A 72089-nucleotide genomic window follows, 5' to 3' on the forward strand; every position below is an offset into this window, starting at 1 on the left:
ATACTGAACCTGGCCCTTGTTGCTGCCAACTCAGAGGGGCAGAAGGGTTACAGTGCATTAAAACCAATTTGTTGAAGAGGAGCTAAGGGAGGGTCTCAAAGAGAAGAGGTGACATGGTCAGAACAATAGGTCAGCTAGAGGCTTTTATCATCAGCATTTTGAATGGATCTGAGCATGAAGCAAATGTAGAGGAAGCCAGATAGAAGGAACTGCAGTAGTCAAAAAACGGACAGGATAAGGCCTAGGATAAGAGTTTTATTGAGATGGACAGAGAGAAAAAGCCAGACATTGGAAACAGATGTGGAAGAAGTGGCATGATTTGGATAAGGCATGGATATGTGTGGTCAGAGTGAAGGCAGAGGCAAAGCTTAAACCCCCCAGTGTATGTGCCTGAGACAGAGAGGATGGTGGTGCTGTCAACATGACTGATAAAGGGAGGCGAGGAGGCTAAGAAAGGATGGTAGTGGTTGTGGAGAAATACCTCCTAGAGGGTTCCTGGGAACTGCATCAAAACTAACCAGAAAGATTCTTTCAAAAGCTGTCCAGAACTAGTATTTGTATTGGTGCAATATTAAAAAGAGAACACTGTTTTGCATCTCCACAAATATTTATGAGGAATATACTTTTGCACAGTGAATAAAATAAAAAAGTGTCCTAGTTCACTTCAGAGCAATAACCCTCAGGCACCATGCAGTACAGCATACCTACCACATAACATTAACACACACAGAAGTAGGCGGCACTACAATGATCCATAAGGAAGAAATGGATAGGATTTGTGTTGGAGCCATAGAACAGAAGAGAATTTTTATAAGGGGATTAAATATCAGAGGGGTAGCTGTGTTAGTCTGGATCTGGGATCTGTAAAAGCAGCAAAGAGTCCTGTGGCACCTTATAGACTAACAGACGTATTGGAGCATAAGCTTTTTTGTGCGAATACCCACTTCATCAGATGCATATCTGACGAAGTGGGTATTCACCCACAAAAGTTTATGCTCCAATACGTCTGTTAGTCTATAAGGTGCCACAGGACTCTTCATTGCTTTTTATAAGGGGGTTGTGATGGAATGCTAAACTGCATTATACAGTTCAGCCACTAGGTGGCAGAGTATCTAAAGTACCTTATTTAAATATACTGAAGCCAGACCTGTGAGGGAATTAACGGATTTTAGAAAGAATATCTCTGATGTGTATAAGCAAGCTCTGTGACCAGTTCACATCTGGTACAGAAGAATTTGACATGGTGTCAAGAGTAAACTAAGAATAGAAACAGAAGGAACAGTAACAATGTTTGCAGATAGAAGGAATAAATCAACAAAGGTTGCAGGATCTCATCAACATGCCACTCTTCAAAGCCCCTGAGAACTTCACATTTGATGATCCTTCACAATGGACAGCCTAGAAAAATATTTTTCAAGATTCTGAATTGCAAACAACTCCACAAAGGAATTAGAAATCTACAGGTATCTTCTTTAATCTATGGTAGGGATAAGCAAAGCATATCTTTAAATCCTTTGATTTTACTGAAGACAGTCACAGAGATGACAATGAGAGTTCTGGCTATGTCTGATGCATACTTTATATTCCAGAAAAATGTGTTTTATAAAAGAGCATGATTCCACCAGAGAACCATGAAAAAAGATTGACTATTTTATAAGAGATCTTTGTACATGGGCTGAACACTGTGATTTTGAGAATGCAAAATAAGAAACTATCAGACAGGCTGGTTAACAGATAGAAATCTTTCATAGCCACTACAGCTGAAGAGAGATTTAACCCTAAACACAGCTATACAGATAACACAGCACCCAAAATTAGTCAAACAGAACAAAAGGCAACTTGAAAATCCTGAAACTAGCTCAGAAGCTATGAACAAACACTTGAATATTAAAAGCAGGGCTGGCTTTAGGCCGATTTGCCCGATTCCCTGGAATCGGGCCCCGCACCTAGGAGGGCCCTGCGCCTTAGGCGCCTTTTAATTTTTTCTTTTTTTTTTTTTTTTACTTACCCAGTGGCACTCTGGGGGTCTTCAGTGGCATTTCAGCAACAGGGAGTCCTTCAGCGCCGCAGAAGACCTGGAGCAGACCCCCGCCGCCGAAGTGCCACTGAAGCCCCGGTCCACCACTGGGTATTCAAATTGGGCCCCACCCTTTATAAAGCCGGCCCTGGTTAAAAGTCATTATCATAAAGCCGGTGAGGCAAGCAGAGAGAACTCCCAGTCTAAGAGGAACACATTCCATGCACCACGTGTGTGCCATGGCGTGCATATACCCCCATGCTGGTCTGCAACCAAGGGATTAATGCAGGGACTGCTGGCCAACATTGGGAGAATAAAAGATCTGAGAAGTAGAGGGGTGGGGTGGTTACTAGAGGAGCAAGCAGGCTGGAGAACGTAACTCCTTCCAGCAAGCTGCTGAGAAGCTGCCCTGAGATAGCACCCAGAGAAGGGATAACTGGATCTACAGACTGGAGATACCAAGGGAGATAGGAAGGAGTTCAGAGCACAGCAGCAGGAGTTGTTGAGGCCTGATTCGACCTGCCTGATTTAAGGGCTCTCAGCTGGAATCCAGTGGAGTGGGTGGTCATGGATTCCCCTGCCAACTCCTCAGAGAATTAAGAACCAAAGGGAGTACAGTCACACCAGCACTTCAGCTCACAGTGTGGAAAAATTATATCCCAAGAGATGAGATATGTCTACAAAGAGGCACATGGCATAAAAAATATATGAAATATGGACATTTTAGAGCAGTTTGCTTTGCCAGTGCAAGGCAGGAAGGAAGTTGACTCATATTACAGACAATCAAGAGCCATTGTTTTCTGGCATTTATCATTTGTGACGATATATAGCCTGCCGAGAGTAGGAAATGGAATTTTCAGGGCAAGGCTACTGACTTTTAAATTGACTTAGGAGCTGATGGCACAGTCATCTCAGCAGTGACTTACAGTCATTCTCAACCCCTCCCAGAGCTGAAGTCACTTGAGACAGCACTAGGGTGACCAGATGTCCCAATTTTATAGGGACAGTCCTGATATTTGAGACTTTGTCTTATATAGGTGCCTATTACCCTCCATCCTTTGTCCTGATTTTTCACAGTTGCTATCTGGTCACCCTACACAGCTCAGACTAGCCCAGGAGGTATTCTGAACTTTATGGGCCAATTAACTACAGAAGCAACTTAGAAAGCCAAAAGCTGTGTACTCAAAGTGTATGTGATCAAAGGACCACAGATGAACAGACTGTTTAGCTACAGTGTGGCAGCCATGACGGGCCTAGTGAGAAAGTTGAAAGAACACAATGAAATATTTGTTGGTATTGAACTTTTGAAAGGAGATCCAATCCAATAACCTTTAGAAACAATTCTGGATCATAGAGTGTGCATACATCTTGCAAGTTTCCTATCCTATTACTTAATAAAGTAGAAACTGAGTTAAAGAGAATGGCATAATTGAGAAAAATCTCTGAGCCAACAGCATAGTGTGCCCCAAAGATACCAGATATAAAGAAAAGTGGACAATACTAATCTATGTTTATTTTCCTAATGAAGCAATTGTGAGAGAAAAACATATCCTCTGAACATTAGATGACTTTCTCCAGTATTCTCCAAGCTGGATGCCTCAAGCAGATTCTGGCAAAGTCCTTTGGCAAAATAAAGTGCTAAACTGAGTAAATTTATTGCACCATTTGGGAGATTATTCTTTTAAAGATTACCTTTTGGGATTACCAGTGCATTGGAAATTTTCCAAAGAAAAATGGCAGAACTGTTAATGAACACAAATGGAGTTGTAGTTTTAATGGACTGATATATAGATCTTTGCTGGAAGAACACAACAAACCCTCAATCAAGTCATAAAACTAATCAGTCAGTCTTGATCGAAGCTAAACAAGGAAAATGTATTTCTGCCTATCCTCAATCAAGTTTTTGGGACAGACAATAAACAAAGATGGAATCAGTCCTGGCCTTGAGAAAGTAAAAGCAATTAAAGAATTGAATGCATTAGATAATGTACAAAACTGAAACATCTACTGAGGGAGGTATATTATGTTGGTCAATACCTACAAGATCTTTGTACAGTGACAAAACCACTCAATGAATTGTTAAAATCCAACACATCTTGGTTTGGTGGGGGGTGTCAAATAAAAAAATTGCCTTTGAAAAGGTAAAATAAATTATCTCAGTAGCTCCAGTTCTCAAATACTATGATGTGGATGCAAGCCTAGGTGATGTATTGTTGCAAGAAAATGGCCATTTCCATTGTGTTCTTGCGCACTTTCAGAAGCTGAAAAACAATATGCACAGATTAAAAAGGAGTGCCTATCAGACATATTTCAGAGTAGCAGCCATGTTAGTCTGTATCCACAAAAAGAACAGGAGTACTTGTGGCACCTTAGAGACTAACAAATTTATTTCAGCATGAGCTTTCTTGAGCTACAGCTCACTTCTTCGGATGCATAGAATGGAACACACAGACAGGAGATATTTATACATACAGAGAACATGAAAAGGTGGAAGTATGCCTACCAACAGGAAGGTCTAATCATTGAGATGAGCTATCTCAGCAGGAGAAAAAAACTTTTGAAGTGATAATTAAGCATGACCATAGAAGGTGTGAGGAGAAACTAAATAGGGAAGTAGATCTCAGTTGCAGTTAATCCTACCCAACTATTTTCCAGTCTCTGGTTTTAAGCCTGAGTAATTGTATCTAATTTGCATATTTTAATTCGATTGTTCAGCAGTCTCTCTTGGAGTCTGTTTTTGAAGTTTTTGTTGCAAAACTGCCACCTTCAAGTCCTGTCACTGAGCGGTTAGAGAGGCTGAAGATTCTCCCACTGAATAGTATGTGGACAAAAGCTGGCATTGGGCTTTGTTGCAAGATAGGTTCCTGGGTTAGTGTTTATGTGTAAACACCATCACAGACCTAATCACATCAGCCACGCCCATAGGGGCTCGTTCACCTGCAACATTTCTACCAACGATATAATGCCATCATTGCCAGCAATACCCCTCTGCAACGTACATTGGGCAACGGACAAGTCCCTACGCAAAAGAATAAATGACAACAAATCTGACATCAGGAATCATAACATTCAAAAACCAGTGGGATGAACACTTCAGCTTTCAAACCACTCAGTGACAGACTTGAAGGTGGCATTTTGCAACAAAAAAATTTCAAAAAACAGATCCAAAGAGACGCTGAAACTCGAATTATATGCAAATTAGATACAATTAACTCAGGTTATACATGCGATGGGAATGTTTGGGTCATTACTCTAAACTGATTATTTTCCCTATTTAAACTTTCTCACACTTCTATGGGTCCATCTTAATTATCAACTTTAAAGTTTTTTCTCGCTGCTGATGATAGCTCATCTCAATTGATTAGACTTCTTCCTGTTTGTATGCATACTTTCCCTTTTCATGTTCTCTGTATGTATAAATATCTCCTGACTGTGTGTTCCATTTTATGTATCCAAAGAAGTGAGCTGTAGCTCACGAAAGCTCATGCTGAAATAAATTTGTTAGCCTCTAAGGTGGCACAAATACTCCTGTTCTTCTTGTCAGACATATGTGCATGTAAAAACTTTTAGATACATCAGTGTGGACTGGATTCATTTAGACTGATAACAGACCATTAACCACTTGTAACCCTACCAACGGAAAAGACCTGAGTCAAGTATCACTTAGTTGCCAAAGTTAATGTGGTTTAACCCAAATGCTTATATATTGCTTGGAAAAATCTGGTAGTAGCATACACTCTGTGATGAAGCGCAGAATTGCACTCAGCTACCCATGAGCTGAAATATGATGGAAAGATTTACATGGATGCTGTGGACACATATAGACCAGTGTCAAAAAAGAGACTATTCCCAGCTACAAAATGCAACATTGACAGACACATAACTTCAGGAAGTTCTAAGTTACATTAGGGGTGGCTGGCCTAAGTACTTAAAAGACACTAGGGAAGTGACAAGAATACTTTGCGGTGTGTGGACAATTAAGCAAATCAGATGGACTCATGATTAAAGGCAATTGCATCATAATTCCAAACAAAATGAGAGGAATAATCCAAAACCTCATCCATGAAGGACATCAAGGATTAACTGAATGTCATGAATGGGCCAACCAGTCAGTGTGGTGGTTTGGCATCAGCAAGGAGATAAAGAATAAATTATCTGCCAGTGAACACTGTAGAACTAACAGACCAACACATCACAAATAACTTTTAACAGCACCACCTCTATGTGATAGACCTTGGAAGAGACTAGCTGCAGATTTATGCAAATTTAGATGAGACCATTAACTGGTCATTGTGGTCTATTTTTCAAGTTATATAGAAATAATGTACTTGAAAGACATAACATGTCACAGTGTTATCAAGAAACTGAAGTGCACTTTTGCTCACCTCAGAATTCCAGAACTAGTGATGAACAATGGCCCCCAATTCACCTCAGCAGAATTGAAGTAATTCTGAATGAATATTATTTTGATAATATTATTATCAGCCTTCATTATTCACAAATGAATGGAGAAGCTGAGAGAATTGTACAGACAGCCAAGAAAATCCTACAGCAAGGGAGTTCATTTCTTGCTCTTCTGAGTTAGAAATCAACAACAGCTACTGGATATAGTCCAGCAAAACTCATGATGGGAAGACAACTCAGAACTACTGTTCCAATTTTGAAAAGTAACCTAGTTCCAAACTGGCCAGACATAGAGTAGCTAAATCAAGTAAAAAAGGGTAAAAAAAAACAACTTATGAACACTTTTACACTTCTATAATGTCACTCAGAGAACTGCTGGGTCTAGAACAGGGGTCGGCAACCTCTAGCACGCAGCTCACCAGGGTAAGCACCCTGACGGGCCGGGCCAGTTTGTTTATCTGCTGCGTCCGCAGGTTCGGTGGACTGCGGCTCCCACTGGCCGTGGTTCGCCGTCGCAGGCCAATGGGGGCGGCGGGAAGCACTGCAGCCGAGGGATAAACAAACTGGTCCGGCCCACCAGGGTGCCTACCCTGGTGAGCCACGTGCCAGATGTTGCCGACCCCTGTTCTAGAACCTAGTGACTGAGTTCATGTCAAATTGGATAGACAAAAATGATGGACAACTCCAGCTGTCATAAAGAAAAATAATTCAGTGTCCAGATCATATATGATCAAGACCAACAGTGGAGCATTCAACAGAAAAAGTTGACATCTGCAGTTTGGTCCTCAGAAAGAACAATCAACTTACATTTAATTCTTTGAGTAGTGGGTTCTAAAATGCCTAATCTGTCCTGGCTAGAGTAATTATCATTAGTACTTTTATTATCATATTGTGCTTTGTCATTCGTTATTTAAAATGGTACAATCAAATAATAGTATACTTCTAGAATGCAACTTTATAACCTTAGAAATGCCAATTTAAAAAAAAATTTAGCTAAACAGATAACTTTAGACACTGGGCAGATGCAGGTTACTTATTTTCAAATTTTATTTTTAATTATATCTGTAAAATAACAAAATTTTCATGGAAATAAATGCAGTTGTATGTTGTTATGTATGATACTAACAGCAATGATGGAGTCAAATGTTATTGAGTCACATACATGTTTGTGATTGGTAAACATAAATGCCAAAATAATTAGAAAAATAAATTCCCTTTCTTAATAAAAGGGAGGGAAAAAACACTTAGTCCCATATGCTAAAATTATGTTTTTAGTGAAAAACAGTTGACTAAAGTAGATTATGGCAGTAACACAGATTTTAAACAGATTTTATTTATTTTTATGTTTCTCTAATAAAGATAGTGTACAAAGTATCAAACGTGTGTTTCTGATATCTGTGTTAAAGCTCTAGAACCGATATCTCACAGTTTGAGATTGGGAATATCTTGCTGTATTATCTCATGATTATTCTAAATTTACATATAAACTTTAAATATGACTTTAATTGGAGTTTGTATATATATATATATATTTTATATATAACAATTAGACAGAGTGCTCCTGTCAGCTAATTCCCAAATTACTATCTGCAAAAACCTTAAAGTTTTCATGTGCCTAAGTAGTCACTGGTATCATAGTTAAAGTCCCCCTCCCCCAAATCTAAAATGGCGCCCTGGGTGAGTCAGGGGGGCCATAGGCTCTGGCAAGATGCAATCCCCATGTGATAGTGTGAAGCCTGCCTTGAGCCACATGCCAAGTATGAGGCACCACCAGCAGCGCAGAAAGGTGGCAATACACCATATGCCATGCCAACCTTATTTCTGTGCTGCTGATGGTGGTGGCATTGCTTTCAGAGTTGGGTGTCTGGCCGCCACCACCGGTATCAGGCCGCCCTGCCAGTGCTTAATTTGTGCCAGGGCTGAGCTCTAATCTCCGGCATCTCTTTCAATACAAATTAAACACTGGGGGAGGCAGCAGAGCCCAGAGGTAATGGAAAGCCAAGTAAGAAGACATATGATATTAATGTTGAAATGGGCAATTTTAATGCCAGATAAATGCTGAAAAAAGATAATTGGGACCTTCAGACAGAGAAATGAAAGAGGTGAGCACAAACAAAAATGTGTCTCTTTTACTTGTAACAGGATAGATGACTATGATGAGGCAAAAGGAGCCAGATGGCAGGAAATGTAGATTTTGTTATGACAGGTAAATTATGTTGCATGAGACCCCCAAATAAATTTGTAATGCAATGCAATCACAGATTAGCACAACGGATGCATGAGTAGAAAATGAAGGAAAAACTTAACAACAGAGAATATCCTAAAGTCTAAAATATAGAGCTGGAGAGTTTCAAGTCGCATGAGGACATTTTGTATGAGTATAATACAATGTTGGAAATTTTAAAAGGTTGTTCTATTAAAACTGCAGGTTTTAGAGAAGTCTAAAATGTAAAAGGTGAGAGATGAGATTCTGTAAATGCATTGAAAAATATACAAAGGTCTATGAAACAGGCTGGCAGTGCTCAAGGACAAGACAGCTGTTCACAATTATGCAAAAAATGTACATCAATTCTAAGTTATATTTAAGAAAAAATGATCCAATCAATAGAAATGCTAAAACATTAACATTCACCACCATTATACCCTGCATGAATGGCTTTAATAATATAGACCTGATCCAGCAAAATGATATTAATGGATAGATCCCGGTACCCATGTGGAATCAGACTGATTTTGTTGATTTTAGTCATTTATTTTTTACCCAGAAGGTTTACCTAGTTATTACAGATCGATTTTCTTCTTTTGATGCATCAGCACAGGCTACTATTCTAATTGTAGCTTATATCAAGGGAGTAAGTCAATTTACTTACCAATTCTGTGCTACAGAAATCCTCTGACAAAGTATTTGTACAGACCATTAATTCATACCCTTGCGAGAGACTACAGATTTTTTTTTTCTTTTTCTTTTAGGAAGCCAGTACCAAGCTTTACATGAGAACATAAGAACGGACATACTGGGTCAGACCAAAGGTCCACCTAACCCAGTATCCTGTCTTCTGACAGTGGCTAATGCCAAGTGCCCCAGAGGAAATGAACAAAACAGGTAAACATCAAGTGATCCATCCCGTCACCCATTCCCAGCTTCTGCCATAAGACAGCTATGTACACACAAAATTAGCAGTTTTAAATTTCTTTTCAGTGAAATATTCTTTAAACATAAACCATGACAGTACAATAATCACAATGCTACCTAGTTAGACTAACATCACTAATAAGAGATTGATTATTTTCCTTTAAAATAAAAAAAGTAACAGAGGGTCTACACCCTAATATTTATATATTTAAAACTCACAAAATAAGTACAGGGACTGGAACTTCTGACAATAGGAGATCTTCTGCTTTTACATAGGTGCACCCTGGGTATTTTAACTGCAATTAGAAAAAAACATTTGGTTGTACCACATAACCAATTGTTTCAGCATCCACACTGCTGAGCACATACACAACTTTAAACAAGAAACACTTACAACTATTGTAGCTAAGAGACTCACACAGTGTCTTTGGTTCAATAATATAATTCACCTTACAAAGACATTTGGCCTCCAGTCTGTGATTCCTCATTTATGGTGTTTTCCCATCTCAAACTCACCGAATTCTGTGAAGCTGCAGGAAACTGTACTGAGTTCCAACCCACAGATTCAGGCTGAGTTACTTCAAGCAACTCTGCCTTATCCCTGCAGGGCTGAACTGGATCTGATTGGTGCTCAACATGGCTGCCAATTTTGAACCCCTGACAGCACTCACTGATTGATAAGGAGCTTCCAGCTTCTAACTAAGGGAGTATGTGTGTATCTGTAGGAATGTCTGCCCTTAATGAAGACTTCCAGAACAGCTTCAAAACAACTACTGAGCATGGTTAACAACTTCCTGCACTCCCTCTAGTGTGCTGAAACAGCAAGTTCTAATTTAAAATCACTCTATGCTGCCACTTGCCTGGGAATGTTTCCATATCAAGTCAGAGCAAACAGAAACAGCAGCTGTAATTAGACCAATAGGGGGAGGCGGGCGGGTGGCCAAACACCAGAAAATAAGGGAGAGAAAAAAAGAAAAGGAGATTACATAATGTTACATAATATTATCCACAAAAGGTATTTTGTAACGAATTTTAGGAATACTTTGAAGATGGAGTCACAAGAATCATTTTTACTCTAGTTTCCTGACCTCTCTGCAGAGGCAAGGAGGGATTGGTTAAGTTCATTCCAGTAACCGTAAATTATTCCTTTCTGGCTACTGAAAGTGAGATTCCATATTTAATTATGTCTGCAATAGTGTTATCCCTAGTCACTATCAGTATTCTTGTTAGGATTTTTCTGCTGCCTTCAACAATATATGTTATGAATCTGGTAAGCTTTCTTGTGGGACCATATTCTGCAAACACACTTGTGTTTAGCATTATGCAAAAACAGCATTCCCATTGATTTCAACTATGGGCTTCTCTTTTCCTCTTGCCCCCCCATATCAAATATATTTATTATCAATCCTTTTATCTTTTTACCTGTTGCCTGTATTAACCAGTCAGAGGTACCTCTTGGGCCTTCTTACATTATATCGTCTGTGGTTGTCTCTTTGTTATAGCATTCATGCTACAAGGCCTATCCTTCCAGCACAAGCAGCTTTCTTTGAAATCATTGGTCTCCTGATAATACAATTTTAGCTTCCCACTTTAGGATCACCGTATCAAATTTTATTATCTATCCCCTCTGCCTGAAAACCTTACAGTCTAATTCACGATACTGGGATACAGGCACAGAATGAGTAGAATATTCTGAACTGTGTAAATTATTTAGTAGCTTAAATCCCATTGGAAGTCAATAGGATGAAAACGCCTATGAAAAATTTACTTAATGTGACCAAGCATCCAACACAAGCAAACATCTGCTGAAACAGCTGAGTCAGGCACTTTGAACCATTAGTCTGGGAAATGGTGCAAATGCTATTTGAAGTGATTCTTAGATTTACTGAAAGACGGGGGAAAGAGTAAGAAGTCGAGGGATGAATGGGAGAAAATGATGGCTTTTTGTGACTAGTCAAAAAAGAAGGGAATCACAGAATCTTCCCCAAGGACATTGGGAATACCCTAACCACAGGAATCAAATCTCAGCATGCAGATAAGCAAATAACAGAATGAAACAAAAAAAGAACTGATTTACTTAAATATTATAAAACTATAATCCAAAATGATAAGCGTACATGATTTTAGCAAGAGGTTCAAACATATTAAGAAAATAATGTGAAAATACCTTAATTATGCCTTTTGTGAAAAAATTAAGAAATAAGATGGAATTCTAAACTTGAGGACCAATTAGTAAAATGTCATATACTTACAATTTATACAGCTATCCTATATTTAACTGAATAACACTCATTTTAAATCTTGATGTCACACTCATGTTTTAGAAATAGCTTTCATGGGGTTGACCAAGAATATCAATCAAATAAATAACAAAGAAGGAATGTACACCAATATCCACTGGGTTTAATTGATGGATTATGGAACATATTTGATGAACAGAGAGTTTATTGAGGAAACACGTACATTTATGTCAAGTATGCAGAAGTATAGTAAGTCTATAAGAATCTGCAGTGAAGTGTTAGAGATGAAGTACCTTAGATTTCATTTTAAAAGTCTCAGGGAAGGAACATTTTCAAAGATACTTTAAAGATTAAATATGTTTACAGAACGCATTTAAGAAGGCTGTATGCATTAAGATAAATTCTTATGCTAAACCACCTGAAATTGATAATGATGTTGCAATCAATTCACCCTAAGGGTACTGATTCTCATATGGTGAGCCTGTCATCCATAAGGAAGCTCTAAACTTTCCACTGTAGACCTTAGTAAAACTTGACTAAATAAACAGTGAAGGGAAACCAGTGTTCTTCCGTGCTATAAGATGTATATTAAAATATGCTTTGATCAGATTGTCAACAACCTTAAATTCCCTCTCTGCCCTTTTAATCCCAGGAAGCTCTCACTCTATCCCTCTATCAAGGATACAAAATAAGGTTATAAGTTGCACCTTATTTCCCCCATCTCTGTTTGCCCAGAATAGAAGACCAACCATCCATGTTTTGGAGACCCATTGTCTAAAGAATCTTCCTTAACTCAGGAATAGGAAATGCAATGTTCAAATGAAATCTACAAACTATAGTCAGCCACTAGGCAAGAGACTCTCATAATTACATATGGATGTAGCTTCTCTCTCCTTTTATGTAACTTGAAAAAACCTACAAAAGTTTGTTTTGGAAGTTAAATTTTAAAGGGGAGCTTAGAAAAATGTAGGTTTACACCAGTTGGGAATAGCTTGCTGGTGACCCAAGAACCTGAAAGTTCCAGAGGTCAAACTTCCTGATACCTTAAGAAGCACTATAAATGTGCATACAATACACAGATATCTTTCACTCAAACTTGGAAACTGTAGCTTTGATTGTTTTATGATTCAGATCTGCACCTCTCCTATATGGACAGTCTGTCTTGTTCCTCCAAGGTAATGTCTCATATCCTGTAAGCTTGAGAGATGTGAAGTGAAAAATGCGAGAGAGAATCAAAGAATGTATGGATTGTGTCCACTTATTTAGAGGAATTATAGAGGAGTTTCTGTTTCTGATTGCTACATTAGAAAATTGATAGGAATTGTATAGCACAAGAAAATTAATATTGAAAGATGTGAGCACATGACCAGGATATAAATTTGCAATGTTAAGAGAAATTGCTAAACAAAAGGATTCCAATTAATAGTCAGGGCAAATAATGAAATACAATCCATAAAATGAATTAAACCCTCCTGTGAAAAGAAACAGAGAAGAAATGTGTTGTTAAACACTGTTGCCATCTACTGAATATCAACAGAAGTATCAGAAAAGCTGAAAAGCTGAGAACCATTTGGCAAATGGCCAATAGAAATCAGGGTATATAAAACTGAGGTCTCCAAGAGTTTTCCCAGAGCTCACTGAACCCTTGTATGGGAAAGACTTTCCCTTTTAAGGATCACATGACCAAAAAACTAGCTGAGCCCCTCAGATAACCTCTCCCCTTATTTAGGGTCACAGAACCAAGAGCTGACTAAATCCATGAAGAAGCTACAGAATCCCAAGGATGACCAACACGTGGAAAGGAATCTCCCTTATTCCAGGGTTATCAGGATAAGAACTAGAGGTGAGATTTCATTTCAAATATTGTCCTCCCCTTCTGTTAGTTAACAAAAATTATTGTAGTTATCTCCTTCAGCCTACAATCTTTAGTGAGACCTCAAGTAACCATACTTTAAATTTTAACTAATGCTATATGCATACTGTCCTTTATAGAAGTCTAAGTAAATTGGCCTCAGAGAGATTTGAACTATAACTTTAAGTAATTGCTTATGATATTTTATATTTGTCGCTTCCATGCAAACCAATTCAGATAACAGGAAACATACTCTCAAAGGTGCCTTAAAGACAAGTGCATCCTTACTCCTTGGATAAATGCTGTTCAGTACTAAAGAATTGACATTTGATGATCATAAGTAAATGTCATAAGATATCTTGATAATATACATTGTTCCTTGATATAACAGCTGAGCCTTAGCCCTAGCCTATAACAATTGTATTGGTGTACTCTATCTAGAACACAGATTATGTATTCTCTTAGTTGATGAACAGTTGATAGTATACTGATGTCGTTCTGGATGAATTAATAAATTGTTTGGTTACAAGTAACCAAGTATACTGATTTGAGAAATACTGTCCAAGATAACAGTTGATCTGAAAATAACTGTTACATTAGTAAACTAATTCCCCCTGGATCATTAAAAAGGGGTTATCCTATTAGATTCCATTATAGGATTGTCTGTAACACTTATCAAACTGGCAAATCTAGTTTGTTAAATTTGAACTATTAAATCAATTTGGGATCTCGGCAAATTCACTTAATTGTTTTTTGCTAGGATTCAGCAAAGCTGAACCGTCTATTGCGGGGATCAACATGCGGATGCTTCAGGTAGACAAACCATCCCGGCCCATCAGCGTCGTTCCCTGATGGGCCACATGCCAAAGGCTGCCAATTCCTGTTCTATTGTATATAGATTACACACAAAAACAAACTACAGCAAAAGAATATTAGGCTGCAAAATAAAGCATGCAGAAAAATATCAGAATGAAGGTTGCCTGTGCAACCTCAATTCATCCCCGCATGATAACAGTCTTCAGTTACATGATCACATACTATTTTTTTTTCAACAGGATCCCTGCCTCATTCAGTGCACAGAATGGATTGTGATCATTCAGTGAGCAAATATTCAATATTTTGTTTTATTTTAATTGAACAGTATGTGGCCCTATGCCTTATTTTCTGCACCCTATTCAAACTATTCATTTCTTCATTGGCTTTTTCTTCATTGCTCATCAATATAGTGTCTGAGTACTTCATACACACATAAATTTATATTCATTACACTCCTGTAAGGTGTGTGTGTAGCATATTACCCCATTTTACAAATTGGGAACTGATACACAGAGAGACTGAAGTCAAAAATTATCATTCATTTTGGGTGCCCAAGTTAAGACACCTAAGACTTGATTTTTCAGAGTACTTCACATTATATACGTTGAAAAGCACAGCTCTCATTGATTTCAGTTGAAGCCACGAGTGCTGTACACTTCAGCTAACCAGACCACAGATTATCAAATCAGGCACCCATAAAATGAGGAACCAGTATTAGTGGCCGTCTGTGAATCATTTGTTTTAAATGACTTGTTAAACATTACACAGGAACTACATGGCAGTCATAAGGATAGATTCCAGTTCTCCAGAGCAGAATTGTGTCTTAACCAGGACCCCCCCTTTCTCTTCCATCAGTTCCCTGCTTCATTCACTACACAGCTTCCAACTCCTGCAATAAATGAGAAAGTGGGTCACTACAGATAACAACCTACTGTACAACACAAACCTGATTCATCCTGAGAGCAGTCACATCCTGTGCACTGAATGAGGCAGGGATCCTGCGTAAAAAACCCCCATATAATTAAAAACATAAGGCATACACATATGTGGGATGAATAAAGATTGCACATTTCTGAAAAAAAAGGGGGGGTCTCAGCAGAAACTCTTCACTAAATTTGAACTGAGTTTTAAAATTAGTTTTGGTGTTCTGAAAAGTAAATTTTCCAGTGAATTTACGTTTCACCAAAAAAATGTTTCCTGGCTCAATTTAATAATAGTTGGGACTACCAGCCTTGCCCATAATTGACACACATATGCACATTCATACATTTCACCTTCAAAACTGATTTGATACATAGTATCAAACACAGTTTAGATTTGATACACAATAGAGGGAAGATAACTTATAATTATCAAAAATCCCTTTAAGTCCTCAGGCTAGCAGCTGGGACCAAACATCGCTCTTGAATTTGAGTAATCTGGTTTATCTATCCCTATATGCAAGCCTCTTCCTCATGGTAATATAGAGTTCTACTGAAGGAGAGTAAATACTCAAATTAGGACCGGTTTCTCAATTTATATTGTAACTTTGAAGTATCTAGAAAATAGAGTATAGTGGCCTATTGTTGTAAGTGCAGTTACATATCAGATATGTTTTACATTGAACTCTCTAATTCTAATTCTTCCTGCTGTGCCAGCTGTGATTTGAAAAGTGCCTGCTCCATAAGCTAAAAAGCCAGAGTCACTTTTTGTTAGTATCATAAAGTTCCACTACATTATTTTGACATCAAGCACCACTTTGAAATCATGTGCTGGTTTCATTTACTATAATTCTAATTATTGAAATGATGATCCATATATTTAAATATATTGTATCTCCACATTTTACTATATTCCAAATACAAACTTTTAAAATTATATGTCCCTATTCATTTACATCTGTGAACAATTGATTTTCATTGTTTGTTTGAATGGCCCATGAAGTTCTAAGCAGCGTTAACTGCCATGGGAATTTTAATGACTTGGGACAAAAATGTTTTTTAAGAAAAATCTGTCAGAATCTGTCAATTTCAGTAACAGTGTATATTTGATAGGCTTTTTAAAATAGTTCCCATTACACCTAATATCAAATCAAATGTGGGTATTATATATTATTTTTAAAAATATGTATTAGCACTTAAAACTGCACCCACTGAAATCAATGTCCATGGATAATTACCAGGACATATAGATTCTAAATGGAATAAGGATCCCCTCTGACTTTTAGATAGTACTGTAATGGTTGCAATATAAATATATGACAAACAGATATATTGGTCAATGATTTCAATCCCCAAAATGACTTAATGAAATCAGTTTAGTTTCTTGTAACCATGGATCCATAACAAAAAATAGTACGATTGGCACATGTATTGGCTGTTCCATAAGAATGAATATACTCTCATTCTTAGTGGAAGGTTCCTCCAGGCCTACACTGAGAGTCTGTTGGGTTGGGCTCAGGTAGCTTGTAGTGCCTGGTGTGGGTGTATTCAAAAGCACTCAGCATTGGCCTAATTCTCCTCCCATTGAATTAAATGGCAAAAATTACACTGATTTCAGAGGGAGCAGGATGAAGCAAGTGCTAAGTACATTTGAGAATTTCTCCTCAGTGGATACTGCTCTCACTCTGGCTCTTCCCACAAACGCTGAGATTCATTTGACAGTTAAAGTAAAGAAAAATACCACTCTGTTCCATTCAATAGGAGTCCATGATAGTCTGAGGAAACCAGGGTTTTCTTTTTTCATTGAATGGAGTTCTTCAGTTGTCTTTTTGGCCCAAAACATGGTATCAGTGGGAGTTTTGTACAAAGATTAAAAGGTCAGCTATGTCTCTGATTCCATTTTTCTTTTCTAGGCTAGAATCGTTGCAAGCAGATTTGCCACATTAGTGCAAAACAGTTCAAAATGTCTCTAATTAAAAGGGGGACTTACAGAGTAATTACTGCCACTTTATGAAAAGTTTAACCAAGAACAACATATACTGTTAGGCAAACCTGCATTGCAGTGGCCCAACACAGAAGAAAAACAAAGATCTTTGAACTTAAATATCATTCAAAGAAAATAAATGAATCTACCTGTCAATGAATCTATAACATTCAATCTTATTAATCTGAGCACTTTTGAAAATAATATTAAGCTTCTTTTTATATAATGTCTTTTAAGGAATATAAGAAAAGTATCCTATAAATTTCAAGAATAATTACAATCTAGATATCATAGTCACATGCTCTATGTTTGCTGTAGATTCTTACATTTTATAGTCTTCTATGTCCATGCAGCTTTATGCACTATTTAATTTTACTGAAATAAACATGTGCCATATGTAAAAACTTCAAGTGCTGGTAAATTGGCCTCTATTTTCATCCATTAACTTCAGGGTTTGAACTTTGTAATAAATTCTCAATATGTTCGTTCATTACCTTTCTAAAGGTGCCAATGGCTAAGATGGTGCATTGCCACAGGATGCTGGAAAAGGTCCATTCTTTTAGCACAAAAATAATAAAGTGTTTAGAAGCCACTCTATATGCAGGTCACTTCTCTTAGTTTATGACTTAACCAGTAGCAAATGCATTTTATAGCATAGAAATAAATTGAGTATTATATCCACCACACTGAAATTATACTGGCCATAGGCACAAATACAAGGCACATTTCTGAGTTTACTGAAATCATTTGAAAATATTGGATATTTCAAAAATTTAACTCTTTCCTCCTTCCCATCCCATAATTAAAGGGAAAAAAAACAAAAAAAACCCCTCTCTGTTTTCAGGAAGTGGGAGGAGGAATATAAGCAGCAATGTACGCTCCATGAACAGGAGGAAAAGTGATTAAGTGATCTGCTAAAAATGTTGTCGCTATGATATATCCCCTATATCTTATTTCCTTGGTTCAGTATTATCTGCTACATCATTTACTATTTGCTTTACTAGCTTGAGTAATACTTAAACATGTGAGAATCTATGGCTAAATAAATTAGAGATATGTGGCTGATGTGGAGCCTGGGGAAGAAAGTAAAAATGTTTAGGATTGGAGGAAGGATACATAGAAAATAGTATGAAATAACATAATAGTTATGGGGAGGAAGATATTTAAATTTTGGCAGGCACTTAACTTTTTGTGAATTGGTTTATACCTTCTCTGGAATTTTGTGCAAATCCAATTACTGGGCATTGTTACTAAAGTCTCATAGCATAAATACCATTTATTTCCAGGATCTGGGATAGTATTTTCTGTGACTTCTGTTATTTTCTATCATTTCTTCATTAATGAGAAGAAATATGGTAAGTTCTGAGTGTTAGAAACACCTGGTATTTGTGCATGGATTCATAGGTAGTTGAGCATTCCAGTGATGAGAGAAGCCAATCTCAGCACTGCAACTGGCCCAAAACCTCCAATCTGCAGCAGGGAGTGCTGCCCCCAGGACAATGAAACTGGTTTAATTAATTCTGTAGTAAGTTTAGCAAGAGCAAAACATTTGCTGGGATTGATTCTTATATGCTATACATCAAGAGCAGCTAGCCATTTGAACAGGCAAATGTCTAATACCTCTAACACCAATGTAGTAAGCAAAGTCTCATACACATGGTGCCAGATTGGAGTTATTCAAAATCCTCTTGACAACTATATAGGTGACTTACCTCTCTCTGTCACTGCCTCAGATTCCCCATCTCACAGTGCACCATAAAGTAGTGTAATTAAGTTCTCCAGCTTAAGCTACACCCCTTCTGGGATAAAAGCAGAGCCCAAAAAAATACTGGATCCAATAAGCCTTCTACTCCCTCCCCCTCACCAGTTTAGGCCATAGACCCTTTTGTAGGGTTAATGTGACCTTTTTTCCTTAGCAGATGGGGCTTTCAGAAGTCCTTCTTCCCTTAGAATCATAGAAGATTAGGATTGGAAGAGACCTCAGGAGATCATCTAGTCCAACCCCCCTGGTCAAAGCAGGACCAACCTCAATTAAATCATCCCAGCCAGGCTTTTGTCAAGCCAGGCCTTAAAAACCTCTAAGGATGGAGATTCTGACACCTCCCTAGGTAACCCATGTCAGTGCTTCAACACCTCCCCAGTAACCCAGTCCCATGCTTCAACACTCCCCTAGTGAAATAGTTTTCCCTAATATCCAACCTAGAACACCCTCACTGCAATTTGAGAACATTGCTCCTTCTCGTGTCATCTGCCACGACTGAGAACAGCCTAGCTCCATCCTCTTTGGAACCTCCGTTCAGGTAGTTGAAGGCTCTTCTCTTCTGCAGACTAAATGAGTCTAGTTCCCTCAGCCTCTCCTCATAAATCATGTGCCTCAGCCCTTAATCATTTTTGTTGCCCTCTGCTGGACTATCTCCACTTTGTCCACATAATTTCTGTAGTGAAGGGCCAAAAAATGGATGCAGTACTCCAGATGTGGCCTCACCAGTGGCAAATAGAGGGAATAATCACTTCCCTCAATCCGCTGGCAATGCTCCTTTGCTTTCTTGGCAACGAGAGCACACTGTTGACTCATATCCAGCTTCTCGTCCACTGTATTCCCCAGATCCTTTTCTGTAGAACTGCTGCTTAGCCAGTCGATCCCCAGCCTGTAGCAGTGCATGGGTTTCTTCCATGCTAAGTGCAGACTCTGCACTTGTCCTTGTTGAACCTCATCAGATTTCCTTTGGCCCAATCCTCCAATTTTTCTAGGTCATTCTGGACCCTATCCCTACCCTCCAGCATATCTACCTCTCCCCACAGCTTAGTGTCATCCACGGATTTGCTGAGGGTGCAATCCATCCCATCATCCAGATCATTAATGAAAATGTTTGGCAAAACTGGCCCCAGGACTGACCCCTGGGACACTCCGCTTGATACTGGCTGCCAGCTAGACGTCAAGCGCTCAATCACTAGTCGTTGAGCCCAACAATCTAGACAGCTTTCTGGCCACCTTATAGCCCATTCATCCAATCTATATTTCTTTAAGTTATTGGCAATAATATTGTGGGAGACCATATCAGAAGCTTTGCTAAAGTCAAGGTATATTACATCCACCACTTTCCCCATATCCGTAAACCCAGTTATTTCATAGAAGACAATCAGGCTGGTCAGGCATGACTTGCCCTTTGTGAATCCATGTTGATTGTTCCTGATCACATTTGTCTCCTCCAAGTGCTTCAAAATAGATTCCTTGAAGACCTGCTCCATGATTTTTCCAGTGATAGAGGTGAAACTGACCAGTCTGTAGTTCCCCAGATTCTCCTTCTTCCCTTTTTAAAAGATGGGATCTACATTAGCCTTTTTCCAGCCACCTGGGACCTCCCCCAATTGCCATGAGTTTTAAAATATAGTGGCCAATAGCTCTGCAATAACATCATCCAACGCTCTCAGCACTCTTGGGTGCATTGCATCTGGCCCCATTGACTTGTGCATGTTCAACTTTTCTAAATTATCTTTAACCTATTCTTTCACCACTAAGGGCTGCTAATGTCCTCCCCATACTTTGCTGTCCAGTGCAGCAGACTGGGAGCTGACCTTGTCTGTGAAGACTGAGGCAACAAAAGCATTGAGTACTTCAGCTTTTTCCACATCATCTGTCACTAGGTTGCCTCCCCCATTCAGTAAGAGTCCCACACTTTCCCTGACCTTCTTCTTGTTGCTAACATACCTGTAGAAACCTTTCTTGTTTACTCTTCACATCCCTTGCTAGCTGCAACTCCAATTGTGCTTTGGCCTTCCTGATTATACCCCTGCATGCTCAAGCAATATTTTTATAGTTCTGCCTAGCCATCTGTCCAAGTTTCCACTTCCTGTAAACTTCCTTTTTGTGTTTAAGCTCACCAAAGATTTCACTGTTAAGTCAAGCTAGTCGCCTGCCATATTTGGTATTCTTTCTGCATATCAGGATGGTTTATCTTGTGCCCTCCATAAGGCCATCTCTCCTGGACTCCTTTCTCCCCTCATATTAGCCTCCCAGGAGAACCTGCCCATCATTTCCCTGAGGGACTCAAACTCTGCTTTTCTGAATTCCAGGGTCAATATTCTGGTGCTTTCCTTTCTTCCTTTTGTCAGGATCCTGAACTTTTGACCATCTCATGGTCACTGCTGCCCAAGTTGCTACCCCATTTCTACTTCCCCTACCAATTCTTCCCTCTTTTTGAGCGGCAGGTCAAGACGAGTATGGCCCCTAGTTGGTTTGTCCAGCACTTGCACCAGGAAGTTGTGCCCAACACTCTCCAAAAACGTTCTGGATTCTGTGTGTACTGCTATATTGCTCTCCTAGCAGATGTCAGAATTCCCCCATGAGAAACAGAGCCTATTACCTAGAAACTTCTGTTAGTTGTCTGAAGAAAGCCTCATCCACCTCATCCTCCTGGTCTGGTGGTCTATAGCAGAAGCCCACCATGACATGACCCTTGTTGGTCTCACCTCTCAACTTAACCCAAAGACTCAACCGGCTTTTCTCCAGTTTTGTACTGGAGCGCTGAGCAATCATACTGTTCTCTTACATACGGTGCAAATCCTTCACCTTTTCTCCCCACCCTTCCTACCATGACAGTGATCCAGTCATGCGAGTTAACCAATAGGTCTCTGTTATTCCAGTCACATCATAGTTGCAGGCAATTCATATTGGGCAATATCTGACTGGCACTTTCACAGTATCGGTCTTCAGCTGTCTCTTCGGGTTATAAACAGCTCACACCTGACTAAGGCGATGACTGGGTGATAGGGGACCTTTCTCCCTCTTCTAGAAACCCTGAACCTGGGTTGCTGAAGGAAACAAAGGATTACCCTAGGAGGATTCCCTAACAAGATCAGCTTTACTGCCTTTACTTTCTTCTACAGCTTTAGGCTAGGCCTCCTTGATGATTCCTTCCCAGGCTATCTTCTGTAGAAAGGGTCAGCAACCTCTGGCATGCGGCTCGCCAGAGTGAGCACCCTGGTGGCCCGGGCCACTTTGTTTACCTGCTGCTTTGGCAGGTTTAGCCTATTGCGGCTTCCACTGGCTGCAGTTTGCTGCCTCAGGCCAATGGGACCTGCGGGAAGTGGCCACTGGCCACTGGCCATGGCTTCCCACTACCCCCATTGGCCTAGGAGGTGAACTGTGGCCAGTGGGAGCCGCAGTCGGCTGAACCTGCCAACACGGCAGGTAAACAAACTGGCCTGGTCCACCAGAATGCTTACTCTGGCTAGCCACGTGCCAGAGGTTGCCAACCTCTGTTCTACAGCCCTTCTCAGCCTGTTCTCTGCAGATCCTACTGAGACCCCTGCTCTATCCCACACTGTCACATACTTTGCCCCTCTCCAAGTTCCTATTTATGAAGAGATCCACAGCTCCTGCCTGTTATCCCACAAGGGTGGAAGTCCTACAACTATCAGTGGAAGACTGACACATGAAGAGAAAGCAGGATATTGATGATGAATAATGTTGTGTTGATTTGGTGGTTTTATGAAATATTTATAAGTATAATGAAACATTTTCCTCCTTAATTTAAACCATTAGTTTAAAAAGAGTTTTATTTTTAATTAATTATTATTACAGTAACTCCTCACTTAACATTGTAGTCATGTGCCTGAAAAAGGTGACTTAAAACAAAATGATGTTAAGCAAATCCAATTTCCCCATAAAAATTAATGTAAATGAGGGGGTTAGGTTCCCGGGAATTGTTTTTCACCAGCCAAAGGCTATATATATATAAATATATATATACACACACACACACAGAGTATAAGTTTTAAATAAACAATTTAATACTGTACACAGTGATGATAATTGTGAAGCTTGTTTGAGGTGGAGGAGTCAGAGGGTGGGATATTTCCCAGGGAATGCCTTACTGCTAAATGATGAACTAAATTGGTTGAGCCCTCAAGGGTTAACTCACACACTCTACAATGCAGCAGGAATGGAGGGAGGGGAGACAGCATCACAGACAGAGATACACTGTGTGTGTGTGAGAGAGAGATGCACATTTCCCCCTTAAGTACACTGCCTTGTTAATTAGATCAGCTTGCTGAGACCACAGCTGCTGCCAGCAAGCTCCTCCATCCTGAGCCCTGTTGTGTGTCCCTCCTGCTCTATGGAAGATGGTGTAAGCAGGGTGAAGGAGCAGGGGGAAGGGGTAAACTCTGACATTAGCCCCCCTCTTCCTCCCCTCCCCCCGCACAGCAAGCAGGAGTCTAGGGGAGCAGCTCCAAGGCACAGGCCAGGAGCTGCACATGGCAGTGGTGGGAGGGACAGCTGCAACTGCTAGCCTGGCAGCTGCTGCACAGGGAACTCAAGGGAGCAGGAACCCAATAAGGGGAGCTGATAGGGAGGCTGCTGGTCCACTCTTGTTCCAAGCTCCCATCAGCTAGCTGCAACAGACTGCTTTTCCTGCAAGCAGTGGACAAAGCAGGCAGCTGCCAAATGATGTTAGAAAGGAGCATTGAACAACTTTAAATGAGTATTTCCCTAATTGATCAGCAACGTAACAATGAAACTATGTTAGCTGGGACAACTTTAAGTGAGGAGTTACTGTATTATTTTTAAAAAGCATCTCAGTATACAGATACTTGTCAAATGCACACAGTATATATTCTCTTTTGAGAGAATGTTAATATGACCTACAGTAATACTATTGCAGGAAGTCCCTTGGCCCACGCCACTTCCAGCAGCTCCCATTGGCCCGGAGCAGCCAGTGGGAGCCGCTATTGGCCGGACTTGCTGACGGGGCAGGTAAACACACCCGACAGGGACTTTCCCTACGCAAGCAGCAACCCCTGTTTGAAAAACCGGGTACTATTTTGTCAGGTATATGTAGTAGAGGTATATAGAGAGAAAAGTTAGACAGGCAAATACAGAGTAATACTTCTCCAGTTTCTAAAGGTCCCTACCCAGAATAGTATTTAGACATCTGAATAACTGTAAGAATGTAAATTATTCCAATCATTTCAACAAGAATATTCACATTGTGCTTAAATGCTTTTCTGGGTCAAACCATAGCCTTATATAACTTATTTCTCATACAGTTTATATTCCATTCTAAGGGCTAGTCTACACTAAAGCTGTAAGTTAACCTAAGTTATTCTACTTCAGTTATATAAAAGTTACGTAACTGAAGTTGACATAATTTAGGTTGACTTACACCGGTATCTATAATGCGCTATGTCGATGGGAGACGCTCTCCCGCCTTTCTGGTAGGAGGAATACAGACATCAACAGGAGAGTGCTCTGACAATGGCTTAGCTTGTCTTCACCAGACCTGCTAAATTGACACCGCTGCATCAATATCAGCGGTGCTGATTTAGCTAAAAGTCTAGAAAAGCTCTAGGACTAGCAGCAATGATTTTTGAGTGGGTTCTAAATTATTTCTTTCAGATTGATGGGCATTGTGAAAAATCAGAGTTTATACAGTTAATTGCAAATAGAAGTCACCACTCCGTTCGCTGTGCTAGAGATGAGTAAAGGTAGGGTGGTTTTGTTTTTGCAAAGCCTTGTTGTTTGAGTTGCTGTTTTGAAATATCAATACCAGAGGCGGTCCAGATCCATGATAAATTGTATCTACCTCGCCTCCATTATACTAGTCTTTGTTATTGTCCATCTATAGTCTATTGTCAGTATTTAAGAATTAGCTTACCTAACTAACTGAATTGGCAAGCACTCACATTCAACTGCAGTATGATTAGGTATGTGAGTACATGAATATAAGTGTGCATAAGAGTTGAGCAATTGAGTCCATGGAGTAGATATTAAAAAATAGATAAAACCAACTTCATGTTTTTATGTTGATTTTGTTCTTCCCATCCGGACGTTGTTCCAGATACATATGCATTCTTCCCCTCTGCCAACTCCTCCCGCTGTTTCTTCTGAGGGGTTTCTGTCATGATTTTGGTGTGTATTAGGAATGTAATGACCAGGATTTTTGGTGCAGAATGAAATGAAGGGCAAAAAGTCCTGAGGGGAATAAGAAGCAGAGATGTGACATAAGCAAAATAATTCCATTTAATATCCGTTGTGTTGCAGCCGAATAGCTTCATCCAAAGCTGATAAATACACTTTATGCCTCCCAGCTTTAACTCTGAGCCAAGTGAGTTAAAACAACAAAAATATAAGTAAAATGTATAGTGCCTTATCTGAATCAAATGATTATAGCTGCAGTTTATTTACAAAGTGCAGTCGCATTTTGGTGCCATGCACTTAGTAGACTAGCATAGATAGCATTTGTGCAAAGTATTGCTAATTAATTGTTAATAACCTGCTGGAAACATAACCAAGACAGACACTAAATTGTGAAACTAGTTATCAAGGGCAGTGGAGCAGAAATGATTTAAAGATTTTAATCAGAATTCTGTGTGCAACTTTTTTTTTCTTGGCTTCCTACATGTATTGTACAAGAGAGAAATCCTATGCCCAAAAGGGGATTTAAAGTGAAACCAAACGTTATTGTTTGTGATTATCTACAGTAAACAAGGGAGTCACTTATCTGTCTATAATTAATAAATTTTAAAGTAGAAATCAGTCAGTGAGACACTGATTAATAAGATCACCAACTGCTTTGGGTCTACTGGGTGGGGGGAAGGAACAGTGCACTGTTGGAGAAGATAAACAGCAGCACAAGAATTTTAAAGTGATCGGTGATTGTATTTTTGAATTTGTAAGGATATGGTCAGATTGAAGCAAGAATCCTCTTGCATTTAATCTCACCATTAACCCTCAGTGATTTGCAAATAAGTGATATTCTCATAAACCTAAAACGTTTAATGGGAAAAGGAAGCATTACTGTAAAGAACATCAGCTATCTGTGACTGGAAATAGGTTGGAGCTGTAATGCAGGTACAAAAATAATCTAAAGTATCTTTGTAACAGTGTATCATTGTTACATTATCATAGAAGAACAGCTATTAACCTTTGAACGTGTTGAGTTTGCAAAAGTACAACAGAGCCAGCCCCAAGGAGGCAAAGAAATCCAGCAGCTGGTCTGAAAATAGAGTTGTTGGGGTTTTGTGGGTTTTTTTCCCTGTTGAAAAGTGTTTTCCTTTTAATAAAATTCTGTGAAAAGTTTCAACTTGTTAGTAAAAATATCAAAAACTGAAACACATCGGCTGAAAATTATTGATTCAAAATGGCACCACTGTGCCTCATGGGAGTTGTAATGGGAGCATAGTCACCCAAGCTACTTTTATGGGCCAGAATCTCCGGAGCTGGCTTTTTGGGGAGTCTAAGGAGAGTGTGATCTCAAACAAGAACAGCTGGGGCCTACAAGTGCCTCCCCTCCCCCACTGGTTGCATCTCTCAGTGCTCCATAGTGTGTGTGTATGGGATAAGGGAGTGTGCTACTTCTTTCTTGTTCCCTCCCTATGCCATGGGGTTGTGGCAGAGCCTCTTCATCCCATATCTTCTGCCATTGGACAGCAGTGGCACAGGGCCAAAGGGGAAGGAGGGGTAGGAAGTCTTTTCTAAACTTGTCTAAATAAGCTAGGTGAACATGGGCAACATGATGTCATATGAAATTCAGCATTGAAAAATACAAGGTACTGTCAATTGGAGGAAATGCTTTCAACTATTAATCTTCACAGCTGGGATATAAATTTGCTGTAACTTCTTTGGACAAAGAGCTTAGCCTCCTTGTAGATAGCCCAGGTAAAACCTCTGTACACATAAAGGGGTAGTTACAAATAAAAATTAACCAAATGTTAGATTTTATAAGGATTATAATAGATACTGAAATACCACTGACATTCAGAGAAACTGAAGGAAGCAAATTTAAAACTGATAAAATGAAACACTTACATATAATTAGCCTATGGAACGCATTGTGACAATATACCATTGATGCAAGAGCTCAGCATCAGTTAAAAGATTGGCCAGTAAGAACATGCACAATTACATTCAATATTATTTTTAAATATTTAGAAGGAATAAAATCCCTAATGATCCAGAACATATGTCAACCAATAACTGACGGGGATCAAGAAGGTTATTCCCTACTTGTCCACTCTGAATTTTCTTGCACGTTTCTCAAAAGGATCTTGTTTGTTAGAGACCAAACAATGGTTTCTAACAAAGATGGATCCGTGGTCAGATGCAATAAGGTAGTCAAGTTACTAGTAGTAATTTTGTGTATGTTGTAAAACAGGGATAGACAATGTTTGGCATGCGGCCCATCAGGGAAATCCACTGGTGAGCCAGGTGTTTGTTTACCTGCAGCGTCTGCAAGTTTGGCCAATCGCATCTCCCAATTGCCGTGGTTTGCTGTTCCTGGCTAATGGGGGCTGCGGGAAGGGGTGTGGGCCAAGGGATGTGCAAGTCACCCCTTCCCGCAGTCCCCATTGGCCTGGAATGGCGAACCGCAGCCAGTGGGAGTTGCGATCAGCCAAACCTGCAGACGTGGCAGAAAAACAAACCATCCCATCCCGCCAACGGTTTTCCTTGATGGGCCACGTGCCAAAGATTGCTGATCCTTGCTATAAAATCTTTTTAGTGGCTCCAAATATCTTTTTAAGAACATTTGTAATTTTGATGTGTATCTTCTTTCTTTTACAGCCAAAAGATCACATATTCAATGAAGTGTAGATAATAGTTCATTTGAAGTAGACCCATAGCTTTTGGAGAAGCAAGCGTGAAAAAAGAACATTTTGGCTCACATGATTTTGAAAGCTATGCATATTTGTGCCAGGATTTCATTGTGAGAGTAGTATTGACTACATTACCTTCAAACTTGATAACATAATTTCCAAGGTTGAAGTAATTTAATTTGTCTATTTCAGAGAATTTGCAGTATATTTGGGCTGAGACCTGTCACATCGCATGAAATATGTTTCTGACCTGGAAGAAAAAAGGGAGGCCTTATTGCAACCAAACCAATCTTAACATGAAAAATGAAAACAAAACTGGATCTGGTGAGGAAACATTCATGTAGTGAGTCATGGTGAAGCTCTAAAAGATTATAGATGAAATCTTGGTGCCATTGATTCCCTATTAACTTCACTGGGGCCAAAATTTCACCCTGTAAGTGGTGAAGTCACATTCTGGGTGCTACAAGCACAGTAAAGTATAATTCCTTGACTGTTTTGATGTTTATCACTTTCCAGTCCAATCTTGTTTATAGCAGCTTTTTCCATTACTTGTTTCCAGATGATCCAACTCTTCCCTACAATCTTTTGTTCACCTTTTCTCAACATAAATCTGTAATATACCTCCCTTTCTTGATGTTAACATATTAGAAGTTTACAATGAATCAGACTTATGACTGGTGTAATTTGGGTTATATTAGGGAAATTCAGATTTAGCGTGATCAATTGTCACTTATTTTTCACTACATGGATGCACTTTTCAAAGAGTTCAAATACAAATCCTGCAGGTGAAATGTCCTGTGCTTTCAATGGTCAATGAATAGATAAGAAGTCTTCAAGAAATACCTAAGTACTTCAGGAAGTGGTGATGGTGACAAACTGAGATCTTGGTAATGTGTACTTATTTACGAACTATTTCCACAAGAATAGTCATATTAGAAATTCTAGCCTGCCCACATTCTGCCCACCTAATCTTCCCCAGTGGTTCTAGCCTTCACTTCCTGTCCCAAGCTACTGTGTATGTTATTACTGAGCTGTTGCTCTATTAATCCAAGAATTATTTAATTTTTCTTGTGGATGATGGGCTCCTTGTGTATAGTTGTATACTCGTTTGTAAAGTGCTTTGGAAATACTTTGGGATTATAGATGCTATATAAATGTAAGTTACGGTTTTAAAATGTTTGTCTGCTCTTTGAGAAATCAGTATTCCTATTTTATGTTAATTGGCTTGAATATACTGTATAAAGCTAATTTTAGCTCTTAGTGTTCACAGAATTACTTCTTAAAATAAATGAAACAATCAAATGTATTTTAAAAAGCAGCATATTCAGAACACCTCTACAATAAATGCATTTAGTTTAGGAAAAGTCGAAGAGTTGATACAGAGATGCAAATCCTTTCCTTCTTGGTGCTGTATACCATTGTGGACAATGACAATTTCATAGTAATAAAGTGCAGCTCTCTTCTGAAAAGTGACTACAGTATGTAAAATGGCCCTTCTTAACACTCATATCTACTTTTTGTTTATACTCAGAGTCATATCTGTTGATTTTAGTGATAAAAATGAGTTTATACTATATTTTTACTCCTCAGAGGTACTCCAGAGCCAATACAGCTATGGGAAGTGTGAAATAAATTTTATTCCGGCATGTGCTTCATATCTAATGAAGTTCCAATTGCAGAAATAACATAACTGTAATAATAAAAGCATATTAATTAATGCAATGTGGCTGTACAGGTGTAAATGAGAACAGAATTTTTATTATTGGTAATGATACATTACTAGAACAGCTTGTATTTTAAATCTTAGGGTAATGGCCAAATTCTGATCTCACTGACATATCTATGATTATGATATTGCATGGGATGTAATTGAGTGAAGAATTTGGGCTAGAATTCATAGTGCTGGAAGCTAGAAGAAACATCTTACTTGTATGCTGAATACATCTGATTTTTGTGACACAACAGAAATGGAAATCCACTCAGCCATCTTTTATATAATCACTCCTCAGATTAGAATAATACTTTAATGAAGAGAATCAAAGTTTGCTTATGTATCCCTTTTTATCTATTTTGCACATATAGTACAGATGTGAAAGAATCGCCACATGCACAAAGTCAAGTAATAGAGATCAGCCATAGATCTCAGCCTTGAGAGTTTACCTTAAACTGTGAGCTAGAATTTGTATCTAGAGAACATTTAGATGACTATAGGTTGTTGATTAAAATCTATTATACTTTCCCCATTCAAGAGAAAATATTTGTTTAACTTCTAGCTCAGTTAGCCACCCACCCCCATGCCCCGCACATTTAATCTTATCTTATTATGTGATTACCCATAAAGAGAGATTTATTTTCTTTTTTTTATTGTGTAGTATAACTGTGCGGTTTACCTTGTTGGTTAATTTGGGTTCCTCTCAAGCTTAGTACATACACCTTAAATTTGTTTGTTCAAAGAGATTTCATGAATGCATTGAATAGACAAGTAAATGTAAAGGATATAAAATATATTAATTCTCCAAATGATTATTTCCACACTGTTCCTGGGGATGGAGACACTAAACGTATTCTGCGAGTTCCGTGAAATGCCTGAATTCAGAAATTTTACTTCTCATGCATAATTAACAGCAGAGATACATGGTGGAGCGAGAATGAGTTTACAACTCATCAGTAAAATACATTGAGAGGAGCTAGTATGATAATGAGGGCTATATATACACCTACATAGTTACATGTAATTAAATGGACTCCTAATGCCAGGAGTATGCTAGAGTTTCTTGAGATAACTGAGAATGAAAAATCATTTGGTTTTGCTAAACAAACAAACAAACAAACACACACAAAAAATACAAGGGCATGGTAATAAACATGCCAAGAACTTTTTCATTTTTGTAAAGATAGATATCTTGGCAATCTGATTTCTGTGCTTCAAGAGCTAATGGTTCTGTTTCAAGAAACCTTGAAAATATGTCAAAAGTCTTATAATTTTAATGATCAGACCCTGCACTATATAGAACAGACAACACTATTTCCCCCCCCTCCAAACAAACAGACAGACAAACAAACAAAAAATCTGGTGTTTCTGGATATGATTGCTAACAGAAATCCATAAACTGTAAGGAATTTAGCAAAATCCCAAGACTGTACATGACCTGACAAGCAGAGGGCATATACCTTTGATAGAGTTAAAAGCTGAAGTTCCTGCCAATTCTTGAAAGTGCATTTTCATTCCTATTATATTGCCATCCATCTTTGTTTCATGGTTTTGCCTGGATTTATTTTGACCAAGTTTCCTTTTATCAAGGTTCATTCAGACATTGGGATAAGTATCAAACATCAGTGTGGTTTAAACTAGAATTGTCAATTGACAAAAAAAAATCAATCATGATTAATCATGTGATTAAAAATTAATCGTGATTCATTGTGCTGTTAATCGATTACCATTTATTTAAATATTTTTGCATGCTTTTTACATTTTCAAAGATATTGATTTCAATTACAATACAGAATACAAAATGTACAGTGCTGACTTTATACTTATTTTTATTACAAATATTTGTACTGTAAAAAAGAAATAGTGTTTTTCAATTTCCCCATTACAATTACTTTAGCACAATCTCTTTATCGTGAAAGTTGAACTTACAAATGTAGAATTTTGTACAAAAAAACCTGCATTCAAAAATAAAACAATGTCAAATTTTAGAGCCTACAAGTCCATTCAGTCCTACTTTTTGTTCAGCCAATCACTCAGTCAAGTAAGTTTGTTTACATTTGGAGGAGATAATGTTGCCCACTTCTTCTTTACCTGAAAGTGAGAACAGGTGCTCTCATGGCACTGTTGTAGCTGGTGTCACAAGATATTTACTTGACAGAGGCACTAAAGATTCATATGGCCCTTCATGCTTCAACCACCATTCCAGAGGACATGCTGTTGATGGGTTCTTTTTGATAATGATTCAAAACAGTGTGGACCAATGCATGTTCATTTTTATCATCTGAGTCAGATGACACTAGGAGGAGATTGATTTTTTTTCATGATTTGGGTACTATAGTTTCTGCATCAGAGTGTTGCTCTTTTAAGACATCAGAAAGCATGTTCCAGACCTTGTCCCTTTCAAATTTTGGAAGGTACCTCAGATTCTTAAACCTTGGATTGAGTGCTGTATCTATCCTTAGAAATATCACATTGGTACCTTCTTTGTGTTTTCTCAATTCTGCTGTGAAAGTATTCTTAAAATGAACAACATGTACTGGGTCATCCTCTGAGACTACTATAACACAAAATATACGGTAGAATGTGGTTAAAACAAAGCAGGAGGCATACAATTCTCCCCACAAGGAGTTCAGTCACAAATTTAATTAAAGCATTATTTTTTTAACGAGTGTCATCTGCCGCAGTATGCGGGGGCATACAAATGTTTAGCATGTCTGGCTTATTGCTACACCAGCTACAAATATGCCATGCAAATTCCTGTTCTCACTTTCAGGTGATATTGTAAACACGAAGAGGGCAGCAGTATCTCCCATAAATGTAAACAAACTTGTTTGTCTTAGTAACTGGCTGAACAAGAAGTAGGACTGAGTGGATTTGTAGACTTTAAAGTTTTACACTGTTTTGTTTTTGAGTGTATTTATGTAACTAAAAAAAATATCTTTGTAAGTTGTACTTTCACGATAAAGAGATTTCACTACAGTACTTCCAATAGGTGAATTGAAAAATACTATTTCTTTTGTTTATTTGCTATTTATTTGTTTACAGTGCAAATACTTGTAATAAAAATAATAATAAAAAGTAAGCATTGTATACTTTGTATTCTGTTTTGTAATTAAAGTCAATATATTTGAAAATGTTGAAAAACATCCAAAAATATTTAATACATTTCAACTGGGATTCTATTGTTTAACAGTGTGATTAAAACTGGGATTAATCATGATTAATTTTTTAAATCACGATTAATTTTTTGAGTTAATCGCATGAGTTAACTGTGATTAATCTACAGCGCTAGGTTAAACTATACGTTTAAGCAATTCAGGCTTACTCAATGACAGTTCAGGAATGTAGGATAGTGCCCTAAAGGAGTACTGTATAAGTTACGATGTCTAGGGGAAATTTGGATTTGGAAACTTCCTTTCTATCACTTGCAATAGACATTCTACATCCATAGACAAGATTCCTTCAAAAATCAAAGGGCAGAATCTGATAGAAATTTGGCTGCTTTTCCATGGTGCAGAAAGTTGTTGAGCATTACTGTATAATATGGAATGCCATAGCTCCCACTGAAGTCTTTTTGTAGTTGAGGGAAATCAGCATCATATAGGGATACTCAGCAACATGAAAGATAGAGAGCCCACAGAACGCAGAGATGAACCCAACATTTTTTCATTGTGGTTGCCTTTTTTTTCTATCGAGGGCAAGACTGTCCAGAAGTTTAGTCTCTGAATATTTTACCTCAAATACTTCACAACTTTACATATTCTTTCACAAGTTAATTACCATTTATTAAATATGACATCTTAATGTCACTGTGTTCACATTTTATCAAAATGGTGACAGCTCCAAATCCATAATTCATAATTTTTATTTTAAGCTACTTAGTAAATACATAAGAAATGGAAACAGTATTGACAGTGCTGTGCACCTCAGATATCAACAGTAATAAATCAGTGTCATTACTTTGATATTAAAATGATATTACATTAAGCAAATATATACCCAACTTGTGTATGTAAACTAGCTATCCTTTAAGACAGCTCTGTCAGGTTTTTAGATACCACTGGTATCATTATCATAAATATCGGGAGCATAAATACATTAATAACTAATATCTCATTTTCTAGACACTGGGCTAACATATATTGATGTAAAATGGTTATTGTGCTTTCTTTAACATTACAATGAATTTTTTACCATGTTTAGCAAATTGCCTTCAGCCCAATGATGTGTGGTGCTGGGAAACAGATTCTAAGATGAACACGGGAATCTTGGGTTGCTGGAAGGTACAGGCACTTCACTTCATAGTAGCAAATATGCTAAGTCAGCCTATAGGGAGGAGGGTTTTGGCTGTAACAGTTTTACAGAACCTTCTGGTAGTAGTTATAGAGATTGGAATTTGCATCCTTTGTACTATTGCTCTTGGATAAATGCTATGATTGTGATGAGGCAAGAGCATTAGGAAATAGGTAAGCAAAATGAAAAAACCCCAACAACCCCTATTCTTTCATCTTAATTTCAGAATGACTAATGATATTTTTCTCTTACAATGATCTCATCCCTTTATCCCAGAGGATCCAAAAGGGACTGACAAATCTAGGACTTAGTCTAGCACATACCTCGCACATGCTTAACTTTCTTCAAATAAGTAGTTTCATTAAACCATAAATGGATAACTCAATGTAACCACTGCCTCTTAAGAGCATAAACCACATTCTCTCTCCTGGAATATGACCAGGAGCCAGGATGGCTCTCCATCATGTCTTACTCTCTCTGAAGAAAGAGGAAAGAACTGATATCTAGAAGAGATCAGTCAGTACTGTCAAAAATTAGTCAACTATGACTTTGTTTTACCTACATCACTGGGTCTCAGGCTGGTCTGTGGAGCTCTCATGATCTTCAGAATTAATTCTGAGACCCAAGCAATGGGAAAATTGAATGGGGAGGAGAGCCACAGGATTATCTCCACTACAAAATATTAGTATTAAGACAAACCTGTTATATGGATGAAATAACTCTTTATATAAGCTAAAGCTACAGTGCAAAAACAGAGAGAAAATAAACCACTTTGCTCAGGCCTAGATATCTCTACCAATCCTTTGGTTCTGAACAAAGATTATTACTATCTGAAAGCACCCATGAAACTGCTTAGTAGCTGTCTTCTTTCTGACCAAAAGTTGTATGTTGAGGTCACACCATTTGGGCGAAGGCAGGAACCTCACTTACCTTGTACATCACTCCCCAGGCAACAGCAGTCTTGGGGTGTGCAGTATAACCCTGTAGATGTATCCATTAGTGGGGGTACAAACAGCCCAAATAAAAAGGAAAATAGTTCCTCAATCTTCGGGTGGCCTCCCTCACACAAAGGAGGAGAAGAAGTCACCAGACCCCACAGGAAATCTCAGCTCCCACCCTCCTGACTGTCTAAAGGAGAAGAGTTGAACCTGAGGATTTAAAAAAAAAAGAGAAGAAAAAATAAAAGAAATGGACCAGCACATCTTTTCCCCAAAGGCCTTAGGCTGGCAGGGCATTCAAGCCATTCACCAGCAAGTAACCCAGTGCTCTGGTCTGAGAGCTCAGCTTGCTTCAGAGAACCTCCCTTCACCTAAACTGACACCCTCGTGGTGTGTTTGGTCGGGACCCACAGGAGGTCTCAAACCACTTCTTGCCTACTGGCAGTGGGACATATCTTCCCCAACAATATATGGGATGCAGTACACATTTTACTTATTTTTGTTAACATGTATTCTTTTCTGGTTAAATTCCTGCCTGTGCCAGATGCTTCCACATTCTTTCCAAACCTCCTTTGAACTGAAGAAATTCAACAATAAACTAAGGAAATACCCATGTCCCGGTTTCACATCCACTGTTTTCCTCCCAAATGATTATCTTTTAACTTTCCCCATCTTCTTTAACGGGTGTGCTTAGGCTAACTTGGGGAAAACAAACAAACAGATTTATTTAAAAATGATTAGTTAGTATTCAAATATTATCATTGTAAAGCTGCCTGCAGTGACTTAAAAATGTGAGTACCAACATCAGGGCAGATTGTTACGAAGCAGGACACAAACCCCAAACTGACTGTGAATTCTATGCTTAGATTTCACCAACCAATTATCAAGTGTCAACTCCTCAGGCACTATAATAGCCTAAACATGGAGTTGCAGACAATTTCCTTGCGTACTCCAATCAATCTTGCCACCCTGATGAACATAACTTTGTGATAAATTATCTTTTATTCCAAGAATCATAGCAAAATATTCAGGTTACTCCCATTCCCACTTACCCCACGTCACTTGTTCCATGGATCCCACCCCAAAGACAATGCTCCTAGCCAATTATAGCCAATCCTATAATAAACTATATAAAGATTTATTAAATAGGAAAAGGAAATGAGAGTTCTTTACAAATAAATATAGATACACAAATGATTTCCAATATTAAATTTCAAAAGATAATAGAAATTTCTATGCAAAGCAAGCTCTGTATATCCTTCAGGGCTAACCCAGGATAAACTGCTGGGAAGTGCTGGCTTATGCCTAGAAAACCTTGGTCCCCTTCCTCCTCCTCCTCCCACTCCAAGGAACATAGAGATTATCATTTTTTTTTTCTGTTTGGGTTTTTTTATCCCTCTCCTTCCATGTGCTCTGAGCTGCAAACTCAGCTGATGGGAGGAATTTACTTGCATGACTTATCTTTGTTTGTGTTGGTGGGATGGGGGGAAGAGAGGAGCAAGACAAATCTTTTGTCCTCTGTAATGTTCCATAATAGTGTCTGGTGTAATGGACCATCTCTGTTGGGAAGAACATAACACCTTCTGTTGGAGACCAGCACTTTACATTAGCTAATCTCTCTTTCCTGTCTGCTCAGATATAATGTTAGTGGAGTACAGACGTTATAAGTGAGATTAATGCATGCAGCAGTTTACAAGCATTCAATAAAATCTGAAAACTAAACACATTCTTATAATTCTAATACCTATTTTAACAATACTAATACATAGGTGAGCCAAACAGATTCCAGCTATGGATTTGTCTGTGTTCCGCTGAGGCATGGGAACCTTGGCCTGAGCTAACAGCTGGTCTGCCAGCATCGTAGTCATCAACTCATGTGGATACTAAAATCATAGACTACAACTATTACTGAAAAAGGTTCTAAGGGTTTCGTTGGGGCTTACCATTTTTAGGATCATACTTTGCAATATTCTCAAACAAATAAATACATTTTATATAGGACTTTCCATCCACAAAGATCCCCAAACCTATTACAAAGTGTGGCTGAAGTTGTGAAATCCTTATTCCAAACAAGACTCCCATTCACACAATACATTTTGGGAGGTTCTGCCTGAGGGGGTTTTATTAGAGGAGAGAAGCCTTTAAATTCCATCCAGTGCTCCAAAGCTGCTGATTCAACGGATGCTACTCAGTGGTTGCACATATCCTAACTGCTGTGTTACCAGCCCTGAGCCCTGCTGACCCATCATACCCATTTTTTTTTCTGTAGCATTGACCAGCTTCAAACTCCTTTTGGGTTGTAAGGCTTGGTGGGGTTGCACCCTACTGCAAGCAGACTTGCAGAGACCAGGGTCTCACAACCTTGGTTCTGCCAGTGCAAAAGGTGAAGCTAGCCATTTATCTGAACAAAGGGATAATATAAAAGTAATTCTTCTCCTAAGCCTTCATATGTAGTATCACTGTTGTCAGCACAGGAAGTAAAATCAAATTTCTTGTAAATCAGTTTTTCCTTCCTTATGCTTCATTCCTCTAGTAGACAGCTTAATGAAATTTGACTCTGTAACCTGTCCACTTCATCCTTGTAGAGTTTATGTCATCTCTTGCACAGCAGAAATGATAAATCTTATCCTACAGCCTGGATACACTTTTACTGGATATACTTTTCATGGCAATTTGAATGACTGTTTCTTATGCTTCCTGCAAAGAGCTTATCTGGAAGCTGTTTCTTTCACTATTGCTAATTGAATAAATAAAGATAGCATCAAGGCACTACAGTGGAGTGGGAAATAAAAAGCTTCTGATTATCCTAGAATGGTCAAATAATTGAAGAGAAGGTAACAATAGGCTATCATCTGCCTACTCTTCAAAGAAAAAGTTTATTTCAAGATACCTAATACCTAATACCTAAAAATGCTTAAAGGTGAACAGAAAGGCATTTTATCTGCCAAGTCCTGAGTTTAGTGTTCAGTATTTGAAATGCAACAGTTATGACAACACTGACACCTACAACAGGGCAGGGATCCTAATTTCTTGTATTTGTTACATGGGTTTTGATGTCACTGTCATTACCCATGGCAGCAGGGGGGAAAACACAACCCAGAAATCATATCTGGACAAGCACAAAAAGGAGAAACAGCTGTTCAGATATTTTTGTCCAGGCATATATGTATTTGTAAAGTATAAGTCTCCCTGTCCTGTAAGCTTAATGAATTTTAATGTCTTTTACCATTTTATCAATATGGTAGAGCACTGACAGCAGAAAATTCTATAGTGGAAGTTAGCCTTTCATTTCTAAATACATGCGAAGACAAAAGAGAGTGTCTCCTCGAACATTAATTAATTGCTAATGCTGAGAGGTATTTGTTTGTATTCTTTTCTTATTTTGTTCACCACTGTAGTTCTTGTTTTCTTTGGAAATTTTGACTTTGTGCCATAATTATTTGTTCAGTTTGTGGACAATTCATTCTATTTGATCAGCCTTAAAGACCCTTTTGCCCTCTTTATTTTAATTCTAGAATATGAGGCTCTTAATATACAACATTAATATTTGTGGACCTTCTCCTTTAAGGTGCTGATCAGCTATTCTGATTTCAGATTCACAGGAGAGTCTCGGCACTTTATCATGCCGAATATTAAAGGATCCTGCTTAATGGAGATCCTGTTACCCAGTGTAAAACTATTAAGTGATATTAATCACTGTGTTATATAAATATGAAATCCTAACATCAATTTTTTTTTCAATTAGAGAAGTGGTAAAATAAAGATTAGAAAGAGAAGAAATAAAGGTCAACTGCAATGACCACTTTTATTCTTACAGAGACAAGGTGGGTGAGGTAATATCTTTTGGTCCAATAAAATATAGTACCTCATCCACCTTGTCTCTCTAATATCCTGGGACCAAGAGGGCTACAACAACACTGCATACATTGATTCTTGCAGTTCTGTTCAGTGTTGTATTTCATTTCACTTTAAGTATTGTCGAGCTTTTATAATGATCTCTTAATAGGACTGCTTACTCAGGACAATATGCAGCTGACAATAATTTATGACTGTCATCTACCTGTCAACTCTAGAACCAAAAGGTAGACTTTATCATCTTCTGCACTTTATGTATCTGCCAGTTTACTGGCCAAGGTCCCAAATGCAGCATTGCTTCAGCTATGAAGCAGTGATACCCAGCAACCCACTGCATCTTGACATTTCACTCCTTCCCACTCTTTCCTCCTTCTGAGCCAGTGCTGTTTTCTTTTTTCCTCCCTCTGAGTGTTTCTTCCTTATGATTACCTTACTTCCATCTCATTTCAGGTTTTATATATTGTCTGGAGTAGTGCTAGAACATAAAAGAAAAACACTTTAATAAATAATCTTAAATTGACATACTCTCAACCAAAAAAGCTCTCTGACTTGCAAAAAACTCAAAACCTTCCTATTCAGTTTCCCCCTCATTAGAAGGGGAACAGGTGAGCTTCAAAATGCAGCTGGTCAAAAAATTCCAATTGTTTCTTTTGCAGGAAATTTTGAAAAAAATTTGGGTTTTAGTCTTACTTTTTATGACTTTTTATGAAGAACAAAAATATTTTGGTTTTCTGTAAGTGGTTCCATTTTTGGTAAACATTTACAGTTTCAAAAACCCCAAACTAAAAATGTTTATTGAAAACTGACCATTTTTACTGAATAATGTTATATTTCTAGCTTTTCATTTAAAAAGTATACAGTGTCTATGGAAATTATATATATATATATATAGGTAAAAATTTACCATTGTGTTATAGAAGACACTTTTCCTTGAAAAATGTTTTGATGAAAGTACTTTGACCTGCTCTACAATAAAACATCCCAAGTATTCAGAAATAGGCTTCAGGCATTGAAATCATCCTCACCCGGGGTATTACTTTGTATCAACAGCTTCCTCATCCTTATTACTGTTATTTATTTGTATTACATTTCGCACTGGAAGCCCTAGTCATAGACCAGGACCCCGTTGTATTACGTGCTGTACAAACATTGAACAAAATGATGATCCCTGCTCTAACCGGCTTAAAGATTAAGTAACCATCCCATCTTTATGCTGATATGGTAGGTTCTGTGAGTCTCATCCCATACTCCAGGGGACTGGGAGAAGAAACATGGGGATATCCTAAAAAAGCTCCATCAGGTTCGGAATTGGGTTGTTGATTTGCTGATCTCTCCATTGAACACAGAGTTCAGTTTGATGTTTCTGTCTTGATCTTCAAAGCCCTGCTGCTAAATAGGTAACCATATGGCTAATATACAGCATAACTCGAAGGGATATAGCACTGGGTGTGCTCCCCGCCTCCTTTACCTCCAGTGGGCTTCAGGACGAATCCCAATGTAGGGCCTAACAAACATGATAGAAATCTTCTTTCTCATCTCCACTGAAGAATTCCCTTAGAGTTCTCCTCTGATTTTCTTTTCATAGCATAATCTTGTTTTTTTTTTCAGTCACACTTGCTAACTTAATTGGTGATCTTTCCCAGAAGTAAATGTCACTGATTGAAATTAATGATTTTAAAGGCTTTACTGTCATTATCAATCAGCCCCATATGGATGGATTGGGGTTTCTGGAAAGTCAAATTACCATTATATGGTGAGCTGCTCTGGGGTCAGAGATGTCTCCCAAACTATTTGGCAAAAGACACCAAGAACATCTTGTGTTTGAACAGTGTCTAGGCATTGAATATGTTATTGCTTGAAAGTGAAGACAAGAGGTCAAATCTCTTAGAAATGATAGGTTACAATTATTAAATTACATTTCTTTTTCTTTCAGAAAAGGGGTTTCAAGTTTGAGATCAAGTATTTTTACCTGAGCACTTAATACATAGGCCATCTACTGCATTTCTTATGTATTTAAAACACATTGCAAAATGCTGTCATGTGAATTGTCTAAGCTCTTCTGATTCTGATGCTGCAATGATCTCTGCATGAGCACAGAGGTCTTCCCATTCGGAGATCACTGAGGATTGGGACCTTAGTTTGCAATGTCTTAAAGAGCTGCCTTTGTGTGGTATATTGTGTGAAAAAGAAACAGGTACCTGGGATAGCTCTGTCTGCAGTGTGCGTCTTCTAATCTATTCCTTTTCTTACCCTCACATGTACAAAAAACAATATCTGCTAAACACTTCTTAGCTGGACTTTTTAATAGAAAATTGTCACAATAGTTCACATTTGTATAGCACCTTTCATCCCCAAGCATCCCAAAATGTTTCATAAACTACTGTAAAACTCGTTTTAAGACAGAAGGACATGTGTACAAGCCTAAAGTGAGTAAAAGAACAATCTTGTTGCCATCACTCATTGCCAAGTATTTAAAATTAGATTACACAATACACAAAGTATGGAACGTGTCTCTCTTTGTTCTGTTGAATATATAGTAGAGTTTGGGTAAAAAAACTTTTCATTTTTAATTTACATGCTTTTAGTACTGCTTCATATTTGTGCCAGATTAGTTTACACGAATCAAATCAACAATTGCTGACAGTGGTGAGAACACCTGGTGAGCAGTGTTGAAGATGGCTTTTGAGAGATAGCAACAGACATATCTTGCACACACATATACACAAATAAATGCACTCATCTGAGTAAACTCACTTATATGCTCAGAGGCTTTGGAGGTTCAGGACCAGTGTGAGTACCTACACTCTTATTGAGCAGCATTCACCTTGACAACAGAGGCTTATACCACAGAGACAATCATGCTGCTACTGGGGTTGCCTGCTGCTAAACAGTGGGAATGCTTCCAAGTGGCCGCCTTTTAATTGCTGTCAGCTAATTTTAACAGCCTTCTATTTTAAATAGAAGTTATTTCAAGTTCTACTGTGAATGATTCAAAAATAGCCATGTTTAAAGATAGAGGGCTCTATATTTGCTAATTACCTGTATATTTGCCAATTACCTGTAAATTGACAGTTATTTTGATGATAAAAATTTGTCCAACCAGAACAAACAAACAAACGTGTTTGTAAAGTGAACACTTGTCCACTTTTTTTACTTTTTTGGTTTGCAATCCATGGCTGAAGAAGCCAGAATTTTATGTATTACTGTGCCTTTTTCTACTTGCTGGTTAACTGACCAATTCTCTAAATTTGCTGTCAGTAAAATACAGGATGACACCATAGTTTTGATAGCATAAGTGGAACAAATGGCCAAGTCCCACACAGAACAACATTATTATTTTAACAAGCACAATAAAACTGCATTTAAACACAGAGTGCAGGCATACTACACAGTTCAGAAAAAATCACTTGTCATTTGCAAGTGTAGGCTCCCCAGTATAGGAATTGCCTATTTTGTGTTGAGTCAGATACAGTGGAATCTGTACCTAGCTTTGCAAATTAGTTCCATGTATACCTCCAGGTGTCACGTTTGCCTGCTCAGGCTCAAATTGTCACTGATGTTCATTGTCCCGAACACTGCAGGAAGAAAGGCAAGATATCAGGAATGCAATTTAAACAGGCCACATCTTTATTAAATAACACATCAGGGAAATATCCAGCAATAACTTGTTCTGTGCAGGTCACCCTTCCTTTGTAACTGGTACCACCTGTCAGTCCCACATCCCACTAAACTGCTCCCAGCAACCTGCCCCTCATACAAGAGTTAAGGAGGTGGAGAAGGGAGACAGGTTGTCTCCTCACTGCACCAGACATTAAGAGGAACATTCCCCACCTTCTCTAGGAATACTGAAGAAGAGTGGTGCTGCTGCAGTGTGCGCTCACTCCCTGTGGCTGGGTGTGGCACAGCAGGTGTTCTCTCTAGTGACAGAGTTGCCATTATCCAGGTCTTGCCAGAAAAATCCTTTTTTGAGATATCACCCTTACAGATTTTCCCAGGACAGCTGAGTACATACCACCAAGTGTCCAGTTTTATGAACTCAGGATTGTCCTAGATGTTCTGGGTCTTTTGCACCTCAGAGATGGCAATCCTATCTAGCATCCCCTGCTGACAGTTGATCTAGGCCCATAATGGTCTGCACCTTTCATGACTCCTGACAGATCACATTTGAGTCCCATCCCTTCCAGGGGTAACCAAAAGTCCTGTAAAAATAAGAGTCTAATCCTTCTATCTGGCCTATCACCCTTGATTATGAGCCCAGTGTCTGTACACCTTTTTCTCAAGGTTTCTAGTAGTCCATATTCCCTTCTCTGGGCTTCACATCACCTTACTAGTGGCTAGTAGGGGAACTCAGTGCTCACATTTTACACTGGGTTCCTAGGACAGGCAATCAAGATTCACTCCATCAGATTCCTTGCTCCCGCCTTCCTGGACTTCCTTCTACCAGGCTTTTCTGTGGGATTTCTCCTCTTCCTGCAAGAGCTTCCTGTTTCTGTAAATCTCTTCGTTCCTTAATGCCAGACGTATTCACCGTCGTCTTCTTCTTGTATAGCATAGCAGACTCACATTCTGACTCTGTGCCCACCAGATACTGGATTTCCTGACATATATTTGTCACTTTTCCCAGTATTTTTTTTAAATTAATATTGCTTTCTTAATAGTGCCCAATTTTCCTTTTGCACTTACCACGTTTGTTAGCTTAAACTTTGTCACCTTTAGGTCCCTGAGTTGGTCATTCAAAATATTCCTATCCCAGGGATGTGATCAACAGTTTCTTTAGTCTTGCACATTTCACACAGCTCATCTTTGTTTATTAATTGAGCCCAAGTTACTGTTTAGGCCTGAGTGTCCAGTAAGTACTCAGGCTAGAGTTACCTCATTCTTTCTCGGTATTGTTGCAGTATGTCAACTTTTTCAGTTCTAGGGAATGTTTCATGAAACATTTTCTGGCCTGTTTCTTTTGTCCATACTTCCTGCCACTCCTCTCTTAGTTCATTTTTAATTAGATTTTTAAATTCTTGTTTACTCAGAGGGATCTCTTGTCTTTTTTTTTTCTTTTTACAGCATTTTTTGCTGCTTAATCTCCCAGCATGTTTCCCACTCTCTCAACACATGCTGGGATCTATGCTATTTCTGTATTTATTGCCATCTGTGCCAATTCTGTTATTAGTAACAAAATGTCATTAATTACAGAATTTCTGCTATCTGAACTCCCATTTCTGATTGCCAGTAGTCCTGACAGTGAGTCTGACAAGAAGACAATGGAGGTAGGTTGCACATCCAGTATTCAAAACATCAACACTATTCCTGCTAGTTTGGCCATCATAACAGCTATACAATTTGATAGTTTATTGGATTTCTTTATTCCAAGTATTGAGAAACAGAATTCTGTCCCCATTATCCCAGTTCTCATCTTTAGACCCATCCAGAAATATTGGACAATGTTTTCCCCATTACTCAGATATACATCAGTTTTCTACATTTAATACACATAGCTCTCCTTTTCCCCTTTTAATTTCATTATATAGTTCCACATTTTATATGGCAGGGTGTGTGTATGTTTGAGAGAGATTTGCCCCATATAATGTATTTCCCTATGGCTTCATATGCTCTTTACAAAAAATAAAATAATAAAAATCTCTTTTCTCCATACTTTAATCCCATGAACATAAGACATTTTTGTTTTTTCCCCTCCATGTTGTCCACTGAATTCCCAGCATTCTTCAGATATTTCTTTAGTATTTCAATCTTCCCTGTTTCTATGATATTTGACCAAAAGGTTAAGTTCAGTAATTTCATTCTTAATGCTACGGGCATTTTACCAGCAGCTATCTGCATTACACACAAAGGGGTCATGATGAGGGCATCACAGTAATGTGTAATGCCTGGCTTGAACTGAGTCTAGCTTCTTTAGGTTCATTTTTGAAGCTGAGCTAAACGTTTGGCATCTGTACTCAATGACTGGTCTTATTAGTGCTCTATAAAGTATTATCATTGCTTTATTATCTGCACCTCAGGTGATTCCAGAAGTACTTAAAGTAGATTATTTTTATTGTAGATTCATATCTACAATATTTTCAGTGTGGTCGTTCCTTGTTAGCTTGCTATCAAATGTCACACCCAGAAATGTGTAGTTTTCAGCTGTATCTATTTGCTTTCCAAACAATTTACAATCTTTTTTTGTTAATTTCCTCTTAGTGAATAGTTTTTTTAAAAAAATTTTGAGTTGAAAATTTAAAGCTCCACATTTCCCATTCCATACCTTTCCAAAATACATCATTAATTCACTTCTCAGCTACCTCCTAGGGTCTGTCTTTAGCCCATATGGCACATTCATCTGCAAAAAAGGAAATGCCTATGCCTGCACTCAGCCTTTCAGGAAATTTTTTAATCATTACATTGAGTAAGGTAGGGCTGATGACACTCGCCTGTGGAGTGCCATTTGTGATTATTTATGTGTTAGAGTATGGAAAGCCTACTCCAACCTGCATAATTCTTATACTTTGGACAGTCTTTATCCCCCTATATATTCTTCCTTTTATGCCCCTGGATACTAGTTTATGCAATAAGTCCTCTCTCCATAACATATCCTATGCCTTTTCAATATCTAGGAAAGCTACTGTCCTATATTCTTTATTTCTCATACTTTTTCTCGTTCTGTCTCTACTCTTAATATATGTTCAACTATACTCTTTTGTGTCCTTAACCCACTCTGCAAGTTGTCCCCTTCTCTCAACAGAAGTTGTTATTTTAATAGGCAGCAAGTTTAAAACAAAAAAAATGAAGTATTTTTTTCACACAACACACCGTCAACTTTTGGAACTCCTTGCTAGAGGATGTTGTGAAGTCCAAGACTATAACAGGGTTAAAAAAAAACAACTAGATAAATTCATGGAGGATAGGTCCATCAATGGCTATTAGCTAAGATGGGCAGGGATGGTGTCCTTAACATCTGTTTGCCAGAAGCTGGGAATGGGCGAAAGGGGGTGGTCCACTTAATGATGACCTGTGCTGTTAATTTCCTCTGGGGCATCTGGCTTTGGCCTCTGTCAGAAGACAAGATACTGGGCTAGATGAACCTTTGGTCTGACCCAGTACGGCCATTCTTATGTTCAGTCACCATTTTTTTCATGGCTTTACCAATTGTCAATTGGCCTGTATGCGTCAGAGTTTGTTTGCAACATACCTCATTTCCACACTGGGAGTATAACCATGTTTCCACACCATTGGTAGCTCCCGTTTCCCCTATATACTGCTGTACATTTTTAGTACTATTTTCCAACTCCCTTCATCCAGGTGTTTTATATACACCATCCTTGCCTGGCATAGAGTTTTGCTTTTATCTATAGCTTTTTGACGTTCCCTCATACAGAAGTTTTCATTGAGTATTATATCCTCATCTTCCTCCCACATTTTCCATTTCTCATGATTCTCTTGAATGATTTTTTTCCCCCTCTCACAGATTTCTATATGATAATTTTCAATATTATTAATGTTGTGGAATATTTCTACTAGAGTTTCCACTTCTTGTTTATTAGAGCTTTTTGTCTTTAGCCTTCTACAATGAGGTCTGGTATAGCATTGCTCCTACTCATATTCCATTCATTGTTTTAATCTGCCTGTATCCCTCTGACATTTTAGTATTTTTTATTCATTTTCTCACAGTACTTTCTCCAGCTTTGTTTTTGCCTTTTTAATAGACCTTTGCACAGTTGCCTTGTTTCTTTTCTTCTTTTATTTCAAGTCCTCACTACGTTGCATTTTTTGCTTTCTTATATGTCTTGCTTCTTCCTTTAATTGCTTCTTTTACACTTCTCATTGTGCTATGGCACATAGTTTCTATCTTTAGGGTGCCTGGGTCTCTTAGGTATAGCTAACTTTGCTGCTATTGTGATTCCCTTAGATATATTGATACTAAACTCCTCGGTGTTAACATTTATGCATTGTTCATTAGTATTTTCACTACATTTGCTTCTAAATAGTTCCCAGTTTGGTTTTTTTATAGTTAGGGGTCTTTCTCCATCCTCAACATTTCTTTTGCCTTGATGTACTGTACATTTTTGGAAGTGATAATTTCCCTTTCCCTCCTCTTTAACAACTTTCCAGCTGCATTTGTGTGCTATACTAGTTGACAATTCCCAGGTCTAGACAATTTACCTGCCGCGTTGGCAGGTTCAGCCAACCACAGCTCCCGCGGTCTGCAGTTTGCCGTCCCAGGCCAATGGGGGCTACTAAAAGCGGCGCGGGCTGAGGGATGTACGTGCCAGAGGTTGCTGATTCCTAACATAATATATGGCCTTTCTGCATCTTCAGCTTTCTCTGTCAAATCCAGAATCTCCAGTTTTTCCATAAAGGTTGTATAATTATATATTCTAAAAGATGCAGGTTTATTTCGCATTGGAATCCCAGTAGTGTTATATTCTATATTTAGTTTCTTCACCTCAATTTTATGATAATTTAGGTTTTCTTTGATTTAGGTTTTCCCCTTCCTACTTCTCTGTAGTGTTTATAGATGCCATATCCTGGGTTCAGAATATTTCCTAAGTGTGTTTCTTGTGTGCAAAATAAATAATTTTAGTATCCTTATCAAGGATATTTTCTTCAGTTCCTGCCCATATGCTATTAGAGTATGTGCATTCTAACAGCAAATAGTTATTCCCATTCTATTAATCCTTCAGTATTTCCTTCACTAAAAAAGTGCCTGGAGTCATTCTGCTAATAAGTTTGCTAACCTGTAGGTACTTTTCTTCTGCTTTAACTATAATTTTTCATTTATTTTTTTGCTATCTGTGATAAGCAGTTTATTACTTCAATCATAAAAAGTTATAAACCTTTCTTTGATTACACATAACGTGTCTTCTGTTCAGGCTGGATCCACCCCAAGTGCCGAAGGAAAAAAAAAAGCCAATTGGCGGCACTTCGGCGGCAACTCAATTGCACCTTTTCATTCTTCAGCGGCAAGTTCTTCACTCCCTCTCTTCCTCTTCGGTGGCACTTTGGAGGCAGCTCAAAGAGCAAAAGAGGAACTGAGGGACCCGCAGCTGAATTGCCGCCAAAGACCCGGACGTGCCACCCCTCTCTATAGGCCGCCTCAAGCACCTGCTTCCTTTGCTGTTGCCTGGAGTTGTCCCTGCTTCTGTTTTCCCTGTATCACCCATTAAAGCCTCTGATTTGTTCCGGTGTGTGGTTATCTCTTTCTCCATCCTAAGTTTCTCCTCCTCTTCTCTTTTTGGTCTTAGGTGTTACCTAGAAGCTTTTGTATATGATATGCTATTCGTAGTGGGTTTTTTTTGTATCTTTTGATTGCTTTGCTGCTGTACAACCTCTGTGAGCTGCACTGTGCTTTCCTCCACAGTTACTAAACTTTAATTCTGTTCCTTCTACACATTTGTCATAGAAGTGTTCCCTTCCACATTTACTGCATCTAATTTTTCCTTTACCTAGATTTGTCACATGTCCAAAACCATTGGCATATGTAGCATGTCACTGTAGGTGGGATATATGGTTTGGTCCAAAAAAATCTGGTACACTATTGTTACCCTATCAGGAAGACTGTCTCTTTTAAATGCAACTAGCAGAGCTCTCAATGTCTCTTCCCCCTCTTCTCTTGTTAATTAGCAACTTAACATATAGTAATTTGTCATTCCTTATGTCTTGCTTTATTACATCTTGACATTTTGATCTACACCCCTTGTACACTCCTTTTGTCCACATCAGCTACCTGGGTAGTTTACTTTCAGTTTCCCTAGCATTTTAATCTTTAATAATTTCCACACTTGTTCCTTATTTTCATATGTAACTAACATCTCCTCCTTGTAGCTTTCTAGTTCTACGTCTCCAGCACTTTTTAAAATTACTCTGCCCCTGTTTTCACACCCTTAACTGACAATTTCATTTTTACAGTTAAAACTTTTTCCCTTTATTCTTTCTTATTGTTACACTGTTTTTTCTTCTTCTAGCTCCAACGCATCCACTCTTTTCTTTTTCTAACCTGTGACCAGCCTCCACCTCTGCTATCTCCTCCATCACTTTCTAGACTGGTGTAAGTAGTTTCCATTATATCTTCCATCTCTCCACAAACTACAGCTCAGCCACAGCAGTTCAGATACGCCCCTACCTCAAAAGCAGCCCCAAGTGAGCCAGTCATCCTAGCACCCTACCAGGAAGTGTCTCATACTCAACCAGACTCCAGGGCAACCCCCTTCTTATTCAAACTTCGTCTGTTTATAGTACCACTCAACCCTTCCCCAGCTGGGTTTCATCATTAATTAGGTCTGGCTTACCCTGCAGATACAACCAGGTGGGTTAATTGGACTCTCAGGTCCATGTCAACCCTTTCTTCACCTGTGTATGGACACCCAATCACAGATGCCTTTTCTTATCTGTTTCCAAATTCAGTTTCTCATGGAACTGGATCGCCTACTGACTGATTATATGAAGTGGACATTTGCAAAGCTGTGACAAAATGAATTTTAAAATGGACCTTACCAGCTGGGTCCTGGGATTGCTGAGTGAAAGGTGGGGGGAGGGAGAGAAGGGAGAACAAACATCCCAGCCAGACCAATCTGGAAGTGAGGGGAAAAATACTTCTTAGCTCACACAAGGTGACTAGCATAATGCCCACAGCAAGGCCCCTGAACCCAATTCTACTCTAATTCCAAAGTGAGGACCTTTTCTTCAGAACACAGAATGGCACTCCAAGCAAGGGGAACGTCTTACAAGCCATCCCTTGGAGCCACTAGGCTTATGTTGCACCTTCTATTCAAGCAATCACCCACAGAGCCTCCCTCCTCAAGCTCACAAGAAGGGGAGGGGAGTTCAATTCTTAAAAGGGCCAAAGGTTTTCTATCCTTAATGACTCAGAAAAAGACCCCATCTCCACTGTGGTTGTGGGTTGTGCAATACAGAAAAATAAAGTATATACAGAGAGATTAACATAGTTTGGACAGTGAACACGTCCGTAAGATACCACTACCCCACTTTGACAAGCCAATGTTTACCAGTGTAAAAATCAGTCTTATTTTTATATTTTAGTTTATCAAACAAAATGTGCACATTAGAAATCAGGTAAACAATATTGCTATGCAGCTTTGGATAAGCATGGTAATAATGTCATAGGTAAGGGAAGAACACTATTTAAATAGGACATTTCCATGTGGGTATTTTATTTCACTGTTGCAACGCTTCTTATAAAAAGATCTATCTCCATATAGTACTATTCACTTTTTCTAAAAGCCATGGCTGTTAGTTCCTTATCTGACTTCATTTAAGAATAGTTCTGATGTCCCCACAGCAGGGCAAACTTCAGAAGCAATTTGTTTGACCTTGAACAGCAGTCTCATAATAAAGATCACGGACAGAAGGGGAGAGTGCATTTATTTAGCTCTGTAATTATCAGTCTAACTATGTGAGAGATTGATTTGTTTTGGGGGGCTAGGGTTGCTTGCTTTGTATTAGAGATGTCACCTATTATTTCAGGCATGAAGAATGTACCTGATTTTTGGATCGTTGGTGCAACAGTTCCAAGACAAACTTCAGTGGAAAATGTACAATACAATATAATCATCATCATCATCATCATCCAGATCCTCCATGGATGTTAAAGGGCATTGTTTCATTGTTCTCAATGGAGCTACACTGATTTACACCAGGGGAAACTCTGGCCCTTAGTAGGTTCAGAAGAAAGATTGGCAACATAGGAGTGATGAATGGCATATTCTCCAAAGATACTAATATCTATATAGATACTAATATATATATGTTATAGATTCCTGTCTTGCACATGTTTAATGGCAGGAACTCCTCACGATCAATGTTCTAAAGCTGTTGGCTTCAAAGGGCAACCACCCACAGACCTGTGGGTGCAGGAACAAGACATGGGGGCCAAGGAACAGGAAGAGAAGGGGGTTGAGCTGAAAAATGGGGAGCTTGACAAGAGTTCTGTCTGTGGTTAAGATTGCAGTATTAAGGGTGCGCTCCTTTGGGCTAACCCTAACAAGATAGATGGCACATATTTATGGGATGGGTTTACTGCAGGATTTAGGATCCCTTTTACAGGGGAAAGAAGTAATGTATTGTCCCCAAAATTTGACGTCCTCATTAGGAATGGTTCGTATTTAAAGAAAAGGATTACACAAAAACAAAAGGATAATATAGTAGTAGAGACATTCAGTCATTTACCTAAACAGAACTTGCAGGTTTCTCCACTAGACTTAGTCCCTACAAAGGCTCCAGGTAAGTATTACTACCACAGGGTTGCTCAGTTAACAATGGAATTGACTTGTCCCTGTGTTCCTTTCTCTATGCTTCCACTGATGAGGCAGAGTCCCTGGTTAGGTCTTGCGGCCCAGGGACCCTGATGGCCATGTGTGATATCAAGTCTGCTTTTTGACTGCTGCCAGTGCATCCCTTGGGACTTTAACGTTTCGGGGTTCTCTTTTGAAGGACAGTTTTATTTTGAGAAAACTATTTCTGTAGGATATGCAATATCCTGTTCAGCATTTGAGAAATTTAGTACAATGCTGGGCAGAACTGTGGGAATCTGGTTTACAGCAGGTAATGCATTACTTAGATGACTTTTTCTTCATGTGCAGGGCAAATTTTGAAAAGAGTGTTACCATGATGGATGCCTTTCAGGCCTAGTCTGAAATAGTGGGGGTACTTTTAGACATGATAAAATGGAGAGGCCTTCCGCACACAAACCAAACTTGGACTGAGCTAAACATGCTGAAGGACACATCTTGATCCCCTCAGGATAAGTTTCAGGAACTATGGGGTTTGATTAGCAGAGGTAGAGCAGCCAGAAAAAGTTACACTCTGAACTGCAATTGATTATTGGGCATATTAACTTTGCTTTCTGAGTGGTGGCTCTGGGGCAGGCATTTTGCACTCAGCTTGCAACTGCCAGCACAGATATATCTTGACCTCACCATTTTATGAGTTACTGGAGAGATGAAAGAGGATTTGAGGACATGGAAACAATTTCTGGGTGATTTTATTAGAGCAGGGATCGGCAAGCTTTGGCATGCGGTTCGCCAGGGTAAGCTCCCTGGCAAGCCGGGCTGGTTTGTTTACCTGCCGCATCCGCAAGTTCGGCCGATTGCTGCTCCCATTGGCCGTGGTTCACCGTCCCAAGCCAATGAGGGCGGTGGGAAGCAGTGCAGGCCAAGGGATGTGCTGGACGCCACTTCCGACCACTGCCATTGGCCTAGAGCAGTGACCCATGGCCAGTGGGAACCGTGATCGGCCGAACCTGCAGACGCAGCAGATAAACAAACTGGCTCAGCCCACCAGGGTGCTTACCCTGACGAGCCGCATGCCAAAGGTTGCCAATCCCCGTATTAGAGTGTAATTGTGGAGGGATAAATGGATATTCAAGTCTGATTTAAAGATCCTCTGAGATGACTCAGGAGGTATTGGTTTGGGGATAGTTCAAGTTATCAGTCACCAGTGCTACAGATCACATAGGGTTGTATGGTTGGTGAGGACATTGGTACTACACTGTTCAAGCTTTACTGTCTATTTCTTTTCCACACATGTGTCTGGGGTTGATAATGGCATAGCAGATACATTGTCTCATTTTTAGCTCACCAGATTTTAGGAGCAGGCACCAGGAGTCAGTAAGGAACCTGAATGGATACTGCTAGCACTTTGGAACCTTGAAATATGAGGAATGCCAGTGTAACACAGAGACTGGAGGCTTCAAGAACATTTTGGCTTTTGAGATAAGTCTTAATGATTTTGTTTAACTTCAAGAACAGGAGGGCCTGTCACCAAGATAGCTTATTACAGAGGACTGGGTTCTGCAGTACATGGTCTCATTAGCATTCCAAAAAGGGGCATCATCAAGCGTTTCCACTCAGTTACCAGACTTTATGTTTGTCAGTAGACTGAATGGATTTCCACATCATTGTAAGGGTTTTTTTAGTTTGGAGGGTTTTAATGGATTGGTCTTGAAGCGCTGGCTTACGGAGGATTCAGATCATATCATCACTGTTAATGTGCTTAGTGATTAGTATGAATCCTCGAGCCTCTATGTCATTCTGGACAGGAGATGGCCTCATTCAAGGCTATATTCCTTGTTGCATTTTTTTTTTTTTTTTTACTTTTTAGTGTCAGTGAGCTAGTATTTAGGTCCTGTAGGGACTCTTCTGGAAGCGTTTTCGAATTGAGGGATATACATTGGAAGGAGCAGTTGGTGATATGACTCTTGAAGAGGTCAAAGAGGGAGAGCTGAATCCATTATTTTACAAGAGGATGGTGAGCCTAGGATCTGCCCTGTGGTGGTTGTGAGGGTGTACATGGGAGTAAAACCAGGGAGAGATGGCCCCTTCTTGATTCACAGTGAGGGGAATGCTGTCACAACATACCACTTTGTTATAGTTTTAAGATGGGGAATGAAGAGTTTGGAGCTTCCAGCACATAAATTTTGTTCCCACTCATTCAGGGTTGGGGCAGCAAAAGCTGTGGCCCAGCTGGGGCAGAGGGCTGGGGCAACTAGCATTCTGAATCATACAGAATGTATGTGAGACCCTAGTAGGAAATTGTTGTTAATTTTCCTTTGTGTTTGCATTATAAGTAGTTGCATAATGTGGTGTGGATATGTGGGCTCATATAATTTATTGGACACATACATGGACTTCCAGTTTGTCTGGAGATTTGCTGCTCGACTCAGTGGTGAAGCAGTCCTGAGCTGGCATGGGAGAAGGGGTACGTCATAGAACCAGCTGACACCCCTCTGTACAGCATGGTGGCCAAGGACCAGGCACCAGATATGGCTGTGATTTCATCTTGGGGAAAATGATTTGGGAATGTATAAAGTGGTGGACTTAATGCTCAGGGCTAGGAGGGACTTCCAGGAAATTTTACATGGAGTAAAAATCATTTGGTCACACATGTGGGAACAAAGTATGTGGTGGGGAGCTGTGAAGCTCCTGTGGATTGAACAGGCTAGGAGGTATGAGAACAGGGAGGCTGCCAAATTCATAGGTGGCACAGGAGGTTGGTAATTGGTCATCTGGGCATAGCATACCAGAGTTATTCAGGGAGGATGGGGCCCTCTGTCAGACTTGGGAGCTGTTGTGCTTTTTAACCAATATTAAAGAGGGCATTAGTAAATATTTGGGAACCTGGCTAGGTATGGAGGAGATGGGGTAGCCAAATTAATTGTTGGTGCCTCCTTGTGGCAGATGTCCAGTGCTGGCATTCCAAAGGGTAAGGATACGGTGATCAAATAAAATAGATCGGGAAAGCATTTAAAGGAAGCATTCTTTAAATGAGCAGAAACGGGGACATTCAAGGCTCAGAAGATGAGTACAGCAGGGATTAGGATGGAGAGGTGAAGGGCTTCCAGCAGACCCCTGGGTATATGTAACTGATTATGAAAGTGCCTGCACTATACAATTTTATTTGCTGGGTACTTTCGGACATTTAGGAATAAAGTAACAACCTAATTAAACCACATCCAGTGACTCCTGTCCTTCTTCCAGCATAGCTGGAAAAAGACATCCAGTCTTGATTTAAGTACTCCAAGTGATAGAGACCCATCACATCCCATAGTAATCTGTTCTAATGGTTAATTACCCTTACTGTTAAAAATTATCATTACTTGCTTTCTGTCATTAATGAATATTGGTATTATTTGGTAACTATGGATATTTTGGGTTTACTGTTCAAATTTCTTTCAAGTTAACTTCAAGATTAATTTCTTTTCATGGGCTCTGATCTGAGGGGAAAAAATCTGCTTTTTGAAGAAAACTCAGCAGCAGCTTCTGAGGTTGAAGAGAGGTTACAAATTTCTAAGAATACTAAAGAGTCATCACAATGAGAGTGGTTGCAGCTACACAGGGGACTTCCTTTACTTACCATGGTCGGAAAGGAGCTGGCAATTCCAGCAAAAGCTGACACCTATGTTCCATTTCAACAGGAGGGGTAAGGCCTGACTTATCCTCTATTCTGTTTCTGTGCTGACTATTGTAGCAATTGTGGACTGTATAGTCCCCAAAGCACTTTTCACAAGTTACCTCAATTTGCAGATGCAAAACACAGATTATTAGCTAAATGCAGGAATCCCTGGGTGAAATTCTATGGCATGTGTTATACAGGAGGTTAGACACTGTGATAATAATGATCCCTTTTGACCTTCAAAAACTCTATGATTGTATAAATTAAATGTTTCCATGAATTAATATCTAATCTATTTATTAAAAATGTAGCTACACTAATATATTTAGACCCATTATAATTCAACAACAAAAGTTATAACTACCTTTCACCAAAGACACCAATTTAAATAATTACCCTGATTGTTTTCTGCAACAGTTAGTTCTGAAGCACACAAGACAAAGGACTACTCTCGTAATACACAGGAGCTGGTTCAAGAAGTAGATGTTGTTAATCACTAAGTAACAGTGATCACAATATAATTAAGTGAAACAACTTTGTAGGAGGGATCACGTGGGCACTTAGCAAATGACAAATTTTAGATTGAGAATTTTAATTCTTTCGTGCTGTCACAATTGCAATTAAAGATATGAAGCCAATAACAATACAATATGTCAAATAGCAAGGAATTACTAGGCTAAATTCATCCTACAGCCCTTCATTTGTTATAATAGTTTGTCCACTGCAAACAACCTGCACATTCATGCTATAATAATGTTTTCTATTTGTGAAGATTTCTTCAGTGGTTACAGGTGGCACAATAGATAAATGGCTTGTAATGTGTTTGTGAATCCAACCACAGTATCAAAATCTTTCCTAACTTTCTACTGAAAATGTGGCCTTGTGGGAAAGTTAATGGATACCTATGTTTGTAGTGCAAAGCATCTAGAAATTGTCTAGGTCACTGACACATTGAAAACTGATTCTTTTTTTTTTCTTTTTCTTTTTCTGTTGTCCTTTGCAACAACATAGCCTAATATAGATTGCAAAGAGGGCACAGTATGTAGGACAGCTATACAATAACAGTGCTTCCTCTTAATGGAGCCAACCCTGTTCATGTTGAAATCAATGGATTTTTTTCCAATGACTTTCAAGAAAGCAGGAGCAAGGTTCTAAGCCCAGGAAGAAAAGATGGCAAATATGTAACATGTGTGGAAGTAGGGAAAGAACTGACAAGGATTTGTAGGGGATCTTAATGCATGTCAGTCTGTTAGCAAGAGTCAGACTAGCAGTTAACAAGAGTTAGGCCAGCTGTAACCCTAATGACGTGAGACTTGTAGAAGCGAGGATGGTGTGAGGCGGGTGGAAAAGAACTGTGTGAGAAGTTGTCACGACCTTGCATTAATAACCAAATATGTAGACTGGCGTCTTCTAGAAGTAAGAAAAATAAAATAGCATGATAGCCTATGTATATACAAAATGCAGCTGTTGATTATTATTGTCTGTATTATTGCTTGTTATGGTCTGTAACAAAGGTATAAATGCTGCTGTAATTGTTTACCTGTAGAGAGACCTGTCCGGGGCTGGGGCAACCCTGTGTCCTAGGACATTCCCTCCCTCTATTGCAATTGCTGGAGAAATAATAAAGTATTTGATTTTGCTGCACTCAAACAAAAAGCGAGAACTGAGTTTTTCTCCGACAGATGCATCCACTCTTATAGGGAGTTCCCCAATAAATATATAATCAATTTTTTTTCAGCTAAATTCAGCTAAATACTTGCAGGAGACAGAAACCACATTCCAATCTTAGTGAAACTGATTGAAATTAAGAATATCTTAAATGTACACTTTTCTTTTTTCATATATCTTTTCTTTTAACATCATTGATTACTTCAGCGGAGATACCTGGGAAAAAATGGGCTCTCTCTCCCTTCCTTTTATTAGTTCCAAAGTAGATGAATTTTAGAAGAATTCACAATCATCTATTCTAAACTTCAGTGTAATCCTGTAATTATTTATTTAAATAGAACCTTACCATTTGCAAATATGAAATGTAAAAGTTAAAAGGCCCCTAAGAAGGCATAGCTCTGGGTCTGTTTGTATGTTATACAAATACGAATTTAGCTACAATATTTGTGTACTGCATGTGTTTATTTGTCTCTATTTCTCTTTCTCACTCTGATCTCACTTCTCTAACACTTAACATGTGTTTCCTTCTATATTTTAAATATTCATAAAAAGTACTTTTTCTCATTTGGGGGGCTGATGGATTACCTTTTCCTCTCAGACAGGAGGTCATTTCAATTAGAATTCTTTTTTTAAATGCTATTCCATCATTTCACTGGAAATTCTTATGATGAATCTTAAGAAATGTAGAAAAAACAAGTCAAATTTGTCTTATATTCATCCAGAAAAATCATAATTTATATAGTGTTACTGGTAAAGAAAATGATGAAACTATAGAGAACTCTATAAAGCAGGGTTTCTCAAACAGGTGTCTCCACTTCTATAGGGAAAGCCCCTGGTGGGCCAGAACGGTGTATTTACCTACTCCATCCGCAGGTCCAGCTGATCGCGGCTCCCACTGGCCACGGATCGCTGCTCTGGGCCAATGTGAGTTGCTGGAAGCGGCACAAGCCTAGGGACTTACTGGCCACCACTTTCAGCAACTCTTATTGGTCTGGAGCAGTGATCCGCAGCCAGCGGGGGCCACAATTGGCTGGACCTGCAGACGGAGCAGGTAAACACACCAGTCCGGCCTACCAGGGGCTTTCCCTACAGATGCAGCGACACCTGTTTGAGGAATCCTGCTTGATAGTGTGTTATCAGTGCTTGTCATTAAACACTTGAAAGTTACCATTTGCAGGTAAATTAAATTTAATGCAGTATTCAGAATATTGCAGTAATTAAAAATGGACTAATAATGTAGAATACTAAGGCAGTCATGCAATACTGTAATTGTTAATATCTAATGATGACTCCTGTAAAAGGAGAGAGAGTGTATGTATGTAACACACACACACAACACTAGAAATTAGGAAAATGCCCCTTTCTAGACTAAATGACTAAAAAATAACTATATAGTCATCTTTGACACTCTCTAATACGCACACACAAGCACACTGTCAAAGATGACAGTAAAATTATTTTTAGTCATTTACTCAGGCAAATTAGAAAGAGGTATTTTTTCTAATTTCTCGTGCTCTATTTTTAATGTGTATTAATGAGTGAATGAGGTTATAAAAGGATGTCATATTCCAGGGTGCAATCCAGACTAGTGAGAGGCTTTGCCACTGCATATTGTTAAACAATCATAAACAAAGAGCACCGATTAATGGAATGATGTCAGATTAGAGGGAGGTCTCAAGTAGAGTTTCACAGGAAGCTGTTCTGGGTCCAGTGTTCTTTAACATCTTCATTAATGATGGGGATGCAGGTATAGAGAGTATATGGATCAAGTTTTCAGATGAAATAAAACTGGGGTGGGGGTTGCCAGTACTTGGAGGATAAAGCTAAAATTCAAAGGAATCACGATAAATTGAAGAACTAGGCTACAACTAAATGTAAATCAACCAAGACAAATGTAAGGTGTTGCTCTTAGGGAAGAAAAAACAAAGGCACAAATACAGAAGGGGGGTGGGACTGGCTTTGGCAGCAGCAGTGCTGAAAAGCATCAGGGATTTGTGGTGGATCACAACCGCAACATGCGTCAGCAATGTGATACTGTTGCAAAAAACCAAAACAACAGCAACAAAACCCCCACAAATGCAATTTTAGGTTGCATTAATATAGGCAAAGCATGAAATCACATGAGCTGATAGTACAGCTCTACTTGGCACTGGTTATGCTCAGTTGGAGTACTGTATCCAATTTTGTTCACTAAAGTATAGAAAGGATGTAGAGAAACTGGAAAGGATTCAGAGGTGAGTGACAAAGATGATTAAAGGAATGGAATGCAAGCCATATGAGGAATGGCTGAAGGAACTGGGTATGCTACTTTGGAAAAGAGCAGATTAAGGGAAGATATGATAGTAGTCTTCAGATATTTGAAAGGCTGCCATAAAAGAGATGGAGAAAAGTTGTTCTCTTTTGCCATAGAGGGCAGGACAAGCAATGGGTCCAAACTACAGCATAGCATATTTAGATTAAATCCCAGGAAAAACTTCCTATCTGTAAGAATAGTAGGACAATGGCACAGACTGCCTCTGGAGGTTGTGGAAGCTTCTTCACTGGAGGTTTTCAAAAGGAGACTGGATATCCATCTGTCTGGGATAGTTTAGATACAACAAATCCTGCATCTTGGAAGGGTTAGATTAAATGACCCTTGTGGTCCTTTATAGCCCTATAGTTCTATGATTCTGTGCCCTTTAACCCTGTGTGCCTTAAATGCTGTTTTGCTGTGGCCCACAGCTTTGCCACTAACAGACAGAGAGAAGCATGCACTGAGTGACTGTGTGTTAAGCAGTTCTGGTTCAGCACTCTGATTCCAGCAGCCTACTTGATATACCTCAATCGCAGTCTGTTATCTACTGGCCTTTGTTCCTACTAGCCAAGTGATTTCAGCACACTCCCAGTCCCAGATTTTCCCCAAACCACGTGCCTTGTAGTGTTCAACCCTTTCCTGGACCATTGTGTTCCACGAGTGACAATAACAAATTTCTGATAAAGCGACATCTCAATAGCCAATCAAATTTAAAAGCTTGGAAAGTTGTATTGTAAAATTGTAACTAGTATTTTGAGGAGAAACTCCCACATAGGCATTGCTAAGTAAGGAAACATAAAAACACCCTTCATTTATTTTTTCCCATTTATTAGAGGTCTTGAACTTGAAACACTTTAACCCAGCTGTTAAATTTTTCAGGCCATCCTCTCTATTTCACAAAAAAATACTTATTACTTCTCCGGCCTTTCTTCACTAGAATCTTTTCTACCCTGTAAACATGGTCCTGGTTAGGGTTTATTTTTTTGTAATTCTTCGAGGTAAAAAGAGCCTGCAACTTCCTCTTATCTGTAATCTTTTAATGCGTACACGGGCCTCTGTCCTCATAATAAAATCCAAAACACGATGACTATTTCATCAGTAAAGATTTGCTCATATCCCTTTTCAAAAGGATCCTTCATTTTAGATACCCTTACATGATCCCCTTTCTTAAAAATCACTCACAGTGCCTTTATTTTAAAACTATCCACATAGATGGTATTCTTTATGCCCAGCACATTAGCGTGTGTCACATTGATCACGTCCTCTGATAGTTCTGTGATAACTTCTGTTGTAACCATCTACGAAGGCCTGCAGCATGTTGATGTATCATAAGGTACTACAGGTGGTAAAATATCTCCACATCTTTGATTTTAAAGTTCTGCTAAACCTCTGCATGACCCTGCCTTTACTTTGTTATTGGTAACAAAATGGTGTACCCTATGTTGCTTAAACAAAGTCTTTAAAGCTTTATTTAAAAACTCTTTTCCTCAATCTGTTTGTAATTTTTGAGGCATACAGCCTTGTCCAAAAATAGTTTTAAATGTCTTTGTCACCTCTTCCCCTGTCTTTAGGGACACCACATAGGCATATTTAGACAAAATATATGTCTATACAGTAAAATATTTTTACGACCATCGTGGTTAGTATAGGCGTCCATGTCGACCAAATCCTCCCACCATTGCACGTCCACATCAGACATAAACATTTTATTTCTTTTAAATTTAATTCTTGCCAGTTTATATAAAGCATAAGCATCTTGATTCACAAGCCAAGCGGCAGCCTGCTTTCTGCTCAAAGTTTTACGGTACCTTCTGGTGGCCTGAAATAAGTGCGTTACACGCCCAAAACTCTCAACTTCTCCGAGAGAGTAATACATTTTCTTTAGCAACCACACCGTATCTAATCTGTCTTACTTTAAAACACCTGTATACACAAGACCCAATTTTTGCTTTTGTTTTTTATTTAATACAGAAGCAGCTGTACATATCTTACTTTTTAAAAAACAAGCTTTTAATGCACAAGCAAAGTAATATAGGATACGGCTATATGCATTTAATTAATGCAGAAGCAAAGTAATATAGGAAACAGCTATACAGGCTTTTTTAAAAAATCATTGCATCTTAATCAATATTCAGGGATTTATTTATTTTTTTTACTCTTTAGGGTAAGGAGCTGGCATGTAAAAAGTTTTTATAATCCATTTTACGAACCCTAATACACATTGTTTTGCCAATTTTTGCTGCCACCTTGTTTGACAGGTCTACCAGCAATGCCACCGGGTCTGATGTCTCTGCTATCTCTCTGATCATTTTGACAACTTTGGTGACAGTTTCAGTGGTCATGTTAAGCCCTTTCAGATTGTAGCCTTTGTCTATAATCAGATGTAGGACCCAGGCCACATTCAGTTTAGAAAAAAATATGTCTAATCTGGTGAAATACTTCGGAGCAACCTCAAGAGATACAAAAGTGACTACGTGGATTGGGAGCATCTGTCACACAAGCTGTTTTTACAAACAGTGGTAAATAGTTTTTACTACAATGGTCCTAATAATATTGGCCATTATGTCATCTTCGCAGCTCTGCTGGTCACACTCCTTACTTTTTACAGACTTTTTTTTTTTTTGAATCTTGCTTCATGCAAAAATAGCAGGTGCATATCATGGTTATTCTTCTCAAAGGCTATCTCTCTTTATCCTCTTCATCCTGTGAAGATGTCTGTCAAAAGCAGAGAAAAAAGTATGTTTTAAATTCTTTGTTGCAATCATTTAAAATAGAGATCAGTACCTTTGGCATGCTGCCTATCAAGGAAATCTGCTGGTGGGCTGGGACAGTTTGTTTACCTGCAGCATCTGCAGGTTCGGCTGATTGCAGATCCCACCAGTGTGATGATCCTGTACATTTCTGGCTTGGTTAAATCCAAAAAAAACAAACAAAAAAATTTAAAGTGCATAAATGTAATTTTTTTTTTCACAACTGGTAAAACTTTTATTTGCTTTTACCGTAACAATGTCGCTATCTTTCCATGACTCAGAGTCTATCGGTTGGTTCTCGACTTCACTATCCTCTGATGACCACTCGGCTGCCATGTCCTCGTATACAGACTCTTCTTCCATTCCTACCTATATAAAACAAATATATTTAACCATAAATATAAAACATTTGTAATTTTTCATCATTTTGTTATAAAGGATGCCGAAGAGCCAAAATCCCAATAATATGTGTGTAAGATTTTGACCACAGTCTCTGTTAAGAACTTTTCACATAGGCCCAAATTCCACAGCTTTGTCTGAGGCATGAGGCCTAGCTAACAATGGACACACAACTAAGAAAACTGGGAGAAGCAGGAAACAACCCTTGTTTGTTCACTATAAATAGAATGAGCTGAGACAGCATAACTCCAGGTGGAGAGCAGTAATTGGAAGGCTTTTCAGGAGTTACAGGGTTACAGGCACACAGTGCACTGAAAGGAGCCCTCAAAGCCTACTCCCCAGTGCAGGAAGGAGAAAGCGAACACACTCTACAAATGACAACCAGAGTTCAGGGAATGGCCTAACATATCAGCATGAGATATGAAATCCTCCTTTTCACAGATGCATCGCTCTTTCACAAATGCAAATTCTAGTTCACAGAAATGCAATGGTAAAACCAAAGACAACTGTCGTTGCTGTGTACTCCTCACTGTTCTTTTTGTTTTAAATTCTCCAAAGGTGTACCAGTGGGTCATACCTGTCTGAAAAGAGCCACCGTCTTTCCTATGGATCTGAAATCAGGATTTACTCACACATTACATAGGGAGACTTTCGAGGGAAAATACCTGTGTACTAGCAAACATGTTAACTTGATCTATCGGTGAAGCGATTATGAAATCTTTTAAACTATTGGCTTATTGGCTAATTTTGTCTTGCTGCTAGATCCTGAGGGCTCATTGCTTTTCTCTGCCCATGGGCACCCTATATAATCTATTGTAATCAATTGTTTGGCAGTGTCTCACCAAGCCTAATAAGCAAGGTGACACTCTACCAGTGCTGTGCATAATAAACCCTCATGCTTGATTCTACACAGTGTTCATTTTCTGTTCCTTCAAGTGCCTTACCTTCACCTTTGAGTCTGCTTCCTCCAAAGCTAGAACAAATTTTTTTGCACGCTATCTTTTTCCTCTTCTACAACTGGCAGTGACCCCATAAAGTCTTCCTGTTTCTTCGGTTCAATTTCAGGATGAAATACGGGTTTGGGACTGGGTCTGTCTCTTTAGCAAAATAAGTGTAACATGAACATGAGCTGGGTCGCCCATAGGCAATTCCGGCTTTTTGGCATATGTAGGCATCTTGTAAAAGGACATGGCTGTTGTATCTAGACTTCTGATTTAAAAAACGTAGCTCACAAAAATACGTCACTGTCAAATGCTCATTCGATAGAGTTTTTTTCAAATAATCCACTCTGCAATAGCCTGTTTCTGAAAGGCCCTTGTTTTACAATTTTGGTATGAAAGGATTGGTTCAAAAAGTACATTCTGTAATGTATTTGTAAAACAGCTTCAGATTGGTCCACCGAGAGGTGGAGATAGCTCCTAAGGTTTGCTGGCCAGAACAGTTATAATTTCACTACTGACAGCTGTTGGGGTAGGATGCTTCACTCTGCATGTGTTTAGTAACACAGACTCTCTTATTTTTTTTTATTTTCTAAAACATGTTTTTCTTTGCCCTGTGCTTATTTTTCCTCTCTTTCTAGTCTTTAAAAATCATCTCTCCTTACTAAACTTAACTAAACAATCTTTCTTCTGTATAATCTTTCTTTCTTTTTTCTTCTCTTTTTTTAATCTTTAAGGCTTCTCTTTCTATTCTTTCAACCTTTTTCTCTAAATGTGGCCAAACACAAGCATTCAACAGTCCCCTATTCAAAAGATAAAAAATAATTTAAAAAAAATATTTTTCAAAATGGCTGACAGCACCAAACTTCACCACCAATGGAAACAGGAATTGAGGGTGGGTCATAAGCCCAAAATAGGGCATATAACCTGTCAAAAATACACGTTGATGAATACTATTGAGGTATATACTACTAATGTGTGTATTAATGTTATGTACCTGTCTGAAGCATCAAAAAAAATCATTAGACAGAAAAAAAAATAAACATTTAGCAATATCCCTGCTGCCTTAGTGTGTTTCTTCTTTAAGCTGCACATCAGGTAGGAGAAAAAAGTATGAATAAATGTTTATGCTGGGACTCCAAACCACTGTGGCAGTTAATACTTAATTGACTAAAAGGGGGTCAGAAGAAAACAAAAAAATTGAGTGAATATCTTTTAGTCAAATCCCATTTCCAATAAACCTTTCAGACAGTACTTCCTTTGTGGAAGATTTATAAATCCCACTTTCCCCTTTAAAACAGTAGGTGTCCCTTATACGATCTATAGCTCTTGTATAATTGGGCATTCTAGGACTCTTTCCAAATTTTCTGCGACAGGCATAATTTTTCAAAAACACATCTGCCATAAGTTAGAAACAAAACAAAACAAAATAAAACTAGGAACAATTATTCAAAAGACCTACCTCATGTGATTTATATTGTCCATATAATATGCTTTGCAGAAACTTGTTTAGTATTTTCTTTTACTTTGCTAAGTATTTTTTCTGTCAGTTTTCACTTTAATCCCTTGTAATAGGATGTGATATAGGCTTCTTTCTGTTATTCCTTTCCTCATGCAGTATTTACTAATCTATTCATGAAAGCATGTGCAGCCCTACATGTAAAATGTGTAAGTCATGTGAAGATACAACTTTTAAAACACTTAAGGCTAACTTATTCTAAAATGTATGTAGTTAAGGTGCTCTAGATGTAAAAGTATATCCTATGAATATTCTGAATATTCCCCATGGAGTCTTTGGTAACTTTGGATGGATATTTTGATACCCACTCTAATACATATTGGCCTGTTCCAAAGCTCATTAAAATAATTAGGAGTCTTTCTCCTGACTTTGTTAACATAAAGTCCCTTGTAATATAGTTCAGTCATTATCTGTAGAACTATTCTCTCCTCACAAGTATTGTTACTGGTAAGTTAAAGGATGTTCAAACATTCTTCTTCACATCGTTGTTTCCACTTCTGCTTATTCTTTCTTGAGCTTATGAAAATACAACATTCATTCCATTACTTTTCTATATAGCCTATGATTCTACTTCTACTATTATTAACTATTATTAGTAGTAATAATTCATATTCCAGTAATGCTCAGTAATGAACTAGGCACTGTTTACACAAATGGAGTGAAATCCTGGCCCCACTGAAGCCAGTGAGAGTTTTGCCACTGATTTCAATAGGATCAGCATTTCACCTGTGCACAAGAAAATCCCCTGGCAACATGGCCCAATCACTGATGTTTGTCTTTTTTAGCAGATATTCAAGCAGACATACAATTTCCTAAGGTGACAGTTTCAGCCACAGTGGTAAGCTATCAGGTAAGAGAAAGCAGCTACGGAAGCAATGGGAAATGTCCAGGGAAATAAAACTCGAAATAGCCCAATCTTGCAGTTGAAGCACAAATCTAGAAGCTAAGTTTTATTGGGTTCTACTCCCAGCACTGCCAGACTTCCTCCTTCACTGTGGGCACCTCATCTAACCTCTCTCTGCTTGTACTGTTCCCACTTTACAGATGGGGAAACAAAACTTACCTACCTCATAGGGACATAGTGACTTGTTTAATTAACAAGTACAATTTATTTTGCAATCCTTGGAAGAAGGGTTACATACATTCAAAATATTACTAAATTATTAAGGCTGTTGCTTCCTTTTGCCAGGAAATGGCTTTTATTTAATTGTGCAGACAAGGGACTTCCACCTTAGCTGGAGTTAACCAATTTTTCTGATAAATAAATTAGATATCATCATTATTATATTTTAGTGTTAGATACAGTTTTTTGCAATAAGTTGCTATTCATTTAGCAGAACTGATCTGACATCAGATATAAATTCTATTACAGAAAAGATGTCATTTAAACCACTCTTGACCAAGAAGCCTTAAAATAACTTCAATCTGAATGCATACAGAGGTCCAGTTCAATTATTCTCAGGCTGTTTTCTGTTGTGGATGGGATGACTAAAAACAAAACAAACAAAACAAATAAACCTGAACTACATTAATTTGTCAGCAAGAGCTCTAGGGTAAAAGAAAGAAAGAAAGAAACAACAACAACAAAGGATGAGAAATGCAATGTCCTTCATTGAACCACTGTCAATATAGTAAAAGAGCTGAAAATTCTGCAGTCCTTACTAGTGCATTGCAACAAAAAAAATATGAGCTATTCATATGTGCAAGTTAATACAGGTATCTGTATATGGTATCATAAAGGAGCTATTTTTATGAATAATCCTCCTCCTGTTTTAAGACAAATGTTAAAAAAATCTGGTGTGAAAAGATGGTCAGCAGATGTAAAACTGTCATATATAATCTGTAAAACATTGTTTCAGTGACAGGGTCCTTGTTGGTAAAATAAATGCTGGCTGCTTGGATTTTAGCTAAGTGTCCCAGTTCTGCCAATTACAAGGTGACAAAGTTAATTCCCTTAAAGCCAATACTCTGAAACACATTATTGTAATACCATTAAAAATCATTCAAGTCCATATTCCCTGGGAAGTGACAGAATTATGAAGATTTTAATTCTATGGCAAGGATCGGCTTTTATAGTGAATTTAAAATGCCCTATGGAGATTTTAAAGCTCAGAGACTGAAAGTGACATCTCCCATTATTAGGAAATCCCACCCCTTCTGTATCCCATTAAAGGTAAGTGATACATTGATACACAAGCTGAAGTCCTTTTTCTTCAGTCACTCTGAAATTCTAAAATACTTACGGGTACATGATAAAGAAATCAAGAGGAAAAAATCAATCAAAGCAATTAACTCCTCAACCTCTGCACTAATTTGCTAAGCCCATTGTTACATGTTCTCCAAATCAGTGAATAAAATCACTAATAAAAGGTCCAACAGCCACTATGCTGATACATTGTACTACAAAGAAATGAGAGATTGCTAAAGATTTGGTGGCATGGCTTTGCATACCTTGTTTAAAGATCAAGTTATCTAAAGGAGATGATTGTTTTCCTTTTGTTTAAAAGAAAACCTCTTTAAAAACCTCCTCTCTTTCTGTAGATAATCATAGAATCATAGAATTGTAGGACTGGAAGGGACCTCGAGAGGTCATCAAGTCCAGTCCCCTGCTCTCATAGCAGCACTAAGACCATCCTGACAGATGTTTGTCTAACCTGCTCTTAAAAATCTCCAAAGTTAGAGATTCCACAACCTCCCTAGACGATTTGTTCCAGTGCTTAACCACACTGACAGCTAGGAAGTTTTTCATAGTAGACCAGAAAGACAAGAATTTAAATGTGATATAGTTGTTTTCGACAAACTATGGGTTATAGCCCTGAGTAAAGGGTAGTGCATTGCTATGCCACCCCAGTAGCAACAATGAAGAGGCTACAGGTCTCTCTCCCCTAAACCCTAATGTTGCCTCATTTACTATCCATTTCTGCTACTCCCCATCAATCTTCAAGAGTGGAAGTACCAGGCACACAACCTTGGCCCTTCTTATCCACAATTAGTCACATTTGGGGAGATTCTGTAGAGAGTATTCAGTCTTATTCCCATGTGTCACCATGTAACTGTTAGCCCAATGTTATTCTTGATTCGTAAACACAGTGATAAAATTAATGCTTCACTAAGAGCAAGACCTACTACTGTGGTGAAAAGCTATTTGTTTGACAATATGTCTACACAGTAATTAATAACCCACAGCTGGCCCAAGCCAGCTGACTTGGGCTTGCAATTCTCGGGCTAAAGGGCTGTTTAATTATGGTGAGATGTTTGGGCTCAGACTGGAGCTTAAGCTCTAGGACAGGGGCGGGCAAAATTTTTGGCCTGAGGGCCACATCAGGTTTCATAAATTGTTTGGAGGACCAGTTAGGAGAGGGGGTTGTGGCCCAGCCCTAACCTCCTATCTGACTCCACAGGACTCCTGCCCCATCCAACCTCCCCTGTTCCCTGACGGCCCCTCTGGGACCGCTGCCCTATCCACATCCCCCCGGGTCCCTGTCCCCTGATTGCCCCTAGAACCCCTGCCCCTGACTTCTCCCTGCTGCCCCATCCAACCCCGCCTCCTTCCTGACTGTCCCCTGGACCCTCTGCCCCCATTCAATCCCATTTCGCCCTCCTGACCACCATCCACACTCCCGTCCCTCTGACCACTACCCCAAACTCCCTTGTCCTCTATCCAATCCCCCCTGCTCCCTGCCCCCTTACCGTGCTGCCTGGAGCACCTGTGGCTGGCAGCACTACAGCAGCACCGCCTGACTGGAGCCAGGCCACGCTGCTGCTACCACCACCACACAGCACAGAGACCGGGTCAGGCCGGGCTCTGCAGCTGCACTGCAACAGGAGATCACAGCCCTGCCACCCAGAGCACTGGGCCAGCGGTGGACTGAATGAGCTGAAGCTGCAGGGAACAGGGAACAGTAGAGGATAGGCCAGGGCTCAGTCTCCTGGGGCAGGAGCTCGGGGCCTGGGCAGGACAGTCCCACAGGCCAGATGTGGCCTGTAGGCTGTAGTTTGCCCACCCCTGTTCTACTACCATGTGAGATGGGAAAGTCACAGAGATAGGGCTGCAGCCTATCCCAAACATCTACATCATAATTAAACAGCCTCTTAGCCCAAGCCTTACAAGCCTGAGACCGCTGGCACGGGCCAGCTGTGTAAACATTCCCTGATAGGGACAAATAAAACAAAGATAATCCTTGGAATGACAGTTCAAGTAAGGAAGGGTGTGGGAATTATTACTGAGGAGAACAAAGTGAGATGAGTGTCAAAGTTCAGGGCTACTATAACTGTACTTCTCCTTTGTGGTCCAGCAAGCATAGCCACTCTCAGGGTTTCAGCTTCCCATCTGTTGCCTCTCTGGATAGACACCCATGTCCCTCTCCCCTCTGACTGGGGTCTGTGCAGGCTTCATATTTCCTTGCCCTACATTGTGTGTTAGCCAGCACAGACAGATTACCCATGAACAACTGCTTGCTTTCTCTTCAGAGACAGTTAACAGATGTAATTCCTCCAGTTAACAGGTACCCCACAGCAGTTCCTAATCAAGCCAATCAGGAGTACTCTCTCCTCAACAGCCACTCCCCGACCCAGTGATCACAACATTGAGTTTCAACCACACACAATGTATTATACAGCAACTGTAAACAAATAAGGAAACAATTGAAAAGGTTAAAGGATCCAGGAAGCCTGCACTATGGTCACAGGGAGCTCAAGAGAATTCACAGCCTATTCCTTTCACATCCCACTCTCCTTCCCAGCACCTGGCTGCACTGAGGTGATACCAAGGGTAAGGCCCTTGTTCTGGTGGTGGCTAATGCCCTCAGGATCTAGGTGACAGGGCCTTTTGTCAAACTGTCCTGTAATGGCTCAAGAACATGATTACCAACCTCAGGGCACAAACCTCAAATTGGCTGTGAGCTCTCTACTTAGATATCACCAACCAATCACAAAGTGGCACTATAACAGGCTTAACATGGAGTCACAGACAGTCCTCCTGAGTACTGCAATCTATATTGCCACCCAGATAAGCTTACCTTCACACTAGATGGTCCCATACACAAAATATCACAGCAATATTCAGGTTACTCTCAGATCTAAAAGACCAGTCACTTACTGCAGGTCAATTGCACTTTGGATCTCACAAGGAAAACAACACTTGTAACCAATCCTATAATAAACTATCTAATGATTTATTATATAGGAAAAAGAAACAACGGTTATTTACAAGATTGAAAAAGATAAACATACATACACACACATGCATTCTAATCTTAAGTTTCAAAAAATAATAGAAGCTTCTGTGATGAGCAAGCTCGGTATGTCCTTTAGGGATAACCCTGTCTAAGCACTGGAGAACTTTTGCTTAAGCCTAGTAATCCTTGGACTCCCCAGAGTCAAAGCAACGTAAAGATACAATTCCTCCTTGTTAGGGGTTTTTAGTCCCTTCCCTCCATCTCCTTTGAGCTGCAAACTCAGTGGATGGGAGGAATTCACTTGCAAGACTCATCTTCATGGGGAGAAGGGATAAACAAGAAAGGCTTTTTCCTCTTTAATGATCCATTTGAGTCTATCCCTGTTGGGCAGGACATGACAACTTTTAGAGACCAGCATTTCACACTGGTTAATGTTTCTCTCCTGTCTGCTGTTTTACATAAAAGCTTACAGTGCAAATGTTCAGATATTACCGTAGAATATGGGATACAGGCATTAAATGTGAGATTAATGGATGCAGCAATTCACAACCATTCAATAAAGTCTAAACATTAAACACATTCTTATAATTCAAATACCTTTTTAACAATACTAACGCACAGCTGAGCCAGACTGATACCAGCCATGTATTTGTCAGTGTTCAGTTAAGGCATGGGATGTTGGCCTGAGCTGGCATCTGTTCTGCACCCTTCTCTCCAATCAGGTTCTCACACACCCCACCCACCCTCTGAGTCCAGATTAAAGGTCTCTTGTCTGGTGATGTCTACCTCCCTTGAATCCTCTCTGCCCAGAATTCCCAACTTGTTCTACCTAGCTACTCAGCACAGTAGACCTTCCACTATCCCAGCTCTGGTTCCAGGGCTTTCCACTGTAGCTTAGTCAGGCTCACCATCAGCATAGTTGGTCTCCTCAACTCCAGCTCAGGGCTACTGCTCTGGCTGCTATACTTTCTGCAGCTCTGCACGGGGCTCTTGCACTCTCCTTCTGCCCTTACTCTGCCCAAGCTGTTCTAGCTCACATGGAGGACAGGTTTTGGTCCCCCAACTCCCTCCTGGTCTGCCCACCCTCTCAATCTGGCAGACTTGCAGTGCTGACCTCTCCCCATTGGCCTTAGGGTTAGAACTCTTCTGATTTGCCTGGGGACCTCTCAGTCCCAGGATCCTGACTCACTTCCCCTTCCTCCTAGTATTGGGAGAGAGCTTACCAACCGCACTCCCCCCAGAAACAGTGAGTGTAGTATCATGGGGCTCTTAGCCTCTTACACTAACATGGGCTCTGGCAGCATCAGGCCCTCAACTCCCCTACCCCCACCTTGTCGTTCATCACATCTTCAGCTCAAAACAAGCACATGGTCTTATGGGCCCAGTAGGACCAGTCCTTCCAACTATACTCTAAGGACTGTGGCCCTCCATGGACCAGGGATCCTGTCAGTTATCTGAATGAGGAAGAACGTCCTGAGACCATTTAAAACTAGGCTATTTATCCAAAACCCTTACTTTGTCTGGTGGTCCCTGAAGAATCCAGTTAGAACTAGTTTATGACACAATGCGAAATAACACATACCCAATTGCATTTTTAATACAATGAACTCCAAATATATTAAAACGAATTCAGTAGGTTTCAGCTTAATTTAAGTCAATTCAGGATTGCCAAGGTTTTTTCTCCCACTTTGAACTTTAGCGTCCAAAAAGTGGGGACCTGCATGATCACTTTTAAGCTTAATTACTAGCTTAAATTTGGTACGCTGCCACCAGCCAAAAATATAGTGTTTGGCACACTTCTGTTCCCCCAAAACCTTCCCAGGGGAACCCAAGACCCAAACCCCTTGGGTCTTAAAACAAGGAGAAATTAACCATCCCCTTCTTTTCCCCCCAGACTTTCCCCTCCCTGGGTTGCCTTGGAAAGCTTCACACCGATCCAAACTCCTTGGATCTTAAAACAAGGAGGAATTAATCATTCCCCCCTCCTTTCCCCCTACCAATCCCTTGGATTCTAAAACAAGGAAAAAATTAATCAGGTTCTTGAAAAGAAAGCTTTTAATTAAAGAAAGAAAAAGTAAAAATTATCTCTGTAAAATCAGGATGGAAAATACTTTACAGGGTATTCAGATTCATATAGACTAGAGGAACCTCCCCCACCCCAGCCTTAGATTCAAAGTTACAGCAAACAGAGGTAAAAATCATTCCAGCAAAAGGAAAAGCATTCACAAGTTGAAAGAAAACAAACATAAGATTAATCCGCCTTGCCTGGCTATACTTACAATTTTAAAACATGAAAGACTGATTCAGAAAGATTGGGAAAGTCTGGGTGTATGTCTGGTCCCTCTTAGCACCAAGAGTGAACAACAAAAAAAACAAACAAACAACACAAACAAAGACTTCCCTCCACCAAGATTTGAAAGTATCTTGTCTCCCTATTGGTCCTCTGGTCAGGTGTCAGTCAGGTTTACTGAGCTTCTTAACCCTTTACAGGTAAAAGAGACATTAACCCTTAACCATTTGTTTATGACAAGGATATTGCAGGAAATTGTCAGTCTAGCACAGCGGGTTTGGAGATGAAGCAAGTGGGAGCTTGGTGGACAAAATGAGGTAAGCTATTCCTAGCATATGTGGTAGCATGACTGAAGTTAGGCAGGCAAAAATGGGAGGAGACTATGCAAGTTGCAAG

Source organism: Chelonoidis abingdonii, chromosome 1, assembly GCF_003597395.2.
Source record: "Chelonoidis abingdonii isolate Lonesome George chromosome 1, CheloAbing_2.0, whole genome shotgun sequence".
In the NCBI taxonomy this organism is placed as follows: domain Eukaryota; kingdom Metazoa; phylum Chordata; order Testudines; family Testudinidae; genus Chelonoidis; species Chelonoidis abingdonii.